The sequence below is a fragment of the Artemia sp. Qi Xiang Cuo genome, chromosome 3 (genome assembly GCF_049724085.1).
Source record: "Artemia sp. Qi Xiang Cuo chromosome 3, ASM4972408v1, whole genome shotgun sequence".
In the NCBI taxonomy this organism is placed as follows: Eukaryota; Metazoa; Arthropoda; class Branchiopoda; order Anostraca; family Artemiidae; genus Artemia; species Artemia sp. Qi Xiang Cuo.
Window position 1 is genome coordinate 88,668,136 of NC_142796.1, and position 60,948 is coordinate 88,729,083.

The 60,948-nt window shown below is 36.3% G+C and overlaps 1 protein-coding gene across 1 annotated transcript; it reads right to left on the minus strand.

Annotated features, from left to right (window-relative positions):
- Positions 1-26,516: 26,516 nt before the first annotated feature.
- LOC148954716 (uncharacterized) lies at positions 26,517-60,527 on the minus strand. Its single transcript, XM_089087220.1, has 3 exons — positions 60,389-60,527; positions 40,852-41,246; positions 26,517-26,768 (listed from the first exon to the last, which is right to left on the minus strand). Exons 1-3 carry the CDS (start codon positions 60,389-60,391, stop codon positions 26,576-26,578), a joined length of 591 nt encoding a protein of 196 aa, XP_088943346.1. The 5' UTR covers positions 60,392-60,527; the 3' UTR covers positions 26,517-26,575.
- Between the last annotated feature and the right edge of the window lie 421 nt (positions 60,528-60,948).

Here is a 60,948-nt window from a genome sequence, read left to right on the forward strand (position 1 = left end):
CTCATAGGTTTCAGACAACACCCATCAACGAACGCCGGGTGCTCGGGGAGAGCCTTTGTGGGTCTGCGGGTCTCTTGTGGGTCGGTGGGCCTTTGGGAGCTCGGGGGGACCTTTGGGGACGGGGGGTTGGGCTTTGGGGTCGGGGGAGGGCCGTTGGGGGGGGGGGGGGGCCTTGGGGGGTCTGGGGGGCACTTGAGGACCGATTGGTCCTTTGGGAGCCTGGTGGACCTTTGGGGGCCGGGGGAGGGCCTTTGGGGGTCCGGGGGCCAGTTGGGAGCCTGGGGGACATTTGGAGACCGGTGGCGGGCCGTGGGGACCCTGTTGGTCTTTTGGGACCTCGAGGGGCCTTGGGGGGGCCTGGGGATGGCCGTTGCGGGTCTGGGGTGGGCCTTTGGGGGCGCCGGTGGCCCTTTGGGAGCTTGGGGGACCTTTGAGTGTCCGGGGGGCAGTTGGGGGCCTGGGGGACATTTGGGGACCGGTGGAGGGCCTTTGGGAGCTTGGGGGGCCTTTGAGGACGGGTGGCTTCCTTTGGGGTTGGGGTAGGAGGATTGGAACCCTTTGGGGTTGGGTTAGAGGACCTCACAACACTGTTCAAATGAAACTTGTGTATTATAACGACCACAGAGTTTCACCTTTAAATTCTCTTCTAAAATCCCTTCAAAAATCTTCTTTTAAAATGTCTCTATCTGTTTCGCCGAAATAGTTCCATAACCTGTCTAAAACGGTTTCGCCCAAATAATCCCTAAACGCAAATTCAGTGTGTTCCTTTGTTATTGGCATCTCTGTGCGAACGCATTTCAAATTAATAGGAAACCTTCTCGCGCGCTAAAACAATTCATCGCTAAGATGTTTCTTGCCTAATTGTTTCCATGGCCTTTGGTTATTAATATCCTTTAGAGTTCGACCAGTAGAACTGTTCCCGAGGCAAAGACATTAATGACTTGGATCTATTCCTGGAGCAGTACCTGTCAGACATTACTAAACTTTGCCCGGAAACAATTTGATTAATGACAGACAGCAAAGTGAGAAAAATATTGTTTTTCCAATCTCACTGACAAAAACCATAAAACAGACATAAATTGCTGTTGACATCCATGAAAGTGAGAAAGTTCCTGTTTTTTCATTCTCACTGACAAAAACCATAAAACCATCCATAAATGTGATAAAGTTCCTGTTTTTTCATTCTCACTGTCAAAAACCATAAAACATCCAGTTTTTTCAAATTCTCACTGACCAAAACATAAAACAGACATGACTTGCTGTTTACAGCCATAAATATGACAAAATTCCTGTTTTTCCATTCTCACTGAGAAAACCATAAAACAGACATGAATTTATGTTGACATCCATAAATGTGACAATGTTCCTGTTTCTCAAATTCTCACTGACAAAAACCATAAAACATCCATAATTTGATGTTGACATCCGAGAAAAACATCAAATAAATCGAACAACACGTATAACCATCCATGAAAACAACCATAAATGTGACAAAATTCATGGTTTTTCAAGTGAGAAAATTCCTGTTTTTTCATTCTCACTGAGAAAACCATAAACCACGTGGTACTGTTCGGAGTCGGACCCCCTCCTCTACTAAAAGGGCATCAGGCCTTTCTATTTTAAATCGAATGAGCCCTTTTCGAAGTTCCTACGACAACTCCTATGGTCTAAACAACAACAACAACAACAACAAAAATTATACATTATACCCAGATCGATCTTTACTATAAAAATTTCAAGCCTTCCGATCACTTTCGTTTATTAAAAAGGGCCCTCTGCCTTATGATTTCCAATCGAATGAGCCTTTTTGAGTTTCTACGATAACGCTTTCTATAAACACCTTATATGCCCTCAGGGTATAAATTACAACAATTACCCTAAGGGCTGTGAGGGTGGTTGTCATCCTCTAAGACAGAATTTCCAGAACTTTCAACTACGTCAAACGAAATGGCTATCTCAAAATTTTGATTGGATGTGTCTGGGAAAATGGTGGACGTGAGAGGGGCATTAGTCGCTCTCCCATCACTTTCAACTATTCAAAAAGGCACTAGACCTTTCAATTTTCGATCAAATGAGCCCTTTTGAAGTTTCTAGGACAACGCTTTCAATTGAAACCTTATAAGTAGGGACCTTTAATGAACTACAAAGGGGGAGTCCATATATGGGCATATCCTCCCTAGGGGAAATCGATTTCCGTGAAATTGATTGCGTAATCGAGGGGAGAAAATTTCTGAGAAATTGATTTGTTGGAGTTCGTCCAGGAGAATTGTCTCCGGGCAAAGTTTGCACATGCTCTTTCAAGGTCAATTGATTTGTTGGTGTTCGTCCAGGAGAATTGTCTCCGGGAGAAGTTTAGTAATGTCTGATGGATGATGTCAAGGTTGATTGATTTGTTGGTGTTCGTCCAGGAGAATTGTCTCCGGGCAAAGTTTATTAATGTCAGATGGATGATATCAAGGTCGATTGATTTGTTGGTGTTCATCCAGGAGAATTGTCTCCGGGCGAAGTTTATTAATGTCTGACGGAAAATGTCAAGGTTGATTGATTTGTTGGTGTTCGTCCAGGAGAATTGTCTCCGGGCGAATGTTTTGATCATAGAGATGAAGAGATTAACGCGGGAAAGGGTTTCCTAGGAATTTCAAATGTGAAAGCGCAAGGATGTCAAAACAAAAGGAACACGCAGAAATTACGTTTAGAGATTATTTGGGCGAAACCGTCTTGAGACATTTTAGAAGATGATTTGAGCAAAACTGTTTGAGGTATTTTAGAAGATGATTTTAGAAGATGATTTAGAAGAGGATTCGAGGGTGAAACTCTGTGGTCGTTATAATAAACAAGTTCTATTTGAACAGTGTTGTGAGGTCCTCTACCCCAACCCAAAGGGTCCTCTACCCCAACCCAAAAGAGCCCCCCTCCAACTTTTTTGCCCCCCATTTTTTTGTAATACTTTTTTATTTGCGCATTTGAGACACAGAAGTGCCCCATCCCACCAAACTTTTGGTTCCACTCGAATATATTTTTTCAGAACAAGTTCTTTAAGTAATGTCCCTCCTAAACCCATTTGACAAGTTGAAGTACCCATCCTTTTCACCACAACTTTACTTTACAGCTTTTTGGATACCTCAACACCAAGCAATACTTTTCAAAAGGCATTTCAGACCAAGTTCTTTTCTTAATGTCACTTCTAAACCCTTTTACAACTTGAAGTACCCATCCTTTTCATCCACAACTTTACTTTACAGCTTTTTGGATACCTCACCACCAAGCAATACCTTTCCAAAGGCATTTCAGAGCAACTTCTTTTCTTAATGTCCCTCCCAAACCCATTTTAAAACTTGAAATACCCATCCTTTTCAACCACAACTTTACTTTACAGCTTTTTGGATACCTTACCACCAAGCAATACCTTTCAAAAGGCATTTCAGAGCAAGTTCTTAAACCCAGTGATCGTCCTAAACCCATTTTACAAATTGAATTACCCATCCTTTTCACCCAAAACTTTACTTTACAGCTTTTTGAATGCTCCAACACCAAGCAATGCTTTTCAAAAGGCATTTCAGAACAAGTTATTTTCTTAATGTCCCCCCTAAGCCCATTTTACAAATTGAAGTACCCATCTTTTTACCACAACCTTACTTTACAGCTTTTTGAATGCCCCAACACCAAGCAATACTTTTCAAAAGGCATTTCAGAACAATTTCTTTTCTTAATGTCCTTCCTAAACCCATTTTACAAGTTGAAGTTCCCATCCTTTTCACCCACAATTTTACTTTACAGCTTTTTGAATGCCCCAACACCAAGCAATACTTTTCAAAAGGCATTTCAGAACAAGTTCTTTTCTTAATATCCCTCATAAACCCATTTTACAAATTGAATTACCCATACTTTTCACACACAACTTTACTTTACAGCATTTTGAATACCCCAACGCCAAGCAATACTTTTCAAAATGCATTTCAGAACAAGTTCTTTTGTTAATGTCCATCCTAAACCCATTTTACAAGTTGAAGTACCCATCCTTTTCACCCAAAACTTTACTTTACAGCTTATTGAATGCCCCAACACTAAGCAATACTTTTCAAAGGCATTTCAGAACAAGTTCTTTTCTTAGTGATCCTCCTAAACCCATTTAACAAATTGAAGTACCCATCCTTTTCACCCAAAACTTTACTTTACAGCTTTTTGAATGCTCCAACACCAAGCAATACTTTTCAAAGGACATTTCAGAACAAGTTCTTTTCTTAATGTCAATCATAAACCCATTTAACAAGTTGAATCACCCCTCCTTTACACCCACACCCTTACTTTAAAGCTTTTTGATTGCTCCAACACCAACAAATACTTTCCAAAAGGCATTTCACAACAATTTTCTTTTTTAATTTCACACCTAAACCCATTTTAAAGGTTGAAGTACTCATCCTTTTCACCATAACTTTACTTTACAGCTTTTGAATGCTCCAACACCAAGCAATACTTTTCAAAGGAATTTCAGAACAAGTTCTTTTCTTAATGTCCCTCCTAAACCCATTTTACAAGTTGAAGTACCCATCATTTTCACCACAACTTTACTATACTACTTTTTTGAATGCTCCAACACCAAGCAATACTTTTAAAAAGGCATTTCAGAACAAGTTATTTTCTTAATGTCCTTCCTAAACCCATTTTACAAGTTGAAGTTCCCATCCTTTTCACCTGCAACTTTATTTTACAGCTTTTGAATGCCACAACACCAAGCAATACTTTTCAAAAGACATTTCAGAACAATATCTTTTCTTAATGTCCCTCCTAAACCCTTTTTAAAGGTTGAAGTACCTATACTTTTCACACACAACTTTACTTTACAGCTTTTGAATGCCCCAACACCTAGCAATACTTTTCAAAAGGCAATTCAGAACCAGTTCCTTTCTTAGTATCCCTCCCAAAACCATTTTAAAAGTTGAAGTACCCATCCTTTTTACCACAACTTTACTTTAAAACTTTTTTTTCTTAATGGCCCTCAAAATCCATATTAAAAGTTGAAGTACCCAAGCTTTTCAGCCCGAATTATGATTTACAGCTTTTTGAATAACACAATACCAAGCAGTGCGTTTCATAAGGCATTTCAGAAATAGTTATTTTTTTAATGTCTTTCCTAAACCTATTTTACAAGTTAAAGTACCCATCCTTTTCACCACAACTTTACTTTACAACTTTTTTGTACGCCACAATATCATGCAAGATTCCACGTCAGTTCCAATTCCTCTGAAAGAGATGAAAGAATTTAAAATATTGTCTCAAATTTTTCATAGAATATATAAAGTTCAAGTTATCTTCTGAATTTTATTAAAGAACTTACAGTTCAATTCTAATTTCTCCAGAGAAAATAAAAATCTTCCACTTCAGTTCTTAATTTCAAAAAGACACAAGGAAATTTAAAGTTCTTTTTTGAAATTTTTCCGTAGAAGATAGAAAAAGCTATACCATAGATGTGAATATTTTCCCGGAAGATAAAAAGTTCTACTTCAATTTTAAATTTTCTCAACGAAGTGAAGAAAAGTTCAAGCTCTAGTCTGAATTAACTCAATGAAAAAGAAATTAGTTATTGATCAAGTCAGTTTTTTCCAAATAATGTAAAAAGGTTCCACTTCAGTTCAGATGTTTCTCAAAGAGATGAAAAAATTTAAAATACTGTTCTAAATAATTCTTAGAACATAGAGAAGTTAAAATTCCTTTCTGAATTTTACCAAATAATAAACTTTAATTCTAATTTCTCCAAAGAAAACACAAATCTTCCACTTCAATTATTTATTTCACAAAAACACAATGAAATTTAAAGTTCTATTCTAAATTTTACCATAGAAGATAGATAAAGTTATACCTTAGTTGTGAATATTTTCCAGGAAGATAAAAAGTTCTACTTTAATTTTAAATTTTTGTCAATGAAGTGAAGAAAATTTCAAGCTCTCTTCTGAATTTTCTCAATGAAAAAGAAATTAGTTATTGATCAATTCTATTTTTCCTAATAATATAAAAAGGTTCCACTTCAGTTCAGATTTTTCCCCAAAGACATAAATTTAAAATTCTCCTCCAAATTTTTTGTAGAAGATAGAAAAAGTTAAACATTGATCGTGAATATTTCACTATGAAGATAAGGAGCTCCACTCTGATTCTGAGATTTTTCTCAAAGACATAAAATTTTTTTTAAATAACGTTCTAAATTTTAGCGATGAAGATGGAAAAGTTATTCTATGATTTTGAATATTTTCCAGGAAGATAAAAATCTTCATTTTATTTCTAATTTTCTCATTGATGTGAATAAACGTTCAAGTGTCTTTTCAAACTATCCCTATGAAAAGTAATAAGTTACACATCAATTCTGTTTTTCAAGAAAAAGCAAAAAATCTCCACTTCAATTCAGATTATTCACAGAGATGAAAAAATTTAAATTACTATTATAAATATGTTCTATAAGATAGAAAGAGTTGTACTCTGTTCATGAAAAGTTTATTCAAGTCTGAATTTTATTAAAGAACTTACTCTTCAATTCTAATTTCTCCAGAGAAAAATAAAAATCTTCCACTTCAGTTCTTAATTTCACAAAGATACAAAGAAATTTAAATTTCTCTTCTGAATTTTCATAGAGAAAGAAAAAAGTTATAGTTCAATTCTAATTTTTTTTTTCAAAGAAAATAAAAAATCTCCAACTTTTTAATAAACATTCTAAGCGCTTAACATGCTAAATTTTCCTAAGATAATAGAAATATAACAAAGTAATGCATAAAATATTTTTATTGAAGTAACAACATGTCGTAACAACATAAAAATATGTTACAGACATTATTTTACATTATTAACATCATTGAACAACATTGAACATTCTGAATCTGTTCCATAAAATAATTTATCGAGTTATCTCTCTCTTGATACTAGAGTTACTCGCTTTTCTTAGTTCATAACCACTAGAATAATCATTCATCCATTTTGAGTCATATACAATTTCCACTGGGATGTCACCTACTGATTCAATACACGTTTCATCCTAGGTATTACTTGATTCATTGACTATATGATCAATAGTAGTAATAATGCTCACTTGTGCTTCATTTTCCAGTCAATTTGTCATTATATTCATTAGTAATATTGTCTACCAATACTCTTTTTATTTTAACGGCAATTTCACTGTCTATTATCACATTATTTTTACAGAGGCAACAGTTTTGACAAGTTGACAAGATATGAGTTATAATGTTGGTGCAGCAGAAGGCCCTTCTTTTCCTTTTTGATTTCATTCGAATTCTTTCACCGGAAAGATGACAATAAGATCTATCAACGGCTAACATGTTACCAGAACCATTAGCTAGAGGATGCCCATCTTCATCAACTATTATTTTTATGTTGGCATTCTCTTTGAGCACTAACTTCTCTGGAAATGATACTTTCACATATCCACCTTTTGAACGATGAAAATTCTTGACTACCCCAAATGAATTTAACTCCTCACTGTCATGACAACGTAGGCACACATTCCCAATAAGATCTCCACTACTACTTGCCCCATAGTTCAAATATATCTCTTTGTCAGCATTCAAGGCAACAGTGACTTTATCATCTGCACACACTTTCTTCAAATAATTCATTTTCACGTCTTTTTTTAAAAATATGGTAAAGGTGTTTATTCCTCCAATGATAAAAAACTACTGATTTAACGCACGCAATAACCTAGATAGTCTCGATAAGCTACCATGGAGTACCACTGGGAAAGCCGCTTCCAATGTAAGAGCAACCATAGAGTACGTTTGCTACACCCGCAAGCATGCATAGTGAGAGAAAATAAAACCTAACCATACTCCGGCGAGTATGGTTAGGTTAGGTTAGACTAGATTAAATTAGGTTAGATTAGGTTAGGTTAAGTCAGGTTAGGTAAGTTAGGTTAGGTTAGCTAAGTTAGGTTAGGTTAGCTAGTAAACATCTCTCCATTTTTAAGATAGGTTAGGTTAGGCTAGATTAAGTTATGTTAAGTTAGGTTAGCCTACGTACGTGCGCGTACGTCGGCTAACCTAACCTAACATAACCTATCCTAACATAACTTAAACTAACCTAACCTAACATAACCTAACTTAAACATGGAGAGATGTTTACTAGCTAACCTAACCTAACCTAACTTACCTAACCTAACTTACCTAACCTGAATTAACTTAACTTAATCTAACCTAACTTGATCTAGTCTAACCTAACCTAACCTTACTCACCGGAAAATCCCTAGGTCGACTTTGTATTTCTCTCTCACTATGCATGCTTGCGGGTGTAGCAAACGTACTCTATGGTTGCTCTTACATTGGAAGCGGCTTTCCCAGTGATATTCCATGGTAGGTTATCGAGGCTATCTAGTTTATTTCGTGCGTTAATTCAGTAATTTTTTACCATTGGAGGGATAAACACCTACACCATATTTTTAAAAAAAGAAGTAAAAATGAATTAGTTGACAAGATATGAGTTATAATGTTGGTGCAGCAGTAGGCCCTTCTTTTCCTTTTTGATTTCATTCGAATTCTTTCACCGGAAAGATGACAATAAGATCTATCAACGGCTATCCTGTTACCAGAACCATTAGCTAGAAGTTGCCCTTCTTCATCAACTATTATTTTTATGTTGGCATTCTCTTTGAGCACTAACTTCTCTGGAAATGATACTTTCACATATCCACCTTTTGAACGATGAAAATTCTTGACTACCCCAAATGAATTTAACTCCTCACTGTCATGACAACGTAGGCACACATTCCCAATAAGATCTCCACTACTACTTGCCCCATAGTTCAAATATATCTCTTTGTCAGCATTCAAGGCAACAGTGACTTTATCATCTGCACACACTTTCTTCAAATAATTCATTATCACGTCTTTTTTTTAAAATATGGTAAAGGTGTTTATACCTCCAATGGTGAAAAACTACTGATTTAACGCACGCAATAAGCTAAATAGTCTCGATAACCTACCATGGAGTACCACTGGGAAAGCCACTTCCAATGTAAGAGCAACCATAGAGTACGTTTGCTACACCCGCAAGCATGCATAGTGGGAGAAAATAAAACCTAACCATACTCCGGCGAGTATGGTTAGGTTAGGCTAGACTAGATTAAATTAGGTTAGATTAGGTTAGGTTAAGTCAGGTTAGGTAAGTTAGGTTAGGTTAGCTAAGTTAGGTTAGGTTAGCTAGTAAACATCTCTCCATTTTTAAGATAGGTTAGGTTAGGCTAGATTAAGTTATGTTAAGTTAGGTTAGGTTAGGTTAGCCTACGTACGCGCGCGTACGTAGGCTAACCTAGCCTAACCTAACTTAACCTAACCTAACTTAATCTAGCCTAACCTAACTTAAATTTGGAGATATGTTTACTAGCTAACCTAACCTAACCTAACCTAACTTAGCTAATCTAACTTACCTAACCCAACTTAACTTAACCTAATTTAACCTAACCTGATCTAGTCTAGCCTAACCCAACCTAACCTTACTCACCGGAAAATCCCTAGGTCGACTTTGTATTTCTCTCTCACTATGCATGCTTGCGGGTGTAGCTAACGTACTCTATAGTTGCTCTTATATTGGAAGCGGCTTTCCCAGTGATACTCCATGGTAGGTTATCGAGACTATTTAGTTTATTGCGTGCGTTAAATCAGTAATTTTTTATCATTGGAGGGATAAACACCTACATCATATTTAAAAAAAAAGACGTGAAAATGAATTATTCAAAAAAAGTATGTTCACATTATAAAGTCAATTTTGCCTTGAATGCTGACTAGGAGATATATTTGAACTACGGGACAGGTAGTGGTGGAGATCTTATTGGGAATTTGTGCCTACGTTGTCATGACAGTGAGGAGTTAAATTCCTTTGGAGTAGTCAAGAATTTTCATCGTTCGAAAGGTGGATATGTGAAAGTATCATTTCCAGAGAGGTTAGTGCTCAAAGAGAATGCCAACATAAAAATAATAGTTGATGAAGATGGGCATCCTCTAGCTAATGGTTCTGGTAACATGTTAGCCGTTGATAGATCTTATTGTCATCGTTCCGGTGTTAGCATTCGAATGAAATCAGAAAAAAAAGAAGGGCCTACTGCTGCACCAACATTATAAATGATATCTTGTCAACGTGCCAGAACTGTTGCCTCTGTAAAAATAATGTGATAATAGACAGTGAAATTGCCGGTAAAATAAAAAGAGCATTGGCAGACAATATTACTAATGAATATAATGATAAATTTATTGGAAAATGAAGCACAAGTGAGCATTATTAATGCTATTGATCATATTGTCAATGAATCAAATAATACCTAGGATGAAACGTGTATTGAATCAGTAGGTGACATCCCAGTAGTAATGGTAAATGACTCAAAATGGATGAATGATTATTCTAGTGGTTATGAACTAAGATAAGCGAGTAACTCTAGTATCAAGAGAGAGAGAACTCGATAAATTATTTTATGGAACAGATTCAGAATGTTCAATGTTGTTCAATGAAGTTAATAATGTAAAATAATGTCTGTAACATATTTTTATGTTGTTACTAGATGTTGTTACTTCAATAAAAATATTTTATGCATTACTTTGTTATATTTCTATTATCTTAGGAAACGTTAGTATGTTAAGCGCTTAGAATGTTTATTAAAAAGTTGGAGATTTTTTATTTTCTTTGAAAAAAAATTAGAATTTAACTATAACGTTTTTCTTTTCTCTAAGAAAATTCAGAAGAGAACTTTAAATTTCTTTATGTCTTTGTGATATTAAGAACTGAAGTGGAAGATTTTTATTTTTCTCTGGAGAAATTAGAATTGAACTGTAAGTTCTTTAATAAAATTCAGACTTGAGTTAACTTTTCATGATCAACGTATACCTTTTTTTATCTTCTATGACAAATTTAGAACAGTAATTTAAATTTTTCCATCTCTTTGAGAAAAATCTGAACTGAAGTGGAAAATTTTTACTTTTTCTTGAAAAATAGAATTGATCTGTAACTTATTTCTTTTCATAGGGATAGTTAGGAAAAGAACTTGAACTTTTCTTCACATCAATGAGAAAATTAGAAATAAAAATGAAGCTTTTTATCTTCCTGGAAAATATTCACAATCATAGAATAAATTTTCCATCTTCATCGCTAAAATTTAGAACGTTATTTTAAATTTTTTTTATGTCTTTGAGAAAAATATCAGAATCAGACTGGAGCTCCTTATCTTCATAGTGAAATATTCACGATCAATGTGTAACTTTTTCTATCTTCTACAAAAAATTTGGAGGAGAATTTTTAATTTATGTCTTTGGGGAAAAATCTGAACTGAAGTGGAACCTTTTTATATTATTAGGAAAAATAGAATTGATCCATAACTAATTTCTTTTACATTGAAAAAAATCCGAAGAGAGCTTGAACTTTTCTTCACTTCATTGAGAAAATTATAAATGTAAGTATAACTTTTTATCTTCCGGGAAAATATTCACAACTAAGGTATAACTTTTCTATCTTCCACGATAAAATTTAGAATAGAACTTTAAATTTTATTGTGTCTTTGTGAAATAAATAATTGAAGTGGAAGATTTTTATTTTCTCTGGAGAAATTAGAATTGAAGTGTGTTCTTTGGTAAAATTCAGAAAAGAATTTGAACTTTTCTATGTTCTAAGAAATATTTAGAACAGTATTTTAAATTTTTTCATCTCTTTGAGAAAAATCCTGAACTGAAGTGAAAATTCAGACTAGAACTTGAACTTTTCTTCACTTAGTTGAGAAGATTTAATACTGAAGTAGAGATTTTTATCTTCCAGGAAAATATTCATAATTATGTCAAAGCTTTTTCTATGTTGTACGTAAAAATTTCAAATACAACTTTAATTTTCCTTGTGTCTTTGTGAAATTATGAACTGAAGTGGAAGATTTTTATTTTCTTTGGAAACCATAGAATTGAACTGTAAATTCTTTAATAAAATTCAGAAGATAACTTGAACTTTCTATCTTCTATGAAAAATTTGGAACAATATTTTAAATTTTTTCATCTCTTTGAGAAAAATCTGAACTAAAGTGGAATCTTGCATTATATTGTGATCTGCAAAAAAGTTGTAAAGTAAAGTTGTGGTGAAACGGATTGGTACTTCAACTTGTAAAATGGGTTTAGGAGGGACATTAAGAAAAGAACTTGTTCTGAAATGCCTTTTGAAAAGTATTGCTTTGTGCTGGGGCATTCAAAAAGCTGTGAAGTATAGTTCTGGGTGAAAAAGATGGGTACTTCAACTTGTAAAATGGGTTTAGGAGGGACATTAAGAAAAAAAGTTGTAAAGTAAAGTTGTGGTGAAAAGGATGGGAACCTTAATTGTTAAAACGGGTTTAGGAAGGAGATTAAGAAAGGAACTGGCTCTGAAATGGCTTTTGAAAAGTATTGCTATGTACTGGTGCATTCAAGAGCTGCACAGTACTTTTGTGGTTAAAGAGGATGGGTACTTCAACTTGTAAAATGGGTTTAGGAGGGACATTAAGAAAAGAATTTGTTCTGAAATGTCTTTTGAAAAGTATTGTTTGGTGTTGTGGCATTCAAAAGCTGTAAAGTATAGTTGCGGGTGAAAAGGATGGGAGCCTCAAATTGTAAAAAGGGTTTAGGAAGGACATTAAGAAAAGAACTTGTTCTGAAATGTCATTTGAAAAGTATTTCTTGGTGTTGGAGCATTCGAAAAAGCAGTATAGTAAAGTTGTGGTAAAAAGGATGAGTACTTCAACTTGTAAAATGGGTTTTATGAGGGACATTAAGAAAAGAAGTTGTTCTGAAATGCCTTTGAAAAGTATTGCTTGGTGTTGGAGCATTCAAAAGCTGTAAAGTAAAGTTGTAGGTAAAATAGATTGGAACTTCAATTTGTAAAATGGGCTTAGGAGTGACATTAAGAAAGGAACTTGTTGTGAAATGCCTTTTGAAAAGTATTGCTTGGTGTTGGAGCATTAAAAAAGCTGTAAAGTAAAGTTGTGGGTGAAAAGGATGGGAACCTCAACTTGAAAAATGTTTTTAGGAAGGACATTAAGAAAATAACTTGTTCTGAAATGCCATTTGAAAAGTATTGCTTGGTGTTGGAGCATTCAAAAAGGCAGTATAGTAAATTTGTGGGTGAAAAGGATGGGTACTTCAACGTGTAAAATGGGTTTAGGAAGGACATTAAGAAAATAACTTGTTCTGAAATGCCTTTTGAAAACTATTGCTTGGTGTTGGAGCATTCAAGAAGCAGTATAGTAAAGTTGTGGGTGAAAAGGATGGGTACTTCAACTTTTAAAATGGGTTTAGGATGGACATTAAGAAAGGAACTTTTGTTCTGAAAAGCCTTTTGAAAAGTATTGCTTGGTGTTGGAGCATTAAAAAGCTTTAAAGTAAAGTTGTGGGTAAAAAGGATGGGTACTTCAACTTGTAAAATGGGTTTAGGAGGGACATTGAGAAAAGAACTTATTGTGAAATGCCATTTGAAAAGTATTTCTTTTTTTTTGAGTATTCAAAAATCTGTAAAGTAAAGTTGGCTGTGTAGTTGTTGGGTACTTCCACTACTAAAATGTATGTAGGAGGGACATTCAAGAAAGAACCTGTTCTGTAAGGCCTTTTGTAAAGTATTGCTAGTTGTTGGGGCATTCAAAAAGCTATAAAGTAAAGTTCTGGGTGAATAAGATGGGTACTTCAACTTGTAATAATGGTTTAGGAGGGACATTAAGAAAAAAAGTTGTAAAGTAAAGTTGTGGTGAAAAGGATGGGTACTTCAACTTGTAAAATGGGCTTAGGAGGGACATTAAGAAAAGAACTTGTTCTGAAATGCATTTTGAAAAGTATTGCTTGGTGTTGGCGCATTCAAAAGGCTGTAAAGTAAAATTGTGAGTGAAAAGGATGGGTGCTTCAATTTGTAAAATGGGTTTAGGAGGGACATTCAGAAAATAACTTGTTCTGAAATGCCATTTGAAAAGTATTGCTTGGTGTTGGAGCATTCAAAAAGGCAGTATAGTAAATTTGTGGGTGAAAAGGATGGGTACTTTAACTTGTAAAATGGGTTTAGGAGGGACATTAAGAAAAGAACTTGTTCTGAAATGCCTTTTGAAAAGTATTGCTTGATGTTGTAGCATTCAAAAGCTGTAAAGTAAAGTCGTGGGTGAGAAGGATGGGTACTTCAATTTGTAAAATGGGTTTAGAACGGTCACTAAAAAAATAACTTGCTCTGAAATGCCTTTTGAAAGGTATTGCTTGGTGGTGAGGTATCCAAAAAGTTGTAAAGTAAAGTTGTGGGTGAAAAAGATGGGTACTTCAAGTTGTAAAATGGGTTTAGGAGGGACATTAAGAAAATAAGTTGCTCTGAAATGCCTTTGGAAAGGTATTGCTTGGTGGTAAGGTATCCAAAAAGCTGTAAAGTAAAGTTGTGGGTGAAAACGACGGGTACTTCAAGTTGTAAAATGGGTTCAGGAGGGACATTAAGAAAAGAACTTGCTCTGAAACGCCTTTTGAAAGTATTGCTTGGTGTTGAGGTATCCAAAAGCTGTAAAGTAAATTTGTGGGTGAAAAGGTTGGGTACTTCAAGTTGTAAAATGGGTTTAGGAGGGACATTATGAAAAGAATTTGCTCTGAAATGCCTTTTGAAAAGTATTGCTTGGTGTTTAGGTATGCAAAAAGCTGTAAAGTAAAGTTGTGGTGACAAGGATGGGTACTTAAACTTGTCAAATGGGTTTAGGAGGGACATTACGTAAAGAACTTGTTCTGAAAAAATATATTCGAGGGGAACCAAAAGGTTGGGGGGATGGGGCACTTCTGCGTCTCAAATGCACAAATAAAAAAGTATTACAAAAAAATGGGGGGCAAAAAAGTTGGGGGGGGGGGTCTTTGGGGTGGGGGTAGAGGACCCTTTGGGGTTGGGGTAGAGGAACTCACAACACTGTTCAAATAGAACTTGTGTATTATAACGACAACAGAGTTTCGCCCTCGAATCCTCTTCTAAATCATCTTCTAAAATACCTCAAACGGTTTTGCTCAAATCATCTTCTAAAATGCCTAAAACAGTTTCGCCCAAATAATCTCTAAACGTAATTTATGCGTGTTCCTTTTGTTTTGACATCCCTGCGCTGTCACATTTGAAATTCCTAGGAAACCATTTCCCGCGTTAATCTCTTCATCTCTAAGATCAAAACATTCGCCCGGAGACAATTCACCTGGACGAACACCAACAAATCAATCAACCTTGACATCATCCGTCAGACATTAATAAACTTCGCCCGGAGACAATTCTCCTGGACGAACACCAACAAATCAATTGACCTTGACATCATCCATCAGACATTAATAAACTTCGCCCGGAGACAATTCTCCTGGACGAACACCAACAAGTCAATCGACCTTGACATCATCCATCAGACATTAATAAACTTCGCCTGGAGACAGTTCTCCTGGACGATCACCAACAAATCAATCGACCTTGTCATCATCCGTCAGACATTAATAAACTTTGCCCAGAGACAATTCTCCTGGACGAACTCTATCAAATCAATTTCTCAGAAATTCTCTCGCCTCGATTACGCAATCAATTTCTAGGAAATCCCTTTCCCCTAGGGAGTCCATGCCAATATATGGACTCCCCCTTGTAGCTCATGATAGGTCCCTACTCTTATATGCCCCAAGGCCATAACTAACAACCCTTGCCCTGAGGGCTGGGGGGTTGTCATCCTCAAAGACCTAAGTTGAAGAACTTTCTATTACTTTGAACAAAATGGCTATCTGAAATTTTGATGAATATTTTTTGGGGAAAGGTGCACGTGAGAGGGTGGTTAGTTACCCTCCAATCACTTTTGACTATTAAAAGGGGCACTAGCCCTCTCAATTCCCAATTGAATGAGCCCCTTTTGAAGTTTTTACGACAACTCTATCTATAAAAACCTTATATGCCCCCAGGGCATAACTTACAACTTTTGCCCTGGGGACTCTGGGGGTTTTGTCATCCTTAAATACAGAATTTCTAGAACTTTCAACTACGTAAAACAAAATAGCTATCTCTAAACTTCGATTGAATGTGTTTGGGGAAATGGTGGGCGTGAGAGGGGGGAGGGTCAATTACTCTCCACTAACTTTCGACTATTAAAAGGGGCAATTTCCAAACAAATGAGCCCTTTTTGAAATTCTTGCAACAACTTTCTATATAAACCTTATATGCCCCCAGGGCATAACTTATAACCCTTGAATTGAGGGCTCTGAGCGGATATTCATCCTAGAAGACCTAATTTCCAGAACTTTCGACTACGTTGAACAAAATGGATATCTCAAAATTTTGATTGGATGTGTTTGGGGAAACGGTGGGCGTGAGAGGGGGGTTAGTTGCCCTTGAATCACTTTCGACTATTAAAAATGGCACTAGCCATTTCAATTTCCAATTGAATGAGCCCTTTTTGAAGTTTCTACGACAACGCGTTCTATAAAAACCTGATATGCCCCCAGGGCATAACTTAAAACCCTTGCCCTGAGGGCTGTGGTCGAGTGTCCTCCTCAAAAACATAATTATTATCTGGAAATCAACAACGCTGAACAAAACGGCTATCTAAAAATTTTGATTGGATGTGTTTGGGGAAAAATTGGGCGAGAGAAGGGGGTTAGTTGCCCTCAAATTACTTTTCATTACTAAAAAGGGGACTAGACCTTTGAATTTGAATTGAATCACCAAAAAATGGAGGGTTTGGAAAGGGTAATAGCTGCCTTCCAATCAATTTTGACTATTAAATGGCACTAGCCATTTCAATTTCCAATCGAGTGAGCCCTTTTTGAAGTTTCTACGACAACGCCTTCTATAAAAGCCTTATATGCCCCCAGGGCATAACTTACAACCCTTGCCCTGAAGGCAGTGGGGCGGTGTCCTCCTCAAAAACATAATTTCTCTCTGAAAATCAACTACGCTGAACAAAATGGCTATCTAAAAATTTTGATTGGATGTGTTTTGGGAAATGGTGGGCGTAGAAGGGGTGTTAGTTGCCTTTTCAATCCCTTTCGACTATCAAAAAGGGCACAAGCTAGTCCAATTTCCAATTGAATGAGTCCTTTTCGAAGTTTCTACGACAACTTCTTCGATACGAACTGCCCTGCTCTAAAGGAAAAAAAAAATAAATAATTCATTGTGCCAACATCGTTCTTATATGCCCTCGGGACATAACTTAAAACCCTTGCCCCGAGGGATGTGGGGGAGTGTCCTCCTCAAAAATATATTTTCTATCTTGATATCAACTACGCTTAACAAAATGGCTATCTCAAAATTTTGATTGGATGTGTTTGGGGGAATGATGGGCGGGGGGGGGGGGCTAGTTGCCCTCCAATCACTTTCGACTATTAAAAAGAGCATTAGTCCTTTGAATTTCAAATCGAATGAGTCTTTTTTGAAGTTTCTACGACAACACCTTCTACAAAAACCTTATATACCCCCAGTGCACAACATACAACCCTTGCCCTGAAGGCTATGGGGGAGTGTCCTCCTCAAAAACATAATTTCTATCCGGAAATCGACCACGCTGAACAAAACGGCTATGACAAAATTTTGATTGGATGTGTTTCGGGAAGGGAATTTTGATTGGTGGGCGTAGAAGGGTGTTAGTTGCCTTCCAATCACTTTCGACTATTAAAAAGGGCACAAGCCACTCCAATTTCCAACTGAATGAGCCCTTTTTCGAAGTTTCTACGACAACATCTTCGATACGAAGTGCCAAGTGCCCTGCTCTAAAGGAAAAAAAATAATAAATAATACATTGTGCAAACATCGTTCTTATATGACCTCAGGGCATAACTTAAAACCCTTGCCCCGAAGGTTGTGAGGGAGTGTGCTCCTCAAAAACATATTTTTATCTACAAATCAACTACGCTGAACAAAATAGCTATCTCAAAATTTTGATTGGATGTGTTTGTGGGAATGATGGGCGTGGGGGGGGGGCTAGCTGCCGTCTAATCACTTTCGTCTATTAAAAAGGGCAATAGCCACTGTAATTTCTAATCAGATGAGCCCTTTTCGAAGTTTCTACGACAACTCCTTCAAAACGAAGTGCCTTGGTATGGAAACAAAAAAAAATAATACATTGTACCAACTTCGCTCTTTAATTAGGCACCGCTATTGCGCTGCCTATGATTAAATAATAATAAAAAATTTATCTGAAAGTAAGGAGCTCAGTTTTAAAACTTAAAAGGAGCAGAAATTATTTCGTATATTAAGTTGACTGTCCCCTCTTCAACGTCTGGCTCTTTACGCTAAAGTTTGACTCTTTCTCATAATTCTACTTTTTAAAACAATAAAAAACTTTCAGAACATCAGAAAACCCTATTAATGAGTTTTCAAGCTCTAATCTTTAAAAACGTGGAATTTTGTATTTTTGACAGGAGAATGATCTCGTGTGCGTGTTTATTCTTTTTTTTTCGTTCTTCCCAGGGGTAATCGTATCGAACCAATGGTTCTACAATATTAGGAGAGGACTCGATCGAATGAAAAATAAACGTAATAGTGCTCTTTTTAAGTGACCAAAATATTGAAGGCAACTAAGATCCCATCTACACCCTTTTGTTCCCCTAAATCATGAGATCACAATTTTGAGATAGACATTTTGTTCTCTATAGTTGAAAGGTCTAATAAATATCTCTTTGGGGATGACATGACCCCTACAGCCCCCGAAGGAAGGGCTGTACGTTATGAAATTTGTCCATTGTTTACATACTCTTTTTGTTATTTGGAAGTATATAGACATTTATCAATAGAGGAGGGGATTTTCGGGGGTAGATTCTCGGTAAAATTTTAGACAAGCTACTTTTTTGTTACATAGGAAAAGGGTTAGGCTAGTAATATGAAAGTTCAAGAATGAGTGACTATAATACATTTTGGGGAGATATTTTGAAGTATCTCACTCCACTCCTTTCCTTCTTGTGGGTAGTGACCTTAAATGACACTTAGAAACCTTTGTGCTGTAAAAGTGAAACCTTGTAAAATAAATCTTCTACTTATAAGAAGTACAAGAAAAGTGTTTTTCATATTCACAGCTTTGCTCAAACCCAATTTATGAGATTTCAAAGATATGCCAATTCATTTCCTAAATTTAGAAAAAAACAACATTGATATGACTTAAAATTCTACTCAAATGACAAAAATTGCATTCCCAAAACTAAAACCACTGACAAAGAAACTGAAAACTGAAAATTAAGGTATAATGTGGTTTCGTCGAAATTCCAATTGGTTATTCTTGATAGACATATGAAGTAGACAAATATCTAAGTACGAGTTAAAAAGATATTCTCGTACTTAGAAATCAGAAGAAGTTAGGTTAACAAGATATTCTGATTTCTGAGGTTAGGTTAACACCATACGTTGGTTGTACCTTCCCGGAGTATGTTTTTGGCCCTGGTTCATTACTGAAAATTTCATTTTCCTAACCTAACTTCTTTATAAGATAGCCAAAAGTAGCTTGTTTAGAATTTTACCTAGATTTTCTACAGGGAGAAATGAATGGAAGTTTCCGAGGGTGAAATTTCCAAAGTAAATTTTACACGGGCGGAATTTTCCAGAACTCACATACAGAATTGATTTTATTGGTCTTACTTTCTTGTTAGCTACCCTATTTCAAATTTAGGGATGCTCTGGAATATTGTCCTGGAGAAATTTTCAGCAGAGTTGCATTTCTCGTGGGGATTTTTACGTGGGGGGGGGAGATTTCTCATGATAGGATTTCCCTATGGGAGAATTATCACCAAGATAAATCCCTCATGGGGGAATTTTCCACGGGTGGAAGCTTCTCCTTGGGGGGGGATTTCTCGGAAGAAATTTCCGCACAGGGAGATTCTACCATGACCTGAAAAACCATCAGAATAATGAAAAAAAGGCATTTTTTTCAAATTATCAAAAAAGAAAAATGATTTTTTTTTCAACTGAAAGTAAAGAGCAAGATTAAAACTTAAAACGGGCCGAAATTATTACGTATATAAAGAGGGTTGCGCCCTCCTTAACACCTCGCTCTTTACGTTAAAGTTGTTTGTACTTATAAAAAAGCGTCTTATTGTTCTAATTGAACAGCCCTTGTCTTTCAGGAGTCATTCTTAAAGAATTGGGACAAAATTCAAACCTTACCGTAAAGAGCAAGGTGTTGAGGAGAGGGCAACCCCTTTTATAAACGTAATAATTTCTATTCGTTTTAAGTTTTAATCTTGTTTCTTATTTTCAGTTGAAAAACTTGGTTTTTTATTTAATTTCTGATCGTTTTTTAAATAATGCCAAGAATTCTGGCCCCACCTCCACGAAGAAACTCCCTCCCCACGGAAATATTCTCTAGACACTTCAATCCCGTTGAAAATTTGCCCTTGACAATTACTCTTAACCACTCCGAGCGTAAAATTGAGACGGAAAAGAGAAAGGAAGACATATAAAAAATAATTTGTGTAAGAATAATGGCAAATTCTCCAAGTGTATAATTTCCCCAGACAAGTTCCCTCCCTGGAAGATTCTCTCCCCATAGAAAATTCTTCTGTGAAATAACTCCCAGTAAAAAATTTGTCCCCCCTCCCCCACCATAAAATGTATGCATGCATCCCAATAACAAATACAATGCGAAAACAATTGGCAAATTTATAACTTAAAAACCTTTCCCCTGGCTGTGGGGGGGGGGGTCATGTTATACCCAAAGGCTTAGTTATTGGGCATTTCAAATATAATGACCAAATGACAATCTCATGATTTTGATAGGACGATTTTGGGAAAAAAGAGGCGGGGAGGGGGCTTAATTGCCCTCCATTTTTTTGGTTACTTAAAAAGGGCACTAGAACATTTAATTTCCGTTCGAATGAACTCTCTTCCGATATCATAGGACAACTGGGTTTATACGATCACCCTTAGGGAAAAAACGTAACAAAAAAAACAAATAAACACACATCCGTGATCTTTCTACTGGCGAAAAATAAAAAATTCCACATTTGTGCAGATAGAAGCTTAAAACCTCTACAATTGGGTTCATAGAGGCCGGCAGGGGATGGCAGGGGGCATGCTCCCCTGGAAATTTGGGACTATAAAGTAATTATAAGGAAACAAAAGAAAAAAAGCAGAATATGTGAAAAACATAGAAAAATGTGTGTTGCCCCAATGTTGACTGCCTGCCAATAGATTATGACCCTATAATGAAAGTGCAAGAGCCTAACTATTGATAACATTCGATCAAACAATCAATTTTTTATGGTGATCCTAAATATGCATTTGTTTATTAGTAATTAGTGCTGTTACTAGTACCTAAGAAAGTTCGTATAATTAAACAAAACACATGGAAAACAATTTAATAAGGGACAATTTCGGTAAAAAATATGCCGCACACTTTTGCTTGCATTTCTAGAAAACCCATGAACTGATATTTGAAGCCACTATAATTAGAAATGTTTCTCCTGAAAGGAATACTGGTAATATTTTTATTTTCCCCCTGAACTGATATGTTTTTTGTGTTTTATTATCATTTATTTATTTTTCGAGGAGTGATTGTATTTATCTAGTTGTCGCATTGAAAAAGATTTAATTTTTACGGTTATGAAGTAAAAAGGTGCCAAATATATTGGTTTTTGCTATTCAAGATTGAATTTAAAATATTGAACTACAAATTTTATTTGATTTTTTAATCTTAGTTTTAATTTTTTTCTTTGAACAAACTAATTTGATAATGCGTTAATTTTTGTAAATAATTGAGTCTAAAGGCATTTAATATTTTAGTGTTTGATAACCGAGTTCAAAACTGTCGATATTGTTAACGCTTCGGCATTGCTCAACAGAACTGAATGCTGGGAGTTTATATCTTAGCTTTTGTAAGTAGGTTATTGTTTTGTGTAATTATTTTAATTATTACTTTTTCCATTTCTATATACTTTTACTTTAATTGACATACTTTTTTCATTGCCTATAGAAAATGTTTATCTCTAAGCTTCATTAAAAAAAAAAAAAAAAAAAAAAAAAAAATACCTCGCTCTTCACGCTACAGTTTTTCGGCACTTAAAAAAAAAGTTGTTTTTGAAGAATTGGGACAAAATTTGAACTTTAGCGTAAAGAGAGAGGGGTTGTGGAGGGGAAACCCTCCTCATATACGTAATAATTTCTGTTCGTTTTAAGTTTTAATGTCGCTCCTTACTTTCAGTTAAAAAAAAATTGTTTTTTTTTTAATATCTGATCGTTTTTTTAATAACGCCAGGATACCTGTCTCCACCTCCACGGAAAAATCCCCCTCCCCACAGAAATATCCTCACGGAAATATCCACGGAAATATCCTCACCGGATTTCCCCACGGAAATCCGGTGCCTCCTTCATAGAAATGTCCCTTCCCCCATGAAAACATCCTCCATGGAAAGATCCTCCCACGTAATCCCCTGCCCCTACCCCCCCCCCCCATAAAAAATCCCTTCTGAAAACGTCTGTATACTTCCCAATAACCAATGCTATATATAAGAAATGGGCACAGTTCATAACTTGCAGCCCTTCCCTCAGGGACTGTGGGGGATTACATCATCCTCGAAGACATAGGTATTATATTTCGACAATACTGAAAAAAATGGCAATCTCAAAATTTGGATCGATTGACTTTGGGAAAGAAATGAACGTGGGAAGGGGCCTAGTTGCCCTCCAAACGTTCTGGTGACTTAAAAAGGACAGTAGAACTTATAGTTTCCGTTCAAATGAGTTTTCTTGTGATATTCTAGGACCACTGGATCGATATGACCGCCCATGGGGAAAAAAAAACAAACAAACAAGTAAACACCCATCCGTGATCTTTCTTCTGGCAAAAAGTACAAAATTCCACATTTTTGCCGATAGGAGCTTGAAACCTCTACATAAGGGTTTTCTGATAGGCTGAATCTGACGGTATAATTTTCACTAAGATTGTATCACTTTCAGCGGGGTTTCCTCCTTTTTTCGAAAATAAGAAAATTTCTTCCGGCCCGTAACTTTTGATGGCTAAGACAAAATTTGATAAAACTTATATATTTGTAATCATAATATAAATCCGATTCTTTTGATGTATCTAATGGCATCAAATTGACATTCCGTTCCTTAAAGTTTCGGTTACTATTGTTCAACAGAATTGAATGCTGGGAGTTTCTATCTTAATTTTTGTAAGTAGGGTATTGTTTTGTATATTTTTGGTAATTACTAACTCTTTTCCTTTTATATGTTTTTACTTTAATTGAAACACTTTTTCTATTGCCTTTAAAAAAAATTTTGTCTCTAAGCTTCTTTAAATAAAAAGAAAGAAAACATTTTCTTTCAACTGAAAGTAAGGACCAGCATTAAAACTTTAAACGAACAGAAATTATTACGTATATGAGGGGGGTTGCACCCCTCCTCAACACATCACTCTTCACGTTACAGTTTTTCGACACATTAAAAAAAGTTACTTATTGTTCTAATTAAACGACCCTTGTGTTTCAGGAGTTGTTTTTAAAGAATTGGGACAAAATTTAAACTTTAGCGCAAAGAGCGAGGTGTTGAGGAGGGGGGGAAATTAATTCCGTTTACGGAAAATAATTTCCGTTTTTTAAATTTTAATGTTGTTCCTTACCTTCAGTTGAAGAAACTTGCTTTTTTTATTTAATTTCTGATCGTTTTTAAATAACGCCAAGATACCTGACTCCACCTCCACGAAAAATCCCCTTCCCATAGTAATATCCTATAGACAATTAAATCCTAGCGAAAATTTACCCTGGGCAATTACCCTTAACATCTCCACGCGTGAAACTGAATCGGTAAAGAGAAAGCAACATATATAAAGACATAATTTTCATAAACATAAACTTCATATAGAAATTCTGGCAAATTCACCCAGTGTAAAATTTACGTTGAAAAGTTCATCCTCTGGAAACTTTCCTCTCCATGTAAAATTTTCCCAGTGTAAAATCCTCCCAGCAGAAAATTCTTCCTTCCCTCCCCACCCGAAAAGTGTATGCTCATTCCCAATAACAAATAAAGCAATATGTTATTTTTATAACTTAAAAACCTTCCCCAGGGGCTATAGGGGGACATTTTATCTCTAAAGCCATAGTTATTGCGCCTTTAGAGTAAGGTGAAGAAAAAATCTATCTCGAAATTTTGATCGGACGATTTTGGGAAAAAGGTGGCTTGGGAGGGGCCTAGTTGCCAACCAACTATTTTGGGGACTAGAACCTTTCATTTCCATTATAATGAACACTTTCTCGACGGTCTAGGCTCACTGGGTCGATACGATCACCCCTAGGGAAAAAACAAACAAACAAACACGCATCCGTGATCTTTCTTCTGGGCAAAATTACAAAATTCCACATTTTTGCAGATAGGTGCTTGAAACCTCTACGGTAGGGTTCTTTGATACACTGAATCTGATGATGTGATTTTCATTAAAATTCTGTGACTTCGAGGGAGTCTTCCCCCCTTTCTTAGAAAATCAGGCAAATTTTCTCAGGCTCGTAGCCTTTGATGGGTAAAACCAAACTTAAAGAAACTTTTATATATGGAATCAATGTAGTAAGCCAATTCTTTTGATATATCAATTGGTATCAAAATTTAGTTTTTTAGATTTTCGGTTACTATTGAGCCGGGTCACTCTGTACTTATAGATCCCTATCACGAACTGTTTGATTGCGCATCAAATTCCAAACAGAGATCATTCAAATATAAATATTTTGTTTTATTTCACTATTGTATTATTTTTTAATTTCTGAATATATAAGGGATTTAGGTTCGAGGGGGAGAATTGTCCTGTTGTGAAACAGGTACATTTACATGACTGTTATAAAATCAAAACGTGTTATCTGTGCAGGCAGGTTGATTTTTTAGAGTATCTCTACTCCTTCTATAAACTATTCTAAGGTGTAGGAATTTGCATAAGGACAAGTCTACATCTTTTATAATCTACGGAAGTAATCTTTCCATAACTTTGGTTTGAGTTTGGTTTTCTTTTGAGATTAAATTCATAATAATAAAATATATTATAGATTAAACAAATTGATCCCATTGCCAGGAATCCTTGCGGTTTAAAATGTACAGAATTTTGTTTCATTTTCATACAATTTAATTGCTATTTTTATTTGGGAGTTTTTTCCTAAAAGTATTTAATAATAAACTTATTCCAGCGTAAAAAAAAAAAAAATCCTGAAATATATTCCAAGTCACCCCACTACCACTGATATTTTGGCATTTGGCCCCCCCTGGAAAATTTTCTGCCGGTGCCCTTGATAGGGTTCTCGGATACGCTGAATCTCATGGTGTAATTTTCATTAAGATTGCTTGACTTTTAGGGGATTTTTCCTTCTTTTATTGAAAACCAGAAAATTATCTCAGGCTCGTAACATTTGACAGGTAAAATTAAACTTAATGCAATTTATATATTTGAAATCAGCATAAAAAGGCAATCCTTTTTATGCATCTATTGGTACCAAAATTCCGTTTTTCAAAGTTTTGGTTGCTATTGAGCCGGGTGGCTCCTTACTCACAGTTCGTTTACCACGAACTGTTTGAACCTATGGTAAGGAATATTTTTCAGGCGGAATCGTCCGCGAGAAATTTGCTAGGGGGGATTCGCAGCGAGGATGGGGTTGTCCTGTGGTAATTTCCAGGGGAAATGATTTGACATGTGAGGAACGTTACATGGAAAAAGTTTTTGTGGGGCAATTTACTACGGAGGGGGAGGTGTATTTCCTGGGGATAATTTAAAAAGATCAGAAACAAGATTTAAAAAAAAACAAGTTTTTTTCTGCTGAAAGTAAGGAGCAAAATTAAAACTTAAAACGAACAGAGATTATTTCGTATATGAGGGAGGCTGCCCATCCACAGCAACCCATTCTTTACGCTAAAGTTCGAACTTTTGCTCCATTTCTTAAAGAACGATAAAAGCACTTTTAAAAGCACTAAAACACTTTAGCGTGAAGAGAGGGGTATAGAGAAAAGGAATCCCCTCTCATATACGGAATAATTTCTGTTCGTTTTAAGTTTAAATATTGGTCCATAATTTCAGTAGAAAAATTTATTTTTTATTTAATATTAATAAGAGATAACATTTGTTCTTCAATATTTAACATTTCAGTAGTAATTTGAATCGAGCTCAATTATCTCAAAAAGTAACTTTGGAGTTTCAGTGTGTATCTACCACAATTTCTAGTATGTTTCATGACATTGTCAGTATCAAATGGTGTTAATTAGTAAAAATAAATAATACTGAATTTAAAAAATAATATTTTAGTAACTTTGTGAAAAAGGCTATATTTACTGGAAAAATTCGATGTACTTACAACTTGAATTAAAATTCATTTAGAGGTGCTTAAGATTCATTCATAACGTTTTATACCTTGAAAATTTCTTTATTAACAAAACAGAACGATAATTTATTGTTTTTTTTTCAACTATGGTGAGCAACAGTCGGAATAGATCTGAACTTGTTAAAGCATGACATTTGTATGAAAGTATGATTAATTCTTGCTACCTTTGCAATTTTTTGCAACTATGGCTTCGATTTTTCCATTAAAGAACAAACTTCCTATACAAAAAAAAATTGAAATGATGCAACTATGTTTATTACAGCTATTACAGCAATTATAGATAGTAAACAAGTAGCTCAACAGGCACCAATTCCAAGATTCAACGGAGTACATGTCAAGGTAATTGATCTGAACTGAGTGGTCGTGATGACACTGGAGACCGCTGTCAGGGTTTGGGTAACTGTGTGAATCAAGCTTAAGCCTAATCTTGCCTGTTTTTCCGTTAGTTCTTGCGAACTTTCAATTTCTGCAACTATCCCTTGGTTTGCTCTGTAAAAAAAAACATAGTAAATAGTAAAAAGGGTATGATTTTGAAAATTTTTTATTGCCAATCGTTATCAAAAATAGTACATAATGTGTAGCAGGTTTGAATACCAAGATCCAATGGCGTGCAGTAGAAGATGATTCACCTAGCTTAGGTGGTAGTTTTTATAATTAAAATCACTGTTAACATTTTTGTGATAATTCACATAATTTGTGTGATCTTTGCATCAATTTCACTTCAAGTTTCGCATTTTTTTCGAATGATCTTAAATAATGTTTAACTTTTTATTGATTCAGACAAGTTTATGTTGTAAGAAAACAAACTTTCTACAAAGTTAAACATACGCAAAAGGAATAAACTTGATTAGGTTGATTAGGTTATTAATTAATTTGGTTTTTGATTTAAATTTTAAAAGTACAGAAATAATTTTTAGGAAAAAGATTAAAAAGACTGAAAGAAAATAGCGGACCAATCCCGAATTAAAAAAAAAAAATACAAATTATACAATAATGCCATGCTTCCATAGACACGATGTATTTTATAGAAGCATATCCTTTCAAAAATCAAAAGTTTGTAGGTTTTCTAATTCTTGGATTTCCGATCCTATTATCTTTTGATATCTTGGTAGTATTTTTTACAGAGTCCTCTTGGAGATCTTATATTGACTGAACCCGTCAACAGTTGGGGATAAGGTTGCACAAAATATTTTTTTTTATTTTTCCCAGGGTGATCATATTAAACCAGTGACCTTAGAAGATCAGCAGAGGATTAACTGAGCCTTTTTTTAAATTATAAAATGATTGGGGGTTAATCAGCACCCTTCCCATGCCTCTTATTTCCTGAATGATATACGGTCAAAACTTAGAGATAGCTGTTTGATTAAGCCTAGTTGAAGAGTCTAATAACAATGCGTTTGAAGGTGACATGGCCCGCAGAGTTCAATTGCCCGTTGACATTGAAAAATTAGTTCTTCTAAAAAAACTTTATGACTCATGGAGGGAAGGCTTAAAGGTTACGGACGGCGTAGTCTCCTTGTCCCTTTTAAATTTAGAAGTGGGTGAGTTATCAAACACCTTTGGGCCTCAGTTTTATAGATTATGAGCTTCAGTTTTATTGATTCTGTTGATAGAGGAGCCTTAGTGAAATATTATCCTTTTATGGTATACGTTATACCATACAAGGATAAGACCTTCTCCTGGTTCCATATTAAATCAGGAGTTAAGTAGGGTTGTGTTTTATCCCACTTTATATGGATCATTTTGATGGACGTGGAAGACCACAGAACCAAACGGGGGAGAAAACTCTCCTGGACTTAGATCATGCCGATGATTTAAGCAACTTAGATGAAAGTGTCAGCAAGATAAATGAACTTTTAGAGGCTTTACGAGTTGAGGGTGCTAAAAAAGGGTTAAAAATTAATGTTAAAGAGACTAAGTCGCTAAGGCTAGGAATAATTAAATATGAAAAGGTGACATGGGGCGAAGAAAAGATTGATCAGGTGGACAGCTTCAGGTACCTTGCTAGTACTATTAAAAAAGACAATTTTAAAAGTAGAATAGCCAAGGCTCAGGGGGTTTTTTTTTACAGTTGAAAAGAATTTGGAAGAATAGGAAGATGAGTTTCCAAACCAAGATTAGGATTTTGGAAGCTACAGTGATGACAGTGGTCAAGTATTGCTCGATAGCATGGGCACTCCGAAAACCGGATGAAGATTTGCTAGATGTTTTCCAGAGATTTTGCCTGTGGGTTCTTGTGGGTACCCGGATTACTGAGCATTTTTCAGAAAGTAGGGTGTACGAAAAGTGCGGTTCAATCCTGCTTTCTAGGGATATGATGAGAGAAAGGTTGAGATGGCTAGGGCACGTTCTGGGGATGAAGGATAACCGATTGCAGAAGATCATCCAATCGTCTAAGGCTAAACGTGAAGCAGGTCGTCCGCGGTTGGGATGGGAAGATGCCATAAAGAAAGAATTAAAGGAAATGGGATCTTCCTTTTCTCGAAATTACCCAGCCAAAGCGCACCGCGTCGGCTCTATAGCCTAGCTGATACTTATTGAATTCGTCATAGTTGATTTAGTTAGAAGTATCTCATTTTGTTGCAGTTGAAAAGAATTTGGAAGAATAGGAAGATGAGTTTCCAAACCAAGATTAGGATTTTGGAAGCTACAGTGATGACAGTGGTCAAGTATTGCTCGATAGCATGGGCACTCCGAAAACCGGATGAAGATTTGCTAGATGTTTTCCAGAGATTTTGCCTGTGGGTTCTTGTGGGTACCCGGATTACTGAGCATTTTTCAGAAAGTAGGGTGTACGAAAAGTGCGGTTCAATCCTGCTTTCTAGGGATATGATGAGAGAAAGGTTGAGATGGCTAGGGCACGTTCTGGGGATGAAGGATGACCGATTGCCGAAGATCATCCAATCGTCTAAGGCTAAACGTGAAGCAGGTCGTCCGCGGTTGGGATGGGAAGATGCCATAAAGAAAGAATTAAAGGAAATGGGATCTTCCTTGGAGGGCGTAAAGAGGGAGGTTTTGAATAAATTGGGAGAGAGGAGGAGATTCGTAGCTCTGGTGGCTTAAGGCGGGCTGGTGTTGCGGTGAGTTGTTTGTAGCAGTAGTCTTCCTCACATCTTGGCTATTGCGTACACACCTTGTTTGATGGAAAAATTAAATTGTTGATAAGACGATAAAAACTAAATTGTACGTACGATCTTTAAATAAAAACGCCAAAAAGTTACATATGACTAACAAAAAAATCTTTTACAAGTAGATATAAATTTTAATTACCATAAGCAACTTAAACTGGTGTAAACAGCTCATAAGACGTGTGCACAGCTACCATTTGCTTTATGCAAGGTGAGGTAACCGAATTTCTTCGAAAATGAGAAGCATAAGAGGTGTTCGCAAGTTCAAAGCAGTAAAGATAAATTTTTACAAGGTGTGTACAAGTTCTCGAGGGTTAAAAATATGTTTACGAGGCGCGTTTGGATAATAACATTGTAAACTATAGGCAATATATTTAAAATCAACTATTTTTATTTCAAGCAAAATCATTCTGCTGTGCTAAGAAAATAAAAATGGTTTACGATCAAATATGGCCTTAACTTTGCTATCTTTGAAGATAGCATGAGGTCGTTAATCTTAGATGCAACGAGTCCAAGAGCTCCTTCAAGAAGTGGACCTAATCAAAGTTTTGGTTCTTTCACAGCTTGTTCTGGCAAAATAATCCAATCGTCCGCATGTCTGAGCTTGTAATAAACAAATATATCGAAACTGTATTTATAAGCAACTATCGTGGTGATAGTCGGGTCTCCCTTTCTATATCCAGGTCTATAATTGAGGTAATGCTTCAATCCTGTGTAGTCCTCGAAAAAGTATGAGTCACTTGTTTTACTCGGTAAGGGCAAGATTATGCCTTGCATCGTTCATTTCAGATCCATGTATACTTGGAATGTCATTGTGCCTATTTTAGCATTAAGTTTCAATCCTCTGGTGGATAACGTCATACTCCTTGTGAGTGTGTCATTTTCCCATATACTTCTGCATTGCTGTTATTCCATATATAGTAACAAAATAAAAAAATAAAAATTTATAAAGAATTCCGATCCTGTTCTAAAAATGAACATCCATCGCCCCACATAATTATTATCTCATCGTTTCGGTATGTCCATAGCTGGTCTTCCAACCTGTCAATAGTACGCGAAACAAATTTGGGTACATTTAACTGCCGTTCAGTTTAAAATTATGTACTATGAGGTTCCATTTGTTGTAAAGAGATGGCGCTTTTACATTCGGACAAAGTAACACAGATTAAAGGTCATGAGCTGTCACCACAAGCACCCTTGAACTGCCTTTTTATTTGTCCTTTTAACACATTTTCTTAATCCTAGCTTCTTTTTCCTTTAATATGTGCTCAGAATACTCCTCTTTGGCAAGATTCTTGAGCTTCAAATATATGAATCTCCCACATTGGTTGCTCTTTAGATTGAAAATCCCAATGTCTTTCTGTCTCAACTGTTGCATGAAAAAGTCATATCTAAGAATATCAACATTTTCCTTCACCATTTTATCCCTGTACATAAGCATCCCTCTTTATCCTTGTAAGCATCCCTCTTTAAAATTACCAAAAGCTACATGAAGTACTTTTTCTTGTCTAGGGATCTTTCAGAAATTATCTTTAAGGTCTTTGAAAAACTTCTCTGTACTTTGCTTTCTTTCTGCAAAGTGAAGTGATTTCCTAATATCCAATAAAATTCAGGTTTCTTGGTGGTTTGGATCTTGTGATGGATGGATGCCGTCCTTTGCTGCCTGTTAAGACCAGTTTTTCACTTTGAGTTCTTCACCAGAGCTTTGAGAGCTTTGAAAAACTTCTTTGTACTTTGCTTTCTTTCTGCAAAGTGAAGTGATTTCCTTTTATCCAATCAAATTTAGGTTTCTTTGTGGTTTAGATCTTGTGATGGATGGATGCCGTCCTTTGCTGCCTGTTAAGACCAGTTTTTCACTTTGAGTTCTTCACCAGAGCTTTGAGATCTTTGAAAAACTTCTTTGTACTTTGCTTTCTTTCTGCAAAGTGAAGTGATTTCCTTTTATCCAATCAAATTTAGGTTTCTTTGTGGTTAGGATCTTGTGATGGATGGATACCGTCTTCTGCTGCCTGTTAATACCAGTTTTTCACTTTGAGTTCATCACCAGAGCTTTGAGAACTTTGGAAACTTCTTTGTACTTTGCTTTCTTTCTGGAAAGTCAAGTGATTTCCTTTTATCCAATCAAATTTAGGTTTCTTTGTGGTTTGGATCTTGTGATGGATGGATGCCGTCCTCTGCTGCCTGTTAAGACCAGTTCTGCACTTGCCATGCGCCATTGCTTCTGTAGTTTTTAAATTATATTTCATGGTTCTTTTTCAAACAGTTCGGGGTAACGAACTGTAAGGAGCGACCCGGCTCAATGGTAACCGAAACTGTGGAAAACGGGATTTTGATACCAATAGATACATCAAAAGAATCAGATTTTAATGCTGATTTCAAATATATAAGTTTCATCAAGTTTAGTCCTACCCATCAAAAGTTACGCGCCTGAAAAATTTGGCTGATTTTCGGAAAAAGGAGGAAAGACCCCCTAAAAGTTATAGAACCTTAATAAAAATCACCATCAGATTCAGCGTATCAGAAAAACTTACTGCTGAGGTTTCAAGCTCCTATCTGCCAAAATGTGAAATTTTGCATTTATTGCCAGACGAAAGATCATGGATGGGTGTTTATTTTTTTTTTTTTTTTTTTTTTTTGTTTTTTTTTAAGGGGTGATCGTGTCGACCCAGTGGCCCTAGAATATCGCGGGAGGGCTCATTCGAACGGAAATTAAAAGTTCTAGTGCCCTATTTAAGTGACCAGAAAAAATGGAGGACAACTAGGCCCCCTCCCATGCTCATTTCTTTTCTAAAGTCACCTGATCAAAATTTTAAGATAGCCATTTTGTTCAGCATAGTCGAAAATTTAATAAATATGTCTTTTAGGATGACTTAATTCCCCACAGTTCCCAGGGGAAGGGCTGCAAGATATGAACTTTGCCCATTGCTTAAATATTGTATTGGTTATTGGGAAGTATACAGACTTTTTCACGAAGGATTTTTTTCTGCTGGGGGGGGGCGGGAGGCGGGTGAGACTCGGGAGAATCTTTCCGTGTAGGATGTTTCTTTGGGGTAAGGGACATTTCTATGAAGGGGGCGCCGGATTCCCAAGCATTATTTAAAAAACGATCAGAAATTAAATTAAAAAAACAAGTTCTTTCAACTGAAAGTAAGAAGCAACATTAGAACTTAAAACGAACAGAAATTATTAAGTATATGAGGAGGTTCTCCCCCAAGTCAATACCTAACTCTTTACGCTACAGTTCTTTTTAGTGCTCTTCATTAAGATATTCTATCAATCTTCAGTTCAATATCAAAGCTGAAAGGAACTGGGGTCCGGATTTGCACGGACTTGCCACCCAAATTAAACTCTATTAGAAACAAGTAACTGACTAAGGGTAAGGAAATGCATGAGAATGGATCCGCGCAACTCACATGAGTGAAACAAAAAGGGGCTAAACTCTGGCTAGAGTATAAATCGGATTCTGAGTCACAGTGGGCAAAAGCATAAGAAATATTAAAGGCGACTAGTGTATGATGTTAGATCAATCCCGCTCTAGATTGATAATTGTTTCGTTTTCGTGTTTGAGATATGTTGATTTTTTCTGTTGATGTGTTATTTAGGCTAGCTCGGTTCAAGTTTATTTTGATTATTTCTTCCCCAGTTATTTCTGTTCTACTTATACCTTCTCAACTTGGGTCTTCTCGAAGGATGATAAGCAAAGTTGGTTTTCATGACTCGGCAGTGGTACGGGCTCCTTATCACGCGGGCTTACTGGCGCGGGGTGGGATCTTTCGATTATTACTTAGTTGACTTTAAAGTTTTCGGGTGCGGGGGGGGGACCGATAGACTGGTGGCTTTGGAGGGGAAACCCCTTAACCTATCTTTACTTTCTGAAACTTTTCATATATTCGGTCAAAGAGAAAACCACACTTTTTCTAAAATAAAACCGTCATCGTACGTTTCTCCTGATGAAATAAACAGATTTGAAGATAATTCATTGCGAATGGGGTTTGTAAATGTACAAGGACTCATGAGTTCTATTGATGAACTAACAAATTTATTGCCAGCAAATCAAATTGACATTTTGGGGATTTGTGAAACATTTATTAATGATAAGACGCATTACAATGTGAAAATCCCGGTATATAAATTCTTTTATAATAATCGTCTAGTCCATGAAAAAGGTGGTCTTGGGTTATTTTTGAAAGATGGAGCGCAGTTTGAGCGACTGCCAAAACTGGAAAAATATAATGTTGAAAAAGTGTGTGAAATACTGGCTGTTGAATGTCGGCTTGGGACTAAAAAATTTAAGTTTGTGTTGTGTATAAGCCCCCGTCAGCCCCAATACCGCTTTTTTGCAATCTCTGGAGTCTTTACTAGCATCTTTGGATGATAAGGATGTTGTGGTTATGGGGGATTTTAATATAAATCTACTAGAATTTAATGAAAATACCCATACAACATATTTTATTACATTAATGTCATCGAATTCCCTAATTCCTTCGTGCACAATTCCAACGCGTGGTGCATCGACTAGTGCAACTCTCATTGACAACATATTTTTAACAACACCAGCCACGTCTTCACAGGTTGTTCTGACGGATTTCTCTGATCATTTTTTTTTAATTTCTGATGTGAGATACCAGATTCATAAAATAAAATCACCAGAAACAGCAACCCGGATTATTAATAAAAAAAATCTAGTATGTTTAAAGGATAAACTGAATTTAACTGATTGGTCTCTTGTATTTGATGCTGATGAAATAAACTCTGCGACGGATTATTTTTTAGAGGGATTTCATACTGCACTTGATGAGTCGTGCCCAAGAGTAAAAAAAGAAAACGGAAATATAATCAACCCATCCAACCATGGATATCGCCAGCCCTTTTGACATAAATAAAACATAAAAACAATCTCTATAAAACTTTAATATCTTTCGAAAGTGAAGAAAACAGAATAACATTCAAAAATTATAAAAACCTACTTTCAAAATTATTACGCAATGCTAAAATGAAATTTTATTTCGATTCTTTTAATGAAGTAAGTAAGTCCCCAAAGAAAACTTGGGAACTAATCAACTCATGTTTAAATCGATCGCGGACGTATTCTTCACCATCAAACATACGGGATGCCCATGGTAATACAATTGAAAGGGAACTAGAAATGGCAAATTACATAAATTTTCATTTCGTGTCAATCGGGCAGTCAATAGCTAATAAGCTCCAACATAATATGTCGCATGGGCAATGTAATTATCCTAAGTACCTAGGAAGTCCTTCTAAGAATTCTATGTTTTTAACTCCGGTAACACAAGATGAGCTTGCTAAGGTTGTTAAGCTTTTAAATAATGTAAATTCCCCGGGGATTGATGAGTCGTCGACCAATATTGTTAAAGCCATTTTTCCTAGTATTAATAAAGTTATGTGTCATTCAATAAATCTGTCATTTAGATCTGGAACTTTTCCGGATTCTTTTAAAAAAGCGAAAGTGTTACCACTATATAAAAGTGATGACCGGACTAATTGCTCAAATTATAGACCCATTTCTATTCTTTCGGGTTTTTCTAAAGTAATGGAGCGTTGTTTTTATAATCGAATGTATAATTTTCTCTGTTCAAAAGATTATTTTTCAAAAACTCAATATGGATTTAGAAAAGAGCATGGTACGCAGGATGCTATATTAACTATGGTACAATTTATTCACGAGTGTCTGGACAAAAAATGGATCCCGGCAAGTTTATTTTTGGACCTTGAGAAGGCCTTTGATTCGTTAAGCCATGAAATATTGTTGTATAAATTAAACCACGGTGGAATACGAGGACCAGCGCACGATTTTATCGCATCTTACCTAAGTCGTCGCTCCCAAGTGACTATAATCAACGACACAGTTTCGGATCCATGTCTGTTGTCAAATATTGGTGTCCCGCAATGCTCCATCGTGGGACGACTGCTTTTTTTAATTTATATAAATGACCTTCCATCAGCGACAGAAAACCTTGGTCTGAATGTTCTTTTCGCTGATGATGCCAGATCATCACTTACTGGATATTCGGAAGAGGATATCAATGAGAAGCTGCAAATCGTATTTTCACAACTTCTTGTATGGCTAAAAGCTAATCGTTTGTCACTAAATGCATCAAAAACCAAATTTATCATTTATAGCAGAATTGGGCAGAATGCTCAACGAATTTCAACTATATTTGATCATGCTACAAATATTCAAATTCAAAGGGTAACTTCGTTCCGGTATCTGGGTATTATTATTGATGAAAATCTGTCATATACAGAACATTTTAATAGATTACGGGTTAAAGTTGCTCAAGGGGTTGGTATAATGCGAAGGTTTCAGCATTTTTTTTCCATATGAAATCCTACGTCTAATTTATTTTGCGTTGGTTCATTCCCATCTTACCTATTGTCCTCTGATATATTTGGCAACATTCAGATGTCATGTGAAACCGATACAAATTCTTCAAAACCGGGCTCTTCTAATTTTAAAGAAATATTTACCATCACCGTCTTCGTATCCTAATAAGAGTAAAACTGAAACTCTATATCTTCTAACTAAAATTTTGCCTGTTTCACAGATATTCACCCTCAATTCTTTTTTATTTAACGTAAAATATGACCGGTCGGAACTACCTACGTACTTTTGTTCGAATAATTTTTTCCCTGTGCGACATGCCCATTCTTATGAAACCCGACATAAATTGAATATTTAGCACCTTAAATTAAGCACATAGAGATCACAGTTCTCGCCTTATTTTCAATCACGGGTTCATGGTGTCTTCATCTACCCTTTATTGATTGCAGTAAATCTCTTCCAAATATAAAAAAGCAACTTCATTCTATCCTTATAAATAATTTTAAGAATTAATAATATATTGAAAATCTGGGTACATTTGATATTATTGTTTTGTTGGGTGTTTTGCCCTGTGAGGTGCAGGTTATCGGTTACCCTTATTCGCCCGTTGGTATTTTATTTTTATTGGTATTTTCGGTGGATCTTTGCCCGGTGTCGGTGGGTTTGTGGGGTGGGTGTCCGTCTATTGGTGAGTCATGGAATAACTCTTGTTTATTATTTTGTTGTTAAACAGGTTTATTCCGATTAATGTACCGGGTTTTTGTCATTCGACCTTGTGTCTCCGGCGTTTACCCTGTATTTATGTCTATTTTGTACAGATATTTTAAAATTAAACCTTGAACCTTGAACCTTGAACCTTTCAAAAGAGCTATCTATTCTAATTAAACGGCCTTTGTGATTCAGGGGTTTGTGAATAAAATTTTTTTTTAACTTTTAACGTAAAGAGCGTGGTATTGACTTAGAGGAGAACCCCCCTCATATACGTAGTAGTATATACGTAATATAAAAAAAAAATAAAGAAAAAACAAGCGATACGGCTTAATAGTAATCAAAACTTTTAAAAACGGAATTTTGATGTCAATAAATGTATCAAAAGAATGGGCTTATAATGCTGATTCTAAATATATAAAATTTATTAAGTGTAGTATTACTCATCAAAGGCTAAGAGCCTGAGAAAATTTACCTGATTTTTTTTTAAAGAGGGAGGAAACATCGCCTACAAGTGAAAGAATTTTAATGGAAATCACACCGTCAGATTCAGCGTATCAGAAAACCCTATTACATAGGTTTCAAGCTCATATCTGCAAATATCTGCAACTGTGTATTTTTTGCCAGAAGAAAAATATACGAATATAGAAGTTCGTTACGTAAGTTAATTTGTAAATTACGTCAGAACCAAATTTGGAGACAGCCATTTAGCAAAAGAAAAGTAAAATTTTTATGCAAATTTTGTTTACTTATTCAATGACGGTGAGCCAAAATAAAGCTGCATTAACTAAAAAACGATCAGAAATTAAATAAAACTTAAAACGAACAGAAATTATTCTGTATATGAAAGGGGCTGTCCCCTCCTCAACGCCTCGCTCTTTACGCTAAAGTTTTTTTATTTTTTAACAAAAATAGAGTTGTGAGAAAGTAAAACTTTAGCGTAAAGAGCAAGGCGTTGAAGAGGGGACAGTCCCTTTCATATACAGAATAATTTCTGTTCGTTTTAAGTTTTAATGTCACTCCTTACTTTCAGTTTAAAAAACTTGTTTTTTTTATTTCATCAACTAGAAGAGCCAAGATCAGCCTCCTTGATTTCTTGCAGTCTTCGTAAGGGACAAGTGTTTCCTTGAAATTTAGCATAATAATTTTTCCGTCGGTTTTCCCCAGTATTCTGTCTTCGTTCCTGCTTTTTCTAGATGATTTAATACTTCTTATCACTGAGCTTTTTTTCTGCGTCCTAATCATTTTCTGGAATATATCCTAGACTTCTGTTGTTAATTGATGCGTATTCACTTTCGTGGGCAGGTTTATTTTGAATTTTTAGTTGATTTATACTCACCATCTTCGCTCTTCCGTACTTTTCTTCCGTCATATTTTTTTCCCTTGGAATTTAACATAATAATTTTTCCGTCAGTTTTCCCCAGTAATCTGTCTTCGTTCCTGCGAATTTCAGTAATTTGTACTTTACTGAAACAAATTCAAATGAATTTACTGAAAAAAAATTGCGCATTGTCAGTTTAATAAACATGTGCTGATATTTATTCCTTAAAATCTGAATTAATTTTTGATTTCTTAAAGTTATAAAAATGAAATTTTTTTAAAGAATTGTATAAAGTAGAGTAAAAATTATATTCTGGCTTTTAGAAAGCATAGGGTTTTAGAATCCTACTCATATTAAGTTCTGCTTGTTTTGAGTTTGACTCTGTTATTTATTTTAATGGCTGTTTGTTTTGGGTTTCATTTATTTATTGATACTGATCGGTTGTAGTTGTATTCTTGGTAGATTATTTGATTCAGTTTTGGTTCATTTTTGGTTTAATGGAGTTCTTTACTTTTTTTGGAAAAACTTGTTTTGTGGAAAAAGTTTTTTTTTAAATTTAATTTCTGTTCGTTTTATATTGACGTAGCCTTTTTCGGAGAAACAGACTGAGCCTCTTCTAAAGTTAAACAACCGTCCCTTCGATAAAAACTTTAAATATCCCCTGGGAAGAACCTACAACCCTTGCCCCTAATCTCTGGGTTTTTTTGCAACTATAAAAGCCTTGTTATATGATATTTAGACTACTCTGAATAGAATGGCTATCTCAAAATTTTTATTAGATGCATTTCGGGGCAATACGACGTCTGTGTGTGCGTGTGGATGGGGGGGGGGTAAGTGCCCTTCGATCCCTTTGAATCTTAAAAAGAGCACTAGAGCTTCTGACTACCAATCCAATGAGCCCCCTCCGAAGTTTAAATGACAATACCGTCTATAAAAACCTTATATGCCCCCAGGAAATAACTTAAAATCCTTGCCCTGAGGGCTGGGGGATTTGTTATCCTCAAAGATCACTTTTGGCTATTAAAAAGGCCACAAGCCCTTCAAATTTCTAATCAAATGAGCCCTTTTCGAAGTTCTTATAATAACTCCTTCGATACGAAGTGACCTAGTCTAAAACAAAACAAGAGACGAAAAAAAATAATACATTGTCCAGCAACGTTCTTTATATATGCAGCGCTATTGCGCTGCTTATAATTAAACGGCCTTTGTGATTGAGCGGTCATTCTTAAAAAAAAACTGGAACAAAATTCAAACTTTAGTGCAAAGAGCGAGGTATTGACGAGGGGGCGAACCCCTTCATATACGTAATAGTTTCTGTTCGTTTTAAGTTTTAATGTTGCTCCTTACTTTCAGTTGAAAAAATCTGCTTTTCTTTTATTTAATTCAATAAATATAAACAATAAAATACAAGGAAAAGGATAGGGAATTTTTTCTATAAGACAGTGGAATGCGATCTTTGAATAAAAAAAATCAATACAAATAAAAAAAAGACTCACATTAAAATACGGTCGTTAAAACTAAAATATTTTTAAAACAGTCCTAGCATCATTGCTTCAGGGAAGTTTAACTTGTTGAACTTGGCACAGGTAAACTGGTCACTGCATCCTCCATCCCTACTTATAATCAAATAAAAAAAAAATTTCAACTGAAAGTAAAGATTACCATTAAAACTTAAAACGAACAGAAATTATTACGTATATGAGGGGGGTTGCTCCTATGAGGGATGGCTAGGTCACGTTTCGCGGATGAAGAATGACAGATTGTCGAAGATTGTCCTTTTTGGCCAACCGTCTAGGGCTAAACGGAAAGCAGGTCGTCCTCGTCTGGGATGAGAGAACGTCATAAAGAAAGGAAATGGGAACTTCCTGGGAGGGTGTAAAAAGGGAGGGTTTCAATAGATTGGGATGGAGGAAGAGCGTGCGTAGCTGTATTGGCCTCAGGTGGCTTGGTGCTGGGCTGAGTTGTTGGTAGTAGTAGATGTAGTTGCTCCTCCTCAAAACCTCGCTCTTTAAGCTAAAGTTTGTGTACTTTTAAAAACAGCTTCTTATTGTTCTAATTAAACGAACAGTATTTGGGAGTCGTTCTTAAATAATTGCTACAGAATTCAAGCTTTAACGCAACGAGCGAGGTATTGAGCATGAACAGCTCCCCCTCCTCTTCGTATACGTGATAATTTCCGTTCTTTTTAAGTTTTAAGGTTGGTCGTTACTTTCGGTTGAACAAGCTTATTTTTTTATTTAATTTCTGATCGTTTTTTAAGTGGTGCAGGGAATTCTCCCCCCCCCCCAAAAAAAATGCATGGATACTTCCCAATAACAACTACTGTGCGTAAACAATGGGTAAATTTTGTAACTTAAAGACCTTTCACCACGGGCTTTTGAGGGTCATGATATCTCCACAGGTATAGTTATTCGGCCTTTCAACTATGCTGAACAAAAGTGTAATCTAAAAATTTTGAGCAGATCATTTTGAGAAAAAAGGGGCGTGGAAGGGGGTCTAGTTACGCTCCAATTTTTTCGGTCACTTAGAAAGGGCAGTAAAACTTTTAATTCTAGACCCACTGGGTCACTACGATCACCACTGGAAAAAAACAACAACAAATAAACACGCATCCGTGATCTTTCTTCTGGAAAATAGACACGAAATTCCACATTTTATCAGATAAAAGTTTGAAACCTCTACAGTAGGGTTCTCTGATACGCTTGATCTGATGGTGTGATTTTCATTAAGATTCTATGACTTGCCTCAAGAAACACAAATAATGCCTCTGAAACAATTCAGCCTATTCATAAAGTGATTCCTTCTAGATATTAAATTAAAAAAAAACTTATTTTTTCAACTAAAACAAGAAGAAACATTAAACCTTTAAACATATAGAAATTATTCCGTATATCGCAGCTGCTATGTGCACACCTCGTATAGTCAGTTTTTACCGAAAATCACTTTTTACATGCATCCGATGCAGTTTTTCCTGCCGAATTCTACCAGAAAAGCTAAATTTATATGGACCTCGTCGTATTGCAAACCCCCTAACTACTTAGGGAATGACTGATTAGGGTCTTTACTTACTTTTCAAGCGCAACAGCTGCGGTCATATCTTCTTTGGCGGCAATAGCTGATGGTAACAAAATCTCTTTTAATGATTCATCAAATGGATTTTCAAAAGACCAACGTCTTTTTCTGCAAGCACTTGCAGAATTAACAAAGATTGTGTTTGTGCCAAGATATTGAGCAGAGGAGAATGTGCCTGTTGAAAACACCGGTATAAGACCCGAAACAACTGTGTAGCACCACGTTTGTAGACCCCCAGAGGTGGTGGTTGTTGTTATGATCAGGTTTGTAACTGTTTTCGTAACGAAAATAAACCTCTCTTGGCCATCTGGAGTCTCCGCCATTGTGCTTTCAACTTCCACTGCTAAACTTGGCGAAAAGGCTACGCTGAGTGATAATAGAATTGCCCATATCTAAAACATAGTAAAAGAAAAATGTTAAATATGTATTTAACAAACAAAATTCATAAGAAAGCCAAGTAACTGCATCACTTTTACCCGTTTTTGTATTTAGTTGCTAATACTTGTGAAATTTTTTGCTAGTATACACAACTAAATGTTTTGGAGTCACAACATATTTTACATGACAACAAAATTAATATAGCAGCTCCTTTGTGAAAATGAATGCTTCAAGCTGAAATTCTACCTGTAGATATGTGTCCTGACCTTTGAAAATATGTGCCTTGGAAGAATTCTAAGCATAGCATGACAGGAAAAGACCACCAGCATAGAACTTTTCTGGCAAACAGGTAAGCCATTAATGGCAGACCTCTTGAAACGTGGAAAATGAACATGCCTTTCCCACATCCTTTGTATGTCAGAGGATCGACTTCCAAGTACAGTATATATGTAGAACTTAGAGGAAATGTGCAATAGAAAGTGACCAACAAACACCTTTTGACAGTACTACCAACAGGATCTGGCAAGAGCGGAACTGTCTCGTCAACCACAGTGAGGGAATGCTAGGGTTTTTTCTCGGGTATTATATGTCTGGGAAGGCTTCCTTGACGCCCCTTGTATCATTCCTGGCTTTGGAGGGATTATGGATAAGGAACCACTAAGAGAAGTTTTGTAGCGTATGCAGAGGAGCCTAACAGGCCATAGATACTCCACAAAGGTAAGAAACTAAAGCTCCGTATCAAAATCCTGATTTCTTTCCATTAGACTCCTTGTCAAAGCCCTAGGTTCTTCTCGAAGTACCGGAGGATCTGAAGTCTAAAGTTTGATTCTATTTGTTTATCTTGTTACGCGTTATTCTATATTTCTTGCGAAGTAAATACACCTTTGTTTAAAAACCAGGTTCGTCCAAAAACAGTACTAAGCTAGGAACTGGTATTAAAGGATTTTTTTTGTCAGATGTGCGTCCATCTACAAAATCTAAATGGGTCTTTTTTTTAGAAATCTCTGGCAATTAGAAATAGCGAAAAATTTGAGTTGTAATATTTTTATATGCAAACTTCCAGTATCTTTATGATCGAGGGGCTAATAACTAACCGTCGCAGGTGTCCCTTCCTTCTTGCCTCCGTGCCTCCGGCACACCTGAAACAGCGTGTTCCTGGAAGCGAAGGAACACAGTTTTATCATTGGCTTATGGAAAGCGTACGGCGCATTTTTTACGACGGCTAACTTTCTCCTCTTGAGAGGTTATCTTTACTTGGTCGTGTTGTTTACTGCGTTCGACATTGGAGATCCTGGGTCCTAAAAAGTGGACATTATGCTTTGAACGGGAATTTTATTACCACAAACCTTTACCATTGCCTAGAGATAAATATGCATTCCCTAGTGCTTCTCATTCGTCGATTCAAACGGCTTGGGCTCGAACGTCTTTTCAAAGTCTCCGACATGAATAGCCAACCCTGTGAAGATTTTTTTAGGAAGATGCGGTCTCAAACCAGCACTTACAGTACTGTAATAAACTTTTCGTTCCTCCAACTTTTACATCGAATTCGTCGATATGACGAATTCACTCAATATTCTAATGAACAGTTGTCCTTGCCCAAGGCCAAGCGAGTTAGATCCATTGGTGTTGTGTCTGTCAGTTCCGATTTTTCTTTGCCCGGGGACGATGAAATCAAGCTCGAGCAAGGGTGAGCTCGTATTGAAAGTCAGCGAATAATGAACGCCTTGATACCCGATGACGTACTTTCTGCTTTCGGTCACCAAGTACCGATTGTTCGTCTTTCTGTACTTCACGACAGTGACTCAGACGATGACTCAGAGGATAATACTCTGTCCGATAAGCAGGAAAAGGCTTCCACGACTGACACTGAATCGGGCTCGGAAAGTGACGGCATCTTTGAAGATTTGCCAGTGATTGCTCACTGTGTGAAACACCAAGTTGAGAAAAATTGGGTTAGTGAGCCTGTGACGAACATGAAGAATTCTAGGTTTTGTCTTGTCAAGACTGCTGACGGTTCCATAACACCAATAAAAAAATCCACGCTGTTGTGGCTTCTGAGGGAAAGCTCTGAGAAGCTGAGTAGTGACCGATTAAAACGTGTAATGGTCCAGGGCCGACGAGTAGGACTACGTGAGTCGCCACAAACCAATGCAGAGGTCGGTGTGAAATCGGAATTGCGTATCGGTGAATGATGTGTTTACAGACCGTTTGGCAGGGGGAAGAGAGTATTAGTTGGGCAGGTCATACAGTTTGGCTACTTGTCTGGGCGAAGATGCCACTCTGTTGACACGCAGAATATGGCGAAGCCGTTCCCTGACAACATAGGAATTCTGTGCCAGTGGTTCCGGCTGAATACTGATCTCACATTAACTGCCGCATTGGTGGACCAGGGTTACTGTGAATCCAGCCTGTATATCATGCATTCAGCAGAACCCGTTTCTATGGAAATAGGCACCAAAATTGTCTTTGGCTTTGACTCAGACGTCTTCACAAAGCTGAATTCATTTATCCAGAAGAAGGGGTTCCACTTTTTTAATGTCTCGTCAGCATCGCAATCATCATGTTAAAAATGGCACCTAAACCCAAAACTGACCTCAAGACCATAACCACCACCATCGCCATGTTCTGTGTGTCAACAGAAGGAATTTTGTTTAACATTTTTCAGAGGTAGTTGTTATTTTTTTCCCTCCCCTCCTCCTCTCCACTCGGTGATATTTAAATACAAAAACATATAAATCTTACAACTTTATACATTATCATATCACCTAAACTTCAATTTTTTTTTTATTATATACCAGTCAATATATTAGTGGACATGAAGGCATACTACCATTTAACTTTTTTTTTGCCAAATATCTATCGTTCCCCCCGTTCTAGGGTGTCCTTCCCCCTCTAGGAGACGCTTTTCCGGTGGCATTTTTACTTAAATTTCTTAAAATTCATATCCTTCAATTTTCACTAATACGAATTCGAATTTTAAAGGTGGTCTTCCAAGATGCTTACTCTTAAAACTTTAAAATTTTTTAACCCAAAAAAACTATTTGCTCTCCCGTAGACTTGGCGTCCTCCGTCCACAAGAAACCCATTCTTGCGATGGCACTTTTTTCCTTCTTATTTTTCTTTTTTTTCAGCCCTTTTTACGACCAACCTTAATCAACAGAAAAACCAAAATACAACCAACCCATCAACAAAAAACCAAAAATAACCTTAATACTGACGGGCATGAGGGCACAGAACTGAGCAGAATCTTTAACCATGTCTCCTACGGATAAGGAGGCCACCCCCGGCGGGGCTGGTCCTTCCAGCTCAAGTACGTGTGCCCCTCGTCCCCCATTCGCTTGAATTCTTGATATAATTTTATGAGTCTCGAATGCATTCCGAGATCTAGGGCAGCGGAAGCGATGAATACCATCGGAAAACTTGTTATGCTCAGTAGAAGACTTAGTAGTAGCAGACTTAGTGTTTATACTTGTGCTAACCGAGCTTAGTTTGATTTACTGAAGCTCATTTGTCAAGTTTCTTAGGGTTTTCATTTGAGCTGTGATTATCGAGATGATTACTGAAACGTAACAATAAATATCTGAGAAACTAGTTATTTTTTTAGTTGGTTGCTTTACTTAGCGCTTTTTACTAATAACTCGGTAGTAACAGTTTTTCTGACTGTTGCTTTACATTTTTCTCTTCAAATACCCAAAGGCCTGGGTTTAATACCAAGAAATTTGGATTTTTAAGTACATTCGGCAAAAAGGGATCTGTGTTTCTTCCGGATTCTTTCCTATCAAAGCAGCCGGTTCCTTTTTTTTAGTATAATTAAGAATCCGAGATCCAAGGGTGCGTCTTGGCACAGCCACTAAACAGAAAAGCAGGTATGATAAAAGGGAAAGGGACGTGTGAAGACGTGATAAAAGGCCACTTTTACCGCTTGCCAAGCCATATTGAATAGGGCTGCGAAGCATGACGTCAATTCTCGGGCGGGGAATTCAAATAACGATGAAACGTGCATGCGTAGACACGTTTTTTCGGAACTTTGGCGAATTGTTTTGGCCTAAAATATTTGTCGTAGATCCTACTAATCCACCAGAACGTTTTCACGTCGAAACAATACTAGGAATATTGACAATCAGTTGTTAGTTACAACTAGAAACCACGTTTCACGGTACTTTGAATTTCGCACCTTACTTTTTATGTCATCACCGCGCAGCCCTATGTTGTAGGCTATAACTAAAAAACCGTGTTCCGGGATTTTTTTTGAAATTTCGGGATTTTTTCTTTTGAAGAAAAATCGGAATTTTATTTTTGAGCTGGTGGCAACGGTGCATGTGTAATAGGAAAAAATGACACCATCAGTGCCATCGTAGGGTTACCTAGTTTTTGCATGGATGTCAACAACTTGCAGTCCTCTGTTCTTCTTCTTTAGGTATATATCAGTTGTTTTCAGTCTTGGGGGTTCTTTTCCTTGCCAAATAAACCCGTAAATGATTTTTTCCAAGTTTTAAAAGATAGTTTTTGAAGGTGCTGAAATATTCGACAGATACCGAATAACAGGCAAGCTGTATATATTTACATATAGCGCCCTTTGGAATATGCCTCCTGCGTGTCTCCGGAGGCATGCCTCCGGCGTGCCTCCGTGCCTCATGCCTCCAGGTGTCCCTGAAAATGCCTAGTTGTTAACCACTCGTTTATGATTAGACCTTATTAGGGTTCTTATAGCATAAGCATACGAGTCTGAGGAGCCTTATTTACTCCATATAAAAAACTAAAGAAAACTGGACAATTAGGCCACTATCGTGCACCTCTGGATTGAAAAGTTTGCTTTTACGTCCACTGAACTATCTTTGTTATTATTTTGAGGATTATTCTCGTAATCCAGTCTCATTCTTTTTATGCTAAAACAGAGAGACACAGTTTTGCCTTTCAAAATTTGATTGGTATCAAAGTTGTAAAAGGACAGAAAATTATGTCAGAAGAACATGTTTTGGGAAATGAATATTTAGACATCTATTGTTCAAACCTTGATTGATTCTTTTGTATATTAAATAAAAAAAAAACAGTTTTTTTTACTGAAAGTAAGGAGCGACATTAAAACTTAAAACGAAGAGAAATTATTCCGTACATTAAAGGGGCTGTCCCCTCCTCAACGCCTTGCTCTTTACGCTAAAGTTTTTTTATTGTTTAAAAAAATAGAGTTGTGAGAAAGTCAAACTTTAGCGTAAAGAGCAAGGCGTTGAGGAGAGGACAGCCCCTTTAATATACGGAATAATTTTTGTTCGTTTTAAGTTTTAATGTCGCTCCCTACTTTCAGTTAAAAAAACTGTTTTTTTTAATTCAATTTTTGAACGTTTTTGAATAAATGCAGGTTTTGATCTTGGCTCACAGTACATGAATAATTAAAACAAAATTTTCATATTAATTTACTTTTATTTGGTTAAATGGCTTTCTCGAAACTTGTTTCATTTTATTTACGAGTAGAATGCTAATAATGAATTCTATAGAAGCTATACACCTTTGCAAAGAGAGTGAGTATCCCCTCGCAATGTCGTCTGGATTCTATAGAAGCTATAGCAATTTGAAATATCATATGGAATTTGCGTGAAGCTATAGCAATTTGAAATATCATATAGAATTTGCGTGAAGCTATAGCAATTTGAAATATCATATGGAATTTGCTTGAAGCTATAGCGATTCTACAGGGTCATTACACCTTTGCCAAGAGATTTAAACAATTTAAGGATAATTTTTTCTGACGTAGATTTCTATTTCCTGATCTACAAGTTTTTTTTTTAGGTTAAATCAGTGGTCATTCATCTGTAAGTTGATTAGTAGGTTTTTTTTTTTTTTAAACTTGGATAATAGTTTTTTAAACCTATTAATACGAACACTACATGCATTCCATTTTTGGAATTAGGAGCGGGATTGTGTGATGCTATCAGACTGGTTTCGTTTCATGTGTTCATTAATAGAAGGACTAATGTTTTTGAAAAGGGTAATTCCTTCTTTAGTTTACGAGATTTGCGAATTTTTTGCGAAAAGATATTTGCGTAAAGGTATTGCGCTGGTTAAGATTGCCTCAGGGGTAATTAAAGAATGGGGTGCTTGCATCAACAATACAAAGAATATGCCCAGATACTTAATAGATTTGACGCTTACAAGAGACATTGGTTAGAAGGTATTCAATTGCTTAATTGAAAAGTAACGATAGAATGACATTGTGACTTGACCTAGCTTTACCTCGCCGATGTGGTCTGTATAATACATAAGTAACGTTTGAAAAGTATTGTCAATTTAAAAAGAAAGTTCTGAAAAGTTTTTTGAGGGGGTGAGGTTGCATGGAGGGTTGAGTTGCACGAGGGTTCAGTTAAAGGGGATACAGGTGCACGGGGGTTTCGGTTATACAGGGGATTCAGTTACAAGAGGGATTCAGTTGCACGGGGGTTGAGTTAAATGGGAATTGAGTTCCACGAGAGTAGTGCTTTGTCGTGGTTTAGCCGTGAGGTCCCTTACCACAACCCAAAAGGGCTCCGATCCCCCCATCCCCTCCCTGAAGGAACTGCCCGGTCCTCAAATGGTCTCTAGGTTCCCAAACGAGCCAGGGGTTACCTTGTAACATTTACATTCTCTTGATTTTCAAATTTCCGGTTGAAGGACTCTGTTGTTTTAAGCCAGTGTGATTTTTTCTTTACATGGTGTTCGTTCAAAAAAGCGAGAATTTCTGTTAAATAAATAATTCTTATATTTTTTCCGTTCAATTGAAGGCGAGGATTTCTGTTAAATAAATATTTGTTATACCTTTTAAAATGACTTCACGGGGTTTGAGGGGGCTCTGTTGTTTTAAGCCGTTTGATTTTTTCTTTACATGGTGTTCGTTCAAAAAGTAAGGATATTCCGTGTGATTTTTTTGGAAAGTTTAATGAATTTAATAGTTACCGAGAGCTCAATGACTCCCCCCCTCAATGACTTCCAGGGGGTTTTATTACTCCTCCTCAAAATGAATTCAGATGGGTTTAGAACTCATCCCCATAGCCATAACTCCATTCAACCTTAAGCGAAGATATAAAAGTTTGATGAAGTATTTTTCTGCTTAACAACTACATTAATAACTTCCAAGATGATAGGACTTATTTTTTAATTTAATTGGGAATGAAAGGTCAAAGTCTAACATAAAGAACAAGGTATTTCGGAGGGGGTAGCTAACTTCATATACGGGATAATTTCCATTCGTCTTAGTTTTTAACGATGCTCTTTATTTCTAGTTGAAAATGCTTATTTTTTAATTTAATTGGGAATGAAAAGCCAAAGTCTAACATAAAGAACAAGGTATTTCGGAAGGGAGTAGCTCACTTCCTATACAGTATAAGGTCAATGCGTATTATATTTGAACTATGTTAATTCTTTCTAGTGTATTTATCATATTTTTTAATTTAATTGGGATTTAAAAGTCAAAGTCTACCGTAAAGAACACGTACATTCGGAGGGGATAGATAGCTTAATCTATGGAGTAATTTTCAGTCATCCTAGTTTTTAACGATTCTCCTTATTTCTAGTTGAAAATGCTTATTTTTTAAATTTAATTGGGAATCAAAAATCAAAGTGCCAGATTGGTTGAAATTCACTAGCTCAGAATTAGGGTCTTAGTCCACCAGCCTGAATGGTGGAAATACACTAGCTCAGTATTGGGGTCTCAGTCCACCAACCTGAATGGTTGAAATACACTAGCTCACAATTTGGGTCTCAGTCCACCAGCCTGAATGGTGGAAATTCACTAGCTCAGAATTTGGGTCTTAGTCCACCAGCCTGAATTGTTGAAATTTACAAGCTCAGAATTGGGGTCTTAGTCAGTGTTCAGATTGGAGCATTGGGGTCCGACTATCTGGGCTTTATTTGTCAAGACCTGAATGCTAAGAGATGGACATGAGCTCGATTGGGACCCCATTGTGAAAACGGAAAACAAAAAACAAAAAATATATTGTTGATATGTGTGTAGAGCATGGCATGGTTAACGCTAGGGGCAACAGTCTAACCGTTAACGGTTTTAGGTATCCGTGACTAAATTCTAAGGCGAGAGTGGAAATTGGGACAAATTTTTGGAGGTGCCCACCTCACCTGTTCAGAGGCTCAGGCAAGTGACCCTAAATTTAAAAAAGCGGAAATTGGCTCAGATTTTCTAAACTAAGCTTAGACAGCGAATAGATACTATTGGGAAAGTTACTGGAGACGCTGAGCATCCTTGAACAAATGCTATATTGAGAGATGAATTTGGGACAATATTTGGGGGCACCCACCCACCCAGAGTCTCCAGCAGGTGACTCAAAAATTTAAAAAACACACAGAGACGACAGATACAAAGAGACAAAACACACACAGAGAGGACAAACACACAGACACGACACAAAGAGACGACACATTCACAGAGACTATACACACACACAGAGTCAACACACACAGAGAGACGAGACACACACACAGAAATGACAAACAAACATAGAGACGACACACACAAAGAGACGTCAGACATACACACACAGAAACGAAACACACAGAGAGACGACACACACAGAGAGACAACACACACACACACACAGAGACAACATCCACACAGAGACGACACACTCAAAGTGACGACTTACACATAGAGACGACACACACACAGATACGACAAACGCTCAGAGACGACACGGATAGAGAGACGACACACACACACACAGACGACACACTCAAAGAGACGACTTACACATAGAGACGACACACACACAGAGACGACAAACACACAGAGACGACAGACAAAAAGAGACGAATCACACACAGAGATGACAAACAAACAGAAACGACACATAGAGACGACACAAGTAAAGAGACAAGACACACACACATAGTAAACACAGACAGAGATACGAGACAATAAAAAAGACATAACTCATATAACATCGAGACCACACACACACAGAGACGTCACACACAAACATAGCCCAAAAACCCAGAGACATGACACACACAGATAGACCACACTCACAAACACACAGACAACAGACACACCGAGCCGACACACACACACACAGAGACCGCACACACACAGTGATTATTGACACATAGAAAAGAGAAATACGCAGAGACGAAACGGACAGAGAGACGACACACACAGAGACGACACAGACACTGAAACGACAGACACGTAGAGACGACACACACACAGAGACGCCACACACCCAGTTATGACACACATAGATAGACAACACGCACACAGAGACCACAAACACACAGACACAACATACACACAAATATTACAAACACACCGAGATTATACACGCACAGAGAGGAAAAACACACAGACACGACAAACACACACACAGAAGACACAAACATATAGACAGCACACACATATATAAGCCACACACACAGATACAACACAAACACAGACACTACACACACACACAGAGTCCACTCACACACAGAGAGGACGAACAAACATAGACTACGGACACAAAGAGATGACTCATACACAGAGATGACAAACACACAGAAACGACACATAGAGACGACACATGCACAGAGACGATACACACACACAGAGTCAACACACACAGAGAGACAAGACACACACACACAGAAATGACAAAACACACACACAGAGGACACACACAAAGAGACGACACACACACACAGATACGAAACACACATAGGGACGACACACACAAAGAGACAACACACACACACACAGACAACATCCACACAGAGACGACACAAACACACAAATTCGGGTCTAGATTTCATTTTTACAGAAACTGTACATTTTTCTTACCAAATTCTGGTCTAGATTTACCTTTGATTCGAACTTTAAGTAAGGAGCGACACGGCTCAATAGTAGCCGAAAATATAAAAGCAGATTAATAGCTTTCTCGTAGGCTTTAAAAAAACGCCTGTTTAAAAAAAAAAACACCAATAATAAACGTTTTTGTGTTTAAAAAAAAAAAAAAAACCACGGATGAGCCCCCCATCACCAAGGTTAGGTTACCTAACATTTCTAGGTGGCCCCCCCACCCCCGGGGGCCACGGGGACCGAAAGCCTACCACGGGTGGGACCCTCACCACCCAGGTTAGGTTACATAACATTTCAAGGTGACCCCCCCCCAACCCCGGGGCCACGGGCCCGAAAGCCTGACACGGGTAGGACCCTCACCACCGAGGTCAGGTTAGGTTAGATTAGGTTAAGTTACCTAATATTTCTAGGTTAATTTACATCAGGTTAAGTGGCCCGCCACTTAACCTGATGTAAGTTAACCTAGAAATGTTAGGTAACTTATTCACCAACCATTCAGGCTGGTGGACTAAGACCCCAATTCTGAGCTAGTGAATTTCCACCGTTCAGGCTGGTGGACTAAGACCCCAATTCTGAGCTAGTGAATTTCGACCATTCAGGCTGGTGGACTGAGATCTCAATATTGAGCCAGTGTATTTCCACCATTCAGGCTGGTGGACTAAGACCCCAATACTGAGCTAGTGGATTTCAACCATTCTGGCACTTTGACTTTTCATTCCCAATTAAATTAAAAAAATAAGCATTTTCAACTAGAAATAAGGAGCATCGTTAAAAACTAAGACGAATGGAAAGTATCCCGTAGATGAAGTTAGCTACCCCCTCCGAAATACCTTGTTCTTTATGTTAGACTTTGACTTTTCATTCCCAATTAAATTAAAAAATAAGCATTTTCAACTAGAAATAAGGAGCATCGTTAAAAACTAAGACGAATGGAAATTATCCTGTATATGAAGTTAGCTACCCCCTTCCGAAATACCTTGTTCTTTATGTTAGACTTTGACTTTTCATTCTCAATTAAATTAAAAAATAAGCATTTTCAACTAGAAATAAGGAGCATCGTTAAAAACTAAGACAAATGGAAATTATCCCGTATATGAAGTTAGCTACCCCCTCCGAAATACCTTGTTCTTTATGTTAGACTTTGACTTTTCATTCCCAATTAAATTAAAAAATAAGTCCTATCATCTTGGAAGTTATTAATGTAGTTGTTAAGCAGAAAAATATTTCATCAAACTTTTATATCTTCGCTCAAGGTTGAATAAAGTTTTGGCTATGGGGATGAGTTCTAAAACCATCTAAATTCATTTTGAGGAGGAGTAATAAAACCCCCTGGAATTCATTGAGAGGGGGAATCATTGAACTCTCGGTAACTATTAAATTCATTAAACTTCCCAAAAAAATCACACGGAATATCCTCGCTTTTTGAACGAACACCATGTAAAGAAAAAATAAAACGGCTTAAAACAAAAGAGCCCCCTCAAACCCCGTAAAGTCATTTTAAAAGGTATAACAATTATTTATTTAACAGAAATCCTCTACTTCAATTGAACGGAAAAAATATAAGAATTATTTATTTAACAGAAATTATCTCTTTTTTGAACTAACACCATGTAAAGAAAAAATCACACTGGCTTAAAACAACAGAGTCCTTCAAACTGAACTTTGAAAATCAAGAGAATGTAAAAGTTACAAGGTAAACCACGGCCCCTTTGGGAGCCTAGAGAACCTTTGAGGACGGGGGGGTTCCTTCGGGGTTGGGGTGGGGGGATCGGAGCCCTTTGGGGTTGTGGTAAGGGACCTCACGGCTAAACCACGACAAAGCACTACTCTCGTGGAACTCAATTCCCATTTAACTCAACCCCCGTGCAACTGAATCCCTTTTGTAACTGAACCCCTGTATAACCGAAGCCCCCGTGCAACTGTATCCCCTTTAACTGAACCCTCGTGCAACTCAACCCTCCATGCAACCCATCCCCCTCAAAATACTTTTCAGCCATTTCTTTTTAAATTGTCAATACTTTTCAAACGTTACTTATGTATTATACAGACCACATCGGCGAGGTAAAACTAGGTCAAGTCACAATGTCATTCTATCGTTACTTTTCAATTAAGCTATTGAATACCTTCTAACCAATGTCTCTTGTAAGCTTCAAATCTATTAAGTATCTGTGCATATTCTTTGTATTGTTGATGCAAGCATCCCATTCTTTAATTACCCGTGAGGCATTCTTAACCATCGCAATACCTTTACGCAAATATGTTTTCGCAAAAAATTCGCAAATCTCGTAAACTAAAGAAGTAATTACCCTTTACAAAAACATTAGTCCTTCTATTAATGAACCCATGAAACGAAACCAGTCTGATAGCATCACACAATCTCGCTCCTAGTTCCAAAAATAGAATGCATGTAGTGTTCGTAGTAATATGTTTAAAAACCTATTAGCCAAGTTTAAAAAAAAAAACCTACTAATCAACTTACAGATGAATGACCACGGATTTAACCTAAAAAAAAACTTGTAGATCATGAACTAGAAATCTATGTCAGAAAAACTTGTCCTTAAATTGTTTAAATCTCTTGGCAAAGGTGTAATGCCCCTGTAGAATTGCTATAGCTTCAAGCAAATTCCATATGATATTTCAAATTGCTATAGCTTCAAGCAAATTCTATATGATATTTCAAATTGCTTTAGCTTCAACCAAATTCCATATGATATTTCAAATTGCTATAGCTTCTATAGAATCCAGACGACATTGCGAGGGGATACTCACTCTCTTTGCAAAGGTGTATAGCTTCTATAGAATTCATTATTAGCATTCTACTTTTACGAACGTTTTTATTAGTAATAAATATACGTAACTTACAAATTAATTTACGTAACGAACTTCTATATTCATATATTTTTAATACGTATATAAGGGGGTTCGCCCCCTAGTCAATACCTTGCTCTTTAAGCGAAAGTTCGAATTTTGTTCTAATTCTTTAAAACTGACCGCTTAATCACAAAGGCCGTTAATTAGAATAAATAGCTCTTATGAAAGTACTAAAAAATCTCTGGCTTAAAGAGCGAGGTATTGACTAGGGGGTGAACCCAATCATATATGTAATATTTTCTGTTCGTTTAAAGTTTTGATGTTGCTGCTGTTGCAGTTGAAAAACTTGTTTTATTATATTTAATTTCTGATCTTTTTTTAAATAATGCTGGAAAGTCCGGCGTCCCCTTCATAGCAATGTCCCTTCCCCCAAGAAAACTTCCTTCATGGAAAGATCCTCCAACATAACCTCCACCCCCCCCCACTACCAGGAAAAATCTCCCCTGAAAATGTCTGTACTGTATACTTCCCAATAACCAATACTATATGTTAACATTGGGTAAAGTTCATAACTTTCAGCCCTCCTCCCGGGAACTTCGGGGGGTTAAGTCATCCTAAAAGACATACTTATAATATTTTCGAACATGCTGAACAAAATGGCCATCTCAAAATTTTGATCAGGTGACTTTGGGAAAAAATGACCGTGGGAGGGGGCCTAGTTGCCCTCCATTTTTTTTTGGTCACTTAAAAAGGGCACTAGAATTTTTAATTTCCGTTTGAATTTGTCCTCCCAAGATTCTATAAAACCAATGGGTCAATTTGATCACCCATGGGAAAAAAAAAAAAAACAAATAAACACGCACCCGTGATCAATCTTCTGTCAAAAAATGCAAAACTCCGCATTTTTGTAGATAAGAGTTTAAAATCTCTACAGTAGGGTTCTTTGATACGCGGAATATGATGGGGTGATTTTCATTAAGGTTCTATAATTTTTAGGGGGTCTTTCTCCATTTTTTCAAAAATCAGCCAAATTTTCTTGATGAATTAAATTTGATGAAACTTATATATTTGAAATCAGCATTAAAATCCGATTCTTTTGATGTATCTATATGTATCAAAATACCGTTTTCTAGAGTTTCGGTTACCATTGAGCCGGGTCCCAATAACCAATGCTATATGTTAACATTGTGTAAAGTTCATAACTTTCTGTCCTCCCCCTGGGGGCCTCGAGGGATTAAGTCATCCTAAAAGACATAGTTATAATATTTTCGACCATGCTGAACAAAATGGCTATCTCAAACTTTGTTCGGGTGGCTTTGGGAAAAAAATGAGCGTGGGAGGGGGCCTAGTTGCCCTCCATTTTTTTGGTCACTTAAAAAGGGCACTAGAACTTTTAATTTCCGTTCCAATGAGCCCTCCCACGATATTCTAGGACCACTGGGTCGATACTATAACCCCTGGGGAAAAGAAAAAAAAAATAAATAAATAAACACGCATCCGTGATCTTTCTTCTGGCAAAAAATGAAAAATTAAACATTTTTGTAGATAGGAGCTTGAAACCTCTACAGTAGAGTTCTCTGATACGCTGAATATGATGGTATGATTTTCATTAAGGTTCTATAACTTTTAGGGGTCTTTCCCCCTTTTTTCGAAAATCAGCCAAATTTTCTCAGGCGCATAACTTTTGATGGGTAAGATTAAACTTGATTAAACTTATATATTTGAAATCAAAATTAAAATCTTATTCTTTTGATGTATCTATTGGTATCAAAATTCCGTTTTTTAGAGTTTCAGTTACCATTGAGCCGGGTCGCTCCTTACTTACAGTTCGTTACCACGAACTGTTTGACAATTTTCGGGTCAGTAAAAATAAAAATGTTTCCAAGCTCAGTTAGGTTTTAGTTTAAGTTTTTTTTTTAGCGTAGTTAAAATGAATTTTTTAGTCATACTATTTTTTTACAAGTAGACTATAAATACCAAAGGTCGAGGTAGGAGAATGGGAAAGTGGAAAGCAAGCAAAACAAAATTTAGAAAAGAAAAGAAGTAAACAAAATTTATTCTTTATTATTAGTCGAAAGATATTGATCAACTAAATATCTGCTTATTATCTAAATTATCCAGAAGCCAAATTGGTGAAGTTCATTTTTTTTTACATGCAGAAAATGTTACGTAGATAATTTTGAAGACCACACTGCCTTTCCGTGACGATAAATTAAAGTTCAAATAGGGATAAAATCCTCTTAATAGACAGTGTTTAACAAACAGTGATAGAAATTCACAAAAAGTACCAGATGTTTCGGTCACATATGTAGTTACCGTCATCAGTGATAGTTTTACTACTGATGACGGTCAATTCATATGTGACCGAAATATCTGGTATTTTCTGTGAATTTCTGTCACTGTTTGTGAAACACTGTCTATTAAAAGGATTTTATCTCTATTTGAACTTTGATTTATAAAGCAAAAATTTGTCAAATAATTTCATCTTCCAAGGATTCTTCCATTAAAAATACCATTCGAACATTTACTTTGTATATAATTAAATCAAAAGTCAAATTTATCCAACTGAAGGTAAGGAACAAAAGTTAAGCTTAAGACAAAAAGAATTTTTTCTTATTTGACGGTGGCTACCTTTTCCGCAATACCTAACTTTTTATGCTCAAGTTTGACTTTTCGTCCCAAGACTTTAAGAACCACTCTTGAAACACAAAAATTGTTTAATTAAAATAAGAAGCTTTTTTGGTTGTATAAAGCGTGGAGAAGGCTCATTTGATTTGAAATTGAAGTTCAAGTTCAAGTTCCCTTTTTAAGGTTCAAAATTGGTAGGAGGGCAAGTAGACCCCCACCATCCTCTTTTCTTCAAAAGTATACGATCTAAATTTTGAGATAGCCATTTAGTTCAACATGGTCCAAAGATCATTATGCAATCCCTCCAGGGTTGTCACAACCCCCAGAACCAGGTGGAAAGGGTTTTAAGCTATGCTCAGGGGACATGTAAGGTTTTAATGGAAGGGGTGACTAAACATACTCTAGAGGAGGCTCGTTTGATTGAACATTCAGAGTTTTAGTCTCTTTTTTAAGAGTTAGAAGTAATCAAATGGAACCTAGCCCCGCCCAAACCCATTTACTTAAATGTGTCCCCTCAAAATTCTGAGACAGGCATTTTGTTAAAAATGGTCCAAAGGCCAAATAACTATGCTTCCTGGGTTGAAACCCCCTCCCCAGACCCCGAAACAAGAGGTGTTTGGTGTGCATACTTCTAGTTGTTACTTTGATAATTTCTCTACTTTGATACTTCATTTCGTCAAAATCCTGGGGGGAGGGGGCAAAGCTGTAGCCCTTTTTTCCAAATCAAGTGAAAATTACAGTGAAAACTGAAAAATGAAAAATGAAACTGAAAACTGAATATAGGACCATAAAGGTAAAGATATATTAAAGAAAACTGATATGTTTCGGTGGATGCTTGAATTATGCAGTCTTGTCATAGTTTTGACAAGATGTTTGAAGAAACTAATCTTCAGCTGGGAGGGGGAAGGTAAACTTGGGTCTGGGGAGGCAAACTGAGGTCTTGTAGGAGAAGTTGCACCTCTGCCCTATAGAAAATTATTCCCCTGACAACGGAGGATCATATCGTCAGCAAAAGCATAGTTGTTGGACTTTTTCCAGCGAACGCATTTGTAATTAAATATCATAAAATATTAAGTTAATGAACGTTTCAATTTTAAAGAGTGAGATCATTAAACTATATTTGGTGAAGCTGAACTTTTGCGAACAGAAGGAGGGAAGGGGAGGACATCAAAGAATAGTCATTTGGAAATTTGAAATCCAATTATTTGTTATTGTATGGATTTCTTCCTCTTAAGAACATTCGCTATCTTAAAAAAACATTTTACGAGCCTCAACGTCGGATGACTGTGTAAAAGACAGAGTTCATAGCAACTTCTCCCAACGGAATAATGAAACTTACTAAGGGGACTGGGAGCATCCGAGACGGGTTGCTGTAAACCTCCAGTTAAGAGTGTTGGACCATAATTATTACAGTGGCACCATTTTATACTTCAAGCTTTTCCACTTAAGAAGTGGCAATGGTAGTGCCAATTTTAGTGTTATATGACGCTTAAGGATGGTAGAATTGATAAAAACCACGTAAATATGAGCAAAAACTTTCAAACAACCCATTGAACGTCTCTCTAAGAAATTCTGAGGGCTCACTAGCCTCCAGCTTTTCCATTTGAGATATTGACACCAAAAGTGCCATTTTCAGTGTCATATGGCACTTACAGATAGAGGAATTTTTGTAAAGGAAGTTGATATGAAAAATTAATTTTTTATGAGTAATTAACAGCTCTCTACGATGTTATGGTAATCCACTAGCCCTTAAAAAAAAAGAGATAGAAAGAGAGAAAAAAAACAAAAAAAAAACGGGAGATGGATCAGAGCCACCCATGTAAAAAAGCGATTTTGCTTATTGTTCAAGGTGGGGGTCCATAATTTCCCTTTTCAAGGTTTTCGATTATATTGATACAAATGATGCACTTTTCAATTTTGATCTATCGTGATTTTCAAGGGGCTTCAGGTTTTTTTCCAAATCACCATAAATTTCTTTTTGCAATAAGCTTTTACTTTTAAGATAAACCAAAATATTAGTTGCAATTCCTGAATCAGTGTCAAATAGTATTTTGTTTTCACTTTGTAGTTTTTTTTTTCTAAACATGTTTTTTGACTTTGGTTTCTTTGGATTGTGGTTCGCTCTTTACTAGGCTACAGCTACTGCTGAAACCATGACTTTTTAACCCAATTTTTGCGGTATAAGAGTTACTGGCCATTTGAAATTTCAATTCTAGTTTAAACTAGATTAAGTTTCATTTTTTTTTCATTCTAATTAACCAAGATATTTCGTGTCTTATGTTGAAATTAGAAGGACTTAATAATCCCTTGTAATATGTAAGTTCGTTTTGATCTTAATAACGATTTTGATTATTTTACAAATTTTTTACTAAAAGCTGTAAACTGTATTTTTGAATTGTTTTTATTTTGAAAAGAATATTTTGATTTGTAATGTTTTGACACCCAGCAATTTTCAAATGGTGACCATTCAAAGACAAAATAGCGCTACAACTGATTAGGAATCATCGTTGCAGCAGTAGCTGCAACCTAGTAAAGAGCAAACTACAGCCCATAGTAACCAAAAGTTAAAAAACGCGTTTATAAGAAAACTACCTAGCGAAGAAATTGCCATCTGACATTGATTGATTAATGGTAACTATTATCTCGGTTCGCTGAAATTTCGAAAAAAAACCTGAGACCCCTCAAAAATGGTGTCAGATCGAAATGATAAGTATACCATTGGAATCAGTATAGTCAAAAACCTTGGACAGTGAAATTACAGTCCCCCAACTTGAACAACAAGGAAAATCACTTTCTGTGCCATTTTTTTTTTTCGGTTCTCATTTGACATTTGACCTGTGAACATCTATTTGAGTTTTAAGCCGGATCAAATTTAGAAAAACAAAAGAAAAAAAAATCATAAATTGGTTGATGAACTTGTGAGATTTAATTAGAGGTTATGGGCCGGGGGCTAGGTGACCTTTATTGTTTGGCTCAAGTATGAATAATATTCTTAATTTTTTGATAGATTTTCATTTATACATTGATTGTGAGGAGACGAATGCTATCATTATAGACATTCGCTTTTGTTTATTGCGTTAAATGCGCCAGTGTATGGAAGTTTTATTTAATATGTCAGTTTGATTCCTACTAATTCATTTGTATTTCTTTATCTTTTCTTTTGTTTTTTTCTCTCTCTATTCGTGTGTTAGTTCTGTTGTATTTCGATACATATTATTTTTTAAAGAACTTTTTTTTGTTTTCCTCTTTCTTTCCGTTGAGAAAGGCTCCCGGACGTGGTGCCAAAATATTCGGAGTGTTTTTTAATTAAGTGTTTATTTTGTTGTTATTTATTCACTGCTTTATTAAAATTAAAGCCCGTTTTTCTTGCTTAATTTTTCGTAAATGGAAAAGCAGGTCTAAGAAATTATCTACAAAATAAGATTTCAAATAAAAGTAAAGAACTCCATTAAACCAAAAAAGAGTAGCATTAAAATCAAATAGTCTGCCAAAAGTGAACCTACCATAAATCAACATCAATTAATAAGAGGATGTCTTACTAATTCTCTTTTAAGTCAGTAAAAGTAGTTAAATATCCTTTATCTTAAAAAAATACTCTCGTCTTCTTTATAACTTTACTTTAAGAAGAGTATTTGTTTGCCTATAGCTAATTCTATCCTTGTTCTAGTTCGAAGATTTATCTTCATAATGTTCAAAAACATTTCACTGGGAAAAATCACCCTTCGCCTTGGCTATTCTAGCTTTTACATATTCTTCCTTCTTTACATCTTTCTTTCTTCTTTATTCTTCCTCGCATTGCTTGCACCCATTCAAGGTGTAAACTATCTGCGTTTTAAATCTTTTTGGCTATATTCTAAAGATAATGCTCCAAGAAACTTTGAGAAAAATAAAAAGAAAAAGACTTACCATGGTGTTTTATTACGTCCTTTACAAAGAATAATCATGGAACTACCGAAATGGCCCCTTTTATTCTTTTCGTGTTCTACTTTTCTGAAGCTAGTTTCCAATTTATAAAACCACTTCTGGATAACCATATGGGCCTGGCAGCATATGCCTATATACAAGTTTTCATATACAAGAAGATTGTTTTAAACAAGTTTCAGCATTTCAGAGAATCGTGTTTTGACCAGAAAGAGCTATCAGCGAACGCAGGCTAATCTGTTGCTCAGGACAGGTATGTGCAAACGAGGGGGGGGAGAACTTGCTCCCAAATATAAGTTCCAATATTTTTTATTGGGCCCTTATTGTTAAAATAAGTGAATATATTTTTTTTTACTATTATCCCCCCTCCCTCGTGTTTGTATACCAGACGCAGTGTATTATCGAACCAAGTTCAGGCCTCTGGTGGACTTAACGAAGAAAATTATATCATGCCTCAGCGCAAAAATGAGTAAGTCCTGCTTAGCAGCAAAACTCGTTGAGTCTTGGTTCCGGGCGAAAAGTCCTGACTCAATGCAAAAATGCTC

Coding starts and splice junctions, on each gene's coding strand:
- LOC148954716 (XM_089087220.1), bottom strand. Junction 26,769..40,851: donor GCAGCTGTTGCGCTTGAAAA/GTAAGTAAAGAC, acceptor TTTTTTTTACAG/AGCAAACCAAGGGATAGTTG.